A 50,516-nucleotide genomic window follows, 5' to 3' on the forward strand; every position below is an offset into this window, starting at 1 on the left:
TGATATGATGTAAAGAAAACTATAGAGCTATCCTGTTTGGGATCCAATACTGACTGCTTCTTCTAGCCATGTGATCTTAAACAAATTACACATCTACACCTCAAATTCTTCATCGGTAAAACATGTAGTACCTACCCCATCCTGCTGTGAGTTTAAGTAAACTGACAGAGGGAAAGCGCGTAGAACAGTTCCTGGTACTAAGGGCTATATCGAGTTTTACGGTCCTTTTTCTGCCTTCCGTACAGCCCACAGCAAGGGCCACCACTTCCCATCTTCAGGTCCAATCTCCTAGTGGCAACCACTTTGGCCCTGAAAAGGAACAGGGAGGAGCGCGCAGGCGCGTTGGGGCAAAGCCTGGTGGGAAGCCCAAGCAGCCGGGTTGGCAGCCATCTTGGTAAAGGGCAGCGACGGCAGCTTCCTACGTAATCAGTCTGCGCCACCAGTGGGCGCCGGGTGAGCCCAGTCGCTTCGGGAGCGGTGGGGTAGGGCGGGCCGCGGAGGGGACTATGCGGGTGAGTGGCTGAGAGGCGTGATGGCAGAGGCTGCCGTGGCCGCGGGCCCTTGCCCGCTGCGGGAGGACAGCTTCACACGCTTTTCGTCGCAAAGCAATGTGTACGGGCTGGCAGGCGGCGCAGGCGGGCGCGGGGAGCTGCTGGCCGCCACCCTTAAAGGCAAGGTGCTAGGCTTCCGCTACCAAGACCTCCGACAGAAAATCCGGCCCGTGGCCAAGGAACTACAGTTCAATTACATTCCCGGTGCGTGGCGCCATTGGGCTGGGGGGCCTAGATAGAAGTGTTGAGAAGGCTTCTGAGACTCTGTCTGTGCCGGGTCACCATGATGGGATCAGGGTGATGGTGATTGAAGGGAGTCAAGGCTGATAATTGGAAGGCATTGGTGTCAGAGGACAGGGATAATGGGGACCTACGGTATTAGGGTTCAGGATTCTTCAGACTTAGAAACCAGGATCCCTCCTACCATGGTGAAGGTGATCAGGACTCACTCGGACCCAGAGATCATAATTTGTTGTGATCAGAGATTACTGATTCCTAAAAGTCAGAGATCACCGTGATTAAAAATATTGATGTCATGAGTCTGCCTGAAACGCAAACTTTGAACTATCCTCTCCTAGTGGACGCGGAGATTGTCTCCATCGACACCTTCAACAAGTCACCCCCAAAGCGGGGACTAGTTGTGGGGATCACGTTCATCAAGGTACCTGGAGCCCCCTCCACCTACCCATTTTATCCTCCTTACTGAGTCTGACCCAGACCTCTCTTGCTGTCCCTGCTGTCCCCTGAGGCCAGTTTCTTCTCCCAGGATTCAGGGGACAAGGGCAGCCCTTTCCTTAACATTTACTGTGACTACGAGCCTGGCTCTGAGTACAACCTTGACTCTATTGCCCGTAAGTGTGGTCTGGAGGGAAGGAGGGATGCAGAAGGCAGGGGGTGGGGGTGGGGGTGCCTGTCAGGTCCCCTGTGTCTATCTGCTTGTGCTCCCCCTGCAGAGAGCTGCCTGAACCTGGAGCTCCAGTTCACTCCTTTCCAGCTGTGCCACGCAGAGTAAGTAAGCCGCAGGCATGATACAGTTAGGAGTGTGTGTGTGTGTGCATGCACGTTGGGAGGGCAGAGGCTGTAACAAACAGGAGATCACATACCTGCGTGTAGACAGTTAGACTAGTTTGTTTTTTAGAGTATTGTGCATTTAAAGTAGCCATGGGTCAGCCTTGGCTGATGGGCTACCATTTTGTTTTCCCCAAACTAGGTAATCTGAGAGTTAACTGAACATCAGTGTTCTAGACGTCTAGACTTCTCAAGTTCTAATGCTCTAGATTTGGGCGTTCCAAGATCCAGAAGTGCTAATTTTTCTGGAGTTACAAGTTCTGAGATTCCAAGATTTGGAAGTTCTACAGTTTGATGATTCTGAAATTCTATATCAAAGTCCTATTACTATCATCTTTCAAGGAGTTAGAATACAGACCATCTAGAATACTGGTGTTCTAGAATGCCAAAGCATAAGAATTCCATTCTAGAGTTCTGGATTCCATTCCAGAACACCAGTGGTCTCACACAGGACTTGGCAAACTTTTTCTGTTTAGGCCCAAATTAGGCTTGAGGGTCACAACTGCACAACTGCAAGTTGGCCACTGTAGCAAGAAGGCAGCCATTGCCACTGTGTAAATGAATGGGTGTGGCTGTGTCCCAGTAAAACTTTATTTACAAAGTAGGTTGGATTTGGCCTGCAGGTCACAGTTTGCCAACCTCTGGTCCAGCAGATGAGAGTTCTGGAAACCGAAGGTTCTAAAGCACAAATGTTCTGGATTATACGACCTGGGTGTTCTACCAGTTCTATAAGTCTGAATATCCATTAAGGCAATTTCTGAAAGTTCTAGTATTTCAAAGGAGACAGAAAATGACTTCTAGAACCCTGGGGTTCTAGGTTAAAGAGGTGCTAGTGTTCTGGGGTCCTGCAGCCTGTTCTAGAGCCCTGTGCTCATTCCTGAATCCACATCCAGGTGAGGGCTCTGGAAATAGAAGGTTCTAACACGCCAAGTTTCTGTGATTCCGAGGTTGGAAAGTTCTAGAGTTCTGTGATTCTGTGATTCTAGTTTCTACAATTCTACATCCTGATATTCTAACTCTGGATCCAGTGTCTGGAATCCAGAATGTTGCAAGAGTTTTTCCAAGACGTGGGTTTTCAAACACTGGGACTCTACCCCATTCATGTTCCATCACTCAGGGTTCTAGATTTTTCTGCTTTCAGGGTCCAGGTCGGGGATCAACTGGAGACCGTGTTTCTCCTGAGTGGGAATGACCCAGCCATTCATCTCTACAAGGAGGTGAGGCAGGGGAGGTGGAGGGGGGCCACTATGGGCTTGCATTAGGGCAGGGTGGGGAGTGAGGCTGGCTGCTGACTCCCAGTGGGTGGCGGGTCTTGATTCCCCCAGAACGAAGGGCTGCATCAGTTTGAAGAACAGCCTGTGGAAAACCTCTTCCCAGAGCTCACGAACCTGACCAGTAGGTAGGAGAGCCCATGAAGGAGGCCCGGGGGGCGCGGAGCAGGCAACCTCAGAGACATCAGGTGGTGGGACACGACCCCTTGAGAAATCAGGCCCACTGGGGGCCCGGGGCTGCCAGGAGTAGGGGATGCTCCTCGGGAGGTGAAGGTGGGAGCTGGGACCTGGTGACGGCCCTCCGGCCCCCTCTGTCCCCCCGCCCACCCCCAGCGTCCTCTGGCTTGATGTGCACAACCTGCCCGGAACGTCCCGGCGACTCTCAGCTCTCGGCTGTCAGAGTGGTTACGTCCGTGTCGCCCACGTGGACCAGCGGAGTCGAGGTGATGGCAGGGGCAGGGCCAGGGCGGGATACCCAGGACTGAGGGCAGGTCCCTGAGTCCTCACCCTCCATGCAGAGGTTCTGCAGACGTGGACGATCCTCCAGGATGGCCCCATCTCCCGGGTGATTGTGTTCAGCCTGTCAGCGCCTGAGGGTGAGCTCTGGGCAGAAGAGGCTCCCCTCCCCTATGTTTGTACCCCTCCCCCAAAGTGTCCTGCTCCCCAGCAGCCCCTCCTTCTGTGTGCCCCACTCCAGCCCTAGAGCTGCAATGTGCCCCTTCCCTCCCCTCAACGCTCTTGAATTTCACTTCCAGCACTTGCCCCTGTGGTCCAACCTTAGCTTTTACCCTGGAGTTAAACCTCTGCCTTTCCCTCGGTCCAGCCAGCCTTCACATGTGACTTGCTCTGATCCCTCCTCTGGGGCCTCTTCACTCTGTCTCTTGCCACCGTCCAATGCCAGACTTCTCTCATGGACTCAACACTGTCCCCGCCTCACTCGGGGTCTCTCCTTCCCCCCACACGTCAATCTGTTCCTCTTAACTGTGGTCCGTCCTCCTCCAGAGGTGCTCTTGGCCTGACCTCTGTGTCTGTCTTGCCCCGCGCACTGTGGCTTAGTCCCTGACGCTCCCACTCTGGTCTAACCGCCCACTTCTCCGCTGTCATCTTACCTCTGCCTCTTCTACGCTGATGGTCTCACCTGGGACTGTGCACTTTTTAAAGTGTCCTTTAAAAAGGACACCAGGAGGAGAAACAGGTGTCTGACCTCAATCAATCCTTCATGGCCTAACCTCCGACCCTCCCTCTGTATCGCCACCTCAAGTCTCTACTGAGAACCCCCTGTATTCCTCTCAGGTATTGGGTGTGGGGAGGAGGAGGAGCCTGGAGCTTCTCCCCTCACACCCACCCCCTCCCCTGATTCATATTCCCTCTCCAGAGACGGAGGACAGGCCCCAGCGGGAGGAGTACAGCGTGCTGGTGGCCAGCATGTTGGAGCCAGCGGTGGTGTACCGGTGAGGGGCCTGCGCGCGTGGATGCGGGCTGCCCTCAGGCCTTTGCGCTGTGGCTGAACCTTGTCATTCTCTGCAGACAGTAAACCTTTGGGTGAGGTGGTTCAGGGCTGGGCAGGTAAAGGTGTTCATGTCTCCAGGATGGGAGCACCAGTGTTTAAGTCTAGAACCTATAGAGGATTTGCTGAGGCCTTGGGGTGGGAACTGAGGTATCTACTCCCCCTGGATCAGGTGGACAAAGCATATAGGCAGATGTTTAACCCCTGGCTCCATGTAGGAGAAAGCTGTGGTTTATGGTGTCTGCTGATTTCCATGGTGTCAGTCTTCCCACCACAGCAGATTTTGAGCCACCGACATGATGCCAACCCACTGGCAAAATTTCTGAAAAATTCCTCTCGGCTCCCAAGAGCCAATTCATGCCAGCTGTGCACACCTCGTGGGCAGTGAAGTGTCTGAGCTGGGGCCGAGCTCTCGACACTGTGTGGGTGTCCAGACTGGAGACCAGGGGTTCCCAGAAGGAACAGTGTGGGTTTCCATTTGGAAGTGAGATGTTCCTACCTCCAGGAAACAATGCGGGTGTCCAAATCAGAGATGTGGCTATGAGGGTGTCCCGCTTGGAGACAAGGGTGTCCAGGCTTCAAGAGGAACAGTGTGTCCAGTCCTGAGCCGGGGAGCCTGATGAGGGTCCGGCGCTAAGCATAGTAGACGAGGCAGTCTGACCTCAGCCTCCCCGCTGCCATCTGACCCTCAGGGACCTGCTGAGCCGGGGCCTCGAGGACCAGCTCCTCCTGCCTGGCAGTGACCAGTTTGACAGCATCCTCTGTGGCCTGGTCACTGACATCGATTTGGATGGGCATCCGGAAGTCCTGGTGGCCACCTACGGACAGGTGGGACCTGAGGGATGGGGCCGCCGTCACCCACCCTCTCCACTCTCCCCCTCCTCCCCATGTGACCCTGACCCCTCGCCCCCACAGGAGCTGCTCTGTTACAAGTACTGCGGCGCAGAGCGCGGGCTCCCCGGGGCCGAGCCTGGCTTCCGCCTGCTGTGGCAACGGAGCTTCTCCAGCCCCCTGCTGGCCATGGCACACGTGGACCTGACTGGGGATGGGCTGCGGGAGCTTGCCGTGGTCTCCCTGAAGGGCGTACACATCCTGCAGGTAACCGGGGTCCCCTGAGGTGGGGAGTGAATGCCTGGCTTGTTGAGGGCGTGCTCTCTCAGGCAACATGTCAGGGAGATGGGGAGAAGCCACCCCCGGGATGGATCCGGAGACAGCAGACCTCAGCCCAGTCCCCCAGGGAGCCCTGGAGCCTGAGCAGACCTGCAGCCAAAGGGGTTGTTGGCTGCCAGCCCCTTCCTAGGGGAGGAAGTGATCTATTTCTGGGAGGTGGTCCCTGTAGGTCAAGAAGGAGTAGCTAGGGGCATTCATAGTGGGGGATGGGGCACTAGCCTGGTGAAGGGGACTCCGGTGTGACACCTGTCACCCCAAGGCCCCCTGGCCTCCCTCAGCCTCCTGAAAGTCTGTCCTCGTTCCTCCTGCTTTGTCTGACTCTTTCCCTTCCCTGGGGCCTCGCCTGGTTCTGCCCCCATGACCTGACCTCCACCTTCACCCTTCCACCACTTCACCCTCCAGGTCAGGCGTGGATGCGCCCTCCTTCCGCGGCCTCCCCTCTCCCTCCGCCTGTGGTCTAACCCCCAGCCAGGCTGCAGCTCTCTGCTGTAGAATAACCTCTGAACTTTCCATTGTGCTCATGCCCTTGAACAGTGGTCTGATGTCCAGCCTCCTCCTGTACTTTGACCTCTGACCCTCCCACAGCAGTGTAACAACCATCACCCCTGTTATGAAATAATACCCAACCTTTCCAGTGGTCCAAGGTCCAACCTGGAACCCTCCATTGCTGGTTTTTTAAGAGATGTACTTTATTTTTATTTATTTATTTTTAGATTAGGGGGGTGGTAATTAGGTTGATTGATTGACTGATTGATTTAATGGAGGTACTGGGGATTGAACTCAGGACCTTGGGCATGCTAAGCACGTGCTCTACCACTGAGCTATACCTCCCCCCTCCTTTGCTGTTTACCCTCCAAATAATACCATCTGACCTCTGACCTTTTCCCTATACCCCCCCGCCCCCTCCAGCCATGGTGTCCCTTTGTTAAGGAACCTAGTGTTTGCCTTCCCCATCCCTCTGGCCTGACTCCGGGATTCTTCCTCGTGTGGTCTAACCTGGGATCTTCCTACTGGAGTCTAACCTTACTGTGTCCTTTGCAGTCTCTGCTTGGGTCTTTTTCTATAGTCAGGTCCTCTGTGGGATGGGCCGGGTTAGGCCTCATGAAGACAGAGGTTGGACCCCAGTTCATGTGACAAAGATGGGAGCCCCAAGTTAAACAGAAGGTTAGACCCAGTGGAAGAGGCTGCAGTCCAGCCATGGGAGAAAGGGCTTCCATTCTCCCGTGGTCTCAGCATCCCAGCATCCCTCATGTGATCTGTTTTAAGCCAATTCACTGTGATCTCCTCTCTGTCCCTTCTGTTAGGGTCTGACCTCAGACCCTCCAACCAGAGTCTAGTTCTGTCTCCCCTGTGGCAATATGTCTCTTTTCCACTTGGGTTTGCTCCTTCTCTGTCCTGTTGGCCTGTCCTTTTCTGCCAGGGTCTCACCTTTTGTCTCCCACGCTGTGGTCTCACCTGAGCCTCCCTCCAGGGTCACACCTCACTCCTGTATCATGCGAGCTCTTTTGTCTTCAACCAGCCTCATCCCCTACAACCGAGTTCCAACCTCAGACCTGCACATCTGGGGCTAGGCTTTGTCCCACGCACTGGAAATTCATTGAAGGCCATCCCCTGGGTCTGATCTTTACCCTGTCATCAAGAGCCGTTCCCCGCCACACACACACAGTGGTCCTCTCTCCAAGCTCCCAGCCCTTGGGGTGTCTAACCCACAGCCCTCCAGCTCTGTCTCAGCCCTGCCCTCCTCCTCCTCTTCCCCACAGCACAGCCTGATCCAGGCCTCAGAGCTGGTCCTGACCCGGCTTCGGCATCGAGTGGAGCAGAAAAGGCTGGGAGACAGGGCAGGTCCAGGGTCTGCTGAGACCCCCACTTCCTGAGCGCCCACCCACTGCCCACCCCAGGCCTGCGACAACTATTGCAAGGCTCACCTCCAGCCTTCCATGGCAGGGGAAGCATCCTGAAGGAGGAGATGGTCCCCCAGACCCTAGGGTGGTGGAGCTGTGAGCCCTGCTCGAGTTCCACCCCAGGGTGCCCTGTGACCACAATGCTCCCCTCTCTGCCTCATCGCCCCCATTTGAAAATGGGATGATCTCACCCAACCCCCCTTTTGCCCCTGATGAAAACTGGTCAACCAATGATTCTTTCTATGTCCAGCAGAGCTGAACTTGCCCTTGTCTTCATTCTTTCATTCCCTGGGTGTTTGATGAGGGGCTGCCGTGTGCCAGGCTCTGTGTTGGGAGCTGGACTCGCCCTGGAGAATGGAGGGAGGGGAATCCGGGGAGAGAGAATCCCAGGTCAGACCCAGAAGCACGACTGACATCAGAGCATAATGTAGATTTCAGAGACGAGGAGGGGAGGCCCTGCAGGAAGACTGAAGTCGAGCCACCTGGGAAAAGACTGTAGACTGTAAGGGCGGGGTCTGTAGGGTTAGACCTCTGTGAGTGACCTGGGGTTGCACCCCAGCAGAAAGCTCTGGTTCTGAGGTCAGGGAGCAGTGGGAAGACAAGGAAATTGAGCCTCAGAAGAAAGGATGTGGGTGGAAAGAGCTGCTGCGGGGACCCTGCGGTCAAATTGGAGCAGAGGGTCTGAGGCTCGACCCCCTAAGAATAGTGCTGGAGTTGGACCGTAGCAAACATGACTAAGGTGAGACCTTGTGCTGAGGGCCAAGGTTAGAGCCCCACAGAAAGTGACTAAGTTTAGTTCCCATCTGGGGAGTACTGAGACGACACCCAGGCCATAGGTCCCTGGATATACCATACCGGGAAGGACCCAGGTTAGAGCTCATTGAAAAGCCCAGGGGTTGGGGAACCAGGGAGTTGGAGACAAGGCTGATTTCCCTGGCCTGTGGCTGTAGGAGTTGCCCCGCCTGTGGAAGGAGTCAGAGGCTTACATCTTAGGGATCAGTGGAGGGCGGGGAAGACAAGAAATCTTGCCAGGAATAGAATCTGGGCCAGGCGGGTGGGGGAGTCATTCCTGAGCGGGGTCCAGGCTGGTGGGGAGGGTGGGCTGCTTCCTTCCCGGGGCAAGGGTTGGGTAGGACTCCTGGTTCCTGGGAGGGACGGGCAGGCACCACGGTCATTCAGACCATCTGTCTACCTCCTCCTGTGGAAGTCCACCTATCAGCCTGACCATCTGCACCGACCGTGAAGACCAAACTACCAGTGCCCCACAGTGGGTTTTCAGGAGGCAGAAGCCCACCAATTCCTGGCCACCCTGTCTTCATCTCACCCCCAGAACTCAAGCCCAAACATGGGAAATCTCAGGGAACTGGCACTAGGTTGTCTGCCTCCTCTCCTGGCAGTGGGCCCGAGGGTGTCCAGCCTGAACTGGCAGTGGGCACAGGCCATTGGCACGAGCAGGTCTCCCTCCCAGCACCAATCTGCAGAGGCGGAGTACTCCGCCACCTGCTGTCCTGGGTGGGAGTGGGAGTCTCAGGTGGGAGTTGGGGTGTTTAGTTCGTGATGATGTGGGTCTGTGAAGTGTGTGCGTGTGTGTGTGTGTGTGTGCATGTGTCCACATCGGGGCTCATGAGTTTGTGTATTTGGCGCCCGCCTGGTCCTTCGCAGCTCACTTCCTGACTTCCTGCCAGCCCCTCGGTCTGGGACAGCGTGTGGTGTAGCAGTTAAGGGTGGAGAACCCGAAGCCACACTACACCATTCTGGGCATCAGTTTCCCCACCTGCAAAATGGGGCTAAAAGCATCTACCCATGGGGCTTTTAGGACGGTCAGTTCTGTCAACATGTGCCAAGCGCTTTTAAAAATGTTATAACAGTGCCTGGCACATGGTAAGGGCCGTATGAATGGCAACTTGTTATTATTATTAAGGAGTGCCTTTGTGGTTGTTTCTGGCTGGTTTTGTGGGGTTATGTCTGCCGGCACAGCATGTGAATTTGGATCAGACTCTAGCTAAAAACATTCTTGCCCTCCCCCCTCCCAGGTTCTGGGAGCCTGGAACTATTTGTAGCTGTTTTGCCTCGTTGGCCCTTGTATGGATCAGAGACAGTATGTGTGTTTAGGGGGGTAGTGTGTGGGGTTTGCGTCTGAATGACCCCCACAGCCCACCCCTCAACACACACACACACACACACAACACACACACACACACACACACACACACAAACACACACACTCTGCCCTCTGCCGCTGTCCCTTGCCTGTGGTGCTGAACACAGAGGGTGGGTGGGAGGCTTGGGCTGCCTCATCCCCCACCTCCTCCTGCCCCTCCTCTCTCCAGGCCCCTCCCTGCCTCCCGCGCCGGCCTCCCCTCTCCCCGCCTCCTCCTCCCCCCTCTCTCTCCAGCTCCTCCTCCTCCCTCCCGGAGCTCTCCCCTGTCTTTCCTCCTCCCCCTCTAGCCGACTCCCCCTCCCCCGTGTCCCTCCCCACCTCCTCCTCGCCTCTCCTCTCCTCCCTCTATCCCCTCTCCCTCCCCTCCTCCCTAGCTCTCCCTCTGTCTCCAGCTCATCTCTCTCTCTCTCTCTCTCTCTCTTTCTCCCCCTCTCTCTCTCTGTCGGGCGGAGTCGCCCACCACTGCCAGCCCAGTACTGGGGAAACCTTCTCTAGGCTGTAGCTGCAGGTAAGCGATTCCCAATGAGGGGGAGCTTGGGGGAAGGATGGTGCTACACCAGGTGGGGTGCGGGGGGGGGTGGCATTTGAGGAGCCAGGAGCCGCTTCTCCCTAAGCTCGGTTATGGGGGACACGGGGGGCTGCACATCCTGGGCCCAGGTACCAGGGCCCTAACATGGAGTGGGGGGTGCCACCAGCAGCCAACATCCTCAAAGCCTCCTGCATTTCAGGGAGCACAGTGGGCTGGGGAGGGGGTGCCTCCTGGGCACTGAGGGGGTGAGGACACCCCACCCCGTCTGGGGCAGTACCCACCCCCACTGCGTTCTCTGCCTCCGCCCCCGCCTTCCTGTGTCTGAGTCTCATCTTTCTGTGTCTCCACATCTCTCAGGGGTCTCTGTCCTGCGGGGTCTGTCCGCCTCTCTGAGTCCCTTTCCCTGTCTCCATCAGTCTCTCACTCTTGTCTCTCTATCTCTGTGCCTGGGTTTGTTCTGAGTCTTTCTGGAGCTCTCTCTCTGTAAGTCTTTGGGTTCTTTCTGTCTTCCTCTTTTGCCATCTCTATGTGTTTCTCTCTGTCTCTGGTCTCTCACTATGGTCTCAGCTTTCCTGTGTCTCTCTCTCTTCCCATCTCCGCGTGTGTCTTCCTCTCCCTTACCCGTTTCTCTCATCTCCATCTCCATCTCTAGGCACCTGGTCTCTGTTTCTCTCACTCTCCTCTTCTCTTCCTCTCCCTGGTAGTGGATTAACTCTCATCCTACACACCTTCGTCTCTGCCCCTGGCCGGGGGAGAGCTGGAGAAGATTCCCCCCTCAGAGTGGGCTCCCCTAGAAGGCATGGAGTCCCCCAAACTCCTCTCCCTTCTTCAGCCGAGTTCCCCCCATCCTCCCAGCTGGCATCCGCCCATCCCTCCCCTGAGGACAGAGCTCCTCTGCTCTCCCTTGCCTTGTTTCTGGCATTCAGAGTCCAGTCCTTTTTGCAGTCTAACCTGTACACTTTGTAGTGGAGACAACCAGTCCTGTCTTCCATCCAGTCTCCCGATTCCTGGTTCATATCAACAGGACCAGTCTTCCTGCAGTCTAACTTTCATACCTCTTTTGCCATTTGTCCATTTCCTGACTCATTCATTCTTTTGGCAATTACTGAGCACTGTTCCTGTTCCAGGCACAGCTCTAGATAGCCGGGTCTGACCAGGCCAGTCCTTCCTGCAGTCTCGCCACCATCCCTCTCATAGTGTGCCAGCCTCAGACCTGTCTCTCAGTAGGAATAGATCATAGAAGCTTCTCCACCACCTCTTGGGGGCTCTAAGAGGGCCCTTCTGAGTCTAGAGGTCCCTGGCCAATATATTCTCTTCTTTCCTGTGGAGAAGGGGACCCCAGACAACGCGGGCAAGATGAGTGACAAGGGGAGAGGTGTGGGGCTGAGCTTGTGATGGGGTGATGTCCTCAAGTGCCCACTTGGGGTTCCAGGTGAGATAAAATGAGCATGCACTCTCTCTGCCCCTGACTTGAAGCTGTGAGACTTGGCCAGGCTATTTCCCCCTCTGGACCTCAGTTTACCCATTGGCGTATCATAGCCTGAACCCTGGGACTGTGTGCGAGTGTGTTTGTGTGTGTGTGTGTGGAATTCCCCAGGCTGGGACACTGTGTGCTGGTGGGAGAACCTGGCTTACCCTGGGGCTGTCACCGTGCATGTTGAGAAGGGTGTTTCCCCACGGAGGGGCAGGCAGCGGGCACCCCCTGCCCCTGCTGTGAACACAGTCAGGAAGCAGCTTCCCTCTCACCAGTGGGAGGGGCATGAAGGAGGGGTTCCATCTGGCCTACCAGACTGGCCACCCCCACCCCCTGCTCAGGCTTGGGGTCCCATTCTACCAGTGGGTCTCTGAAGGGTGTGTGAGGAAGACCTAGGGTATTCCCCCAACTGGCCTAACTGGCCACTGGCCTACGAGGCTGGGGAGAGATGGCCCCAGGGGACAGTGCCCACCATCTGCCCTCCAGAGTCCACCCTGGCCTCAACCTGATCCTTTTGCCCCTGGATTCTAAACCCAGATTAGGTTCCAGGGCTGCTGGTGGAGTGAGGGAGGCAGAGGCAGGGGCCTCCAGCAGAGGGGACCCAGCTGTCCCCAGTGACAGGGCTCAGACCTCTTGGTCGTTCATTTCACAAATATTTATCTAATGCTTGCTCTCTCTGACCCCACCTCCCTCAAGCCTCAGCAGGAGGAAAGCAAGTTTTGCAGGAAAAGGCATTGAACCAGGCTGCTTTGCCTAGCGCCAGGGCAAGGGGGGTGAGCCTCAGGACACCCACTGGCTGACCCTTGTCTCCCTTGAGGACTGAGGCAGGGGGGACAGGGGTTGGACTTGAGGGAGGACTTCCCAGGCCATGGTCCTTTTTCGAGAGAGAAGGAGTAAGTTGCTGTGGGTGAATTCTTGACTCCCAGGCGGCCCTGGCTTCTCCTGAAAGCTGAGGAGGAGGGAGAGGGGAAGAGAGCTCGAATCTTTGCTTTGGATCCTGGTGGGTTTGTAATTATGCCTAAGTTGTTGCTAATTAGGGGGCTGCTAATTAGGTGTATCATTAGGGGCCTTGCCAAGGGGGCTAATTGTGTGGTGGCCCTTTAAGAATCACCCCTCTTCCCCGCCTACACACACTCTCTCTCTCTCTCTTCTCTCTCTCTCTCCTTCTCAGGGAAGTTCTGCCAACATTCTGCCTCCCTCCCGCAGAGGAGCCAGCTCCCAATCCAGGAGTACATGGGTGTGTCTTGGAGGCAGGCTGTGGGTTAGACTCAGAGAAGAACTTTTCAGACAGAAATGAAATTACTGGGAGAACTGAAGCTGGTGGCCAGGAGAGGGGTCAGGGAGGGTGGAGGCCCTGAGACACCTTCCCTTCCTCTCTGGCCCATTTTTTACAGGCTACTGGGTTATCATGGCAATGCTAGGATGGGGCAGAAAGAGCCAGAAGTCGGGGCCACTCTTGGCGAGAGAAACTGGGAGCTGCAGAATGGGTGCTGGGGGAATTTGGGCAAATTATTTAACCTCTCTAAGTCTGGTTCTTCACCTCTGTAAAGTGGCTTGGGGACTCCCCAAAGTGGGAGGATGTCATTTGGAATTGAGTGGTCAGCGAAGGTGACATCCAAGTGGAGAGCTGAAGGAGAAGAGGGAATCGATACGTGGGGAAGAGTGTTCCAGGAAGTGGGAACAGCAGGTGCAAAGGCCCTGAGGCCAGAACTTGTCTGGTGTGTGAGAAGGAGTGAGGAGGTCATGTGGCTGTGGACAAGAGAGGGAGGAGGAGAGGGAGCAAGATGAGGCCAGAGACAGAATGATGGGACTGGGCTGTGTGAGATCTGATGAGCCAGGGAGGGGCTTGGGTGTTCTGAGTGAGACCAGAACCATGGAGGCTTCTGAATAGAAGGGGGATGTGAAGTAACTTGCATTTTTAAAGGAAACCTAGATGAGACACAGAAATAGTCACTCAAAGAGGAGGGTATAGTGGTAGAATGCTTGCTTAGCATGCACGGGGTCCTGGATTCAATCCCCTGTACCTCCATTAAAAATACATAAATAAATAAATCTGAAAAAGAAAAAGAAATAGTCACTCAAACCCAGGTCCAGAGTCAGGAAGAGGAGTATTGACTGGTTACCCCACATCTAAATGGGGCAAAAAACCCAACCCCAAGGCCTCATATGTCATGGCTTCTAAGGAATCGTGCCCCTCCCAGAGACTGGGGGATACTGGAGAGAGATGCCTGCCCCCATTGCCAGGAAGAATATGAGTGAGAGACCCTCCAGCAGCCCCTCCTCAGCCCCATCTGAGACAGACAGACAAACACCCCAACACCTGCCACAGCCCAAGTCCCAGGCAGAGGCCCTCTGAGCACCAAGTTGGAAATGAAAGGAATCACCAGATGAGTTTAGGGCCCCCAGCCCCTTGCCTTCCCCACTCACTAACTTAATCAGTCTGTGTTTTTATGTGCCTGGCTTCACTCTTCCGTGGTCTGTTTGTGAGATTCATCTGCATTGTTGGGCATATCGGCTGCCTGCTCCCTTTTTGGTACTGTATAATATTCCACTGTGTGACTATTCTGCCCTCTAATTCTCCATTTTCCTGCTGATAGGCATCTGGATTGTTTTAAGATGGGAGCTATTATAAATGAAGCTTCTGTGAACATTTGCATAATTAAAATAAAAACATTTGTCTTTTGGCAAACACATGAGCTGTTTCTCTTGAGTACATGCCTGGAGGGGAAGTGCTGAGTCCTAGGATGCACGATGTTCTGCTGTAGTTTCCTGAAGTGGTTAGACTCCCATCAGCAGCATGTGCTGTCTTTATCTTTCTCTGTCTTTCTCTCTTGGTCTCTGCCTGGCCCCTCTCTGTGTCCCTTTGTGTCCCTGTCTCTTTGTATCTGTCTCTCTTTGTCTCCCCCAGTTTCTCTCCTCCCTCAATTCTTCACCCCTAACAAGCCTTGACTCCTGAGCAACAGAGAAGGGGTTCACTCCCCTCACCCAGACTTCATCCTCCTTCCCCACAGGACCCTACCACCCTCCATGGCTCCCCTGGCCTTGGTGGGGTTTGCACTCCTCCTGGGGGCTCCCCCATGCTCAGGGGCGGCTACGCCGACCCCCTCCCTGCCTCCTCCCCCAGCCAATGACAGTGATGCCAGCAGCATGGGGGGCTGCCAGGGATCCAGCCGCTGCCAGCCAGGGGTCCTGCTGCCCGTTTGGGAGCCTGACGACCCATCACTGGGTGACAAGGCAGCGCGGGCCGTGGTCTACTTTGTGGCTATGGTCTACATGTTCCTGGGCGTATCCATCATTGCCGACCGCTTCATGGCATCTATCGAGGTCATCACGTCCAAGGAGAAAGAGATCACCATCACTAAGGCCAATGGTGAGACCAGCGTGGGCACCGTCCGCATCTGGAATGAGACCGTGTCTAACCTCACACTCATGGCCCTGGGCTCCTCGGCCCCTGAGATCCTGCTGTCCGTCATTGAGGTCTGTGGCCACAACTTCCAGGCGGGCGAGCTGGGCCCGGGCACCATCGTGGGCAGTGCTGCCTTCAACATGTTTGTGGTCATTGCCGTGTGCATCTATGTCATCCCGGCTGGCGAGAGCCGCAAGATCAAGCACCTGAGAGTCTTCTTTGTCACTGCCTCTTGGAGTATCTTCGCCTATGTTTGGCTTTATCTCATCCTTGCCGTCTTTTCCCCGGGTGTGGTCCAGGTGAGCAAGGACCCACGGACGTCTCCTTGGTGCATGTATATCAGCAAAATCCAGAGGGGTAGCTTCCCGGGCTTGGAGAGTCAATTCTTGTATTTGCAGGAATGCATGCTCACATCCAAGAGGGACACCAGGTATGGTTGTGCGGGTCACGCACTGTACAAAGGCATTGGAGCCAGAGAGGGCAAGTTGGGACTGGAGTCTAGTGGGTGTTCCCAAGTCCTGTCTGGATGGCACTGCAGACCCTGGGAAGGGCTCATCTGCCCAGAGTGGGATGCCATTTTGCAATATACCCATCCCAAAGGGGCACATTTTAACTCTCACAAGGGCACGACAGGTGTTAACAGAGTCCTTGTGATCTATGTACTGCACACTACAGTCTAGCCAGGTATTTCCCAGATCTGTTCACTTGTTTTCCTATACTCCCTGCCTTTTGCTTAATTTATTCCCTCTTTTGCATAAAGACATCCTCTATTTGCATAATTCATGCTACAGTTGCATAATCCAGCCTTGTGTTTTCTGGTAGTGCTAATATGATTTGGGTAACTTGGTGCAATTTACATAGCTTATCCACGGACTTTGCATAGACACACGACCACATCTGTGTAAGCTAACTCTGTTTGCCACATATGCTGTAGTGGTTTGCATAACTCATTCATTATTTATCATTGACTTCTGATGTTAGGATAATTTATGCCACTTCCCTGTAATGTATACTCACATCCAATCTAACATAGGTATAAACCCAGCCCACTGCAAAGACCACTTTGCATAATTTATTCCAATAGTGAGATAAAATTTAGACTCACATTGAGCTGAGTAATTTACACCCACATTCACATAATCTTTTGCCTCTCATTTATCCGGTGCCTTAACCAGCATACTACCTCATCTTCCTTTAAAACATTTGTCTAATTTATTTCCCATAACCCCCAGACTGCTGTCTACATTTGCATAATTTATTCATGGGCCTGGCCTAATTCGTTCATATATGCATAACTTATTTGAGGCTACCCAGGATTCCTTCACACATGTGTATAATCTATTCATGCCTATCTGTCAAGTTTTGTCAGTTAAAGTTTCTTTCCAGGAAGGATCTGAAATTAGAGGTATCAAAATTCTTTGCAGGTGATTTCAAGTCAGAACTGAAGGATTAGAAACCACAGTGAGGAAAGAGGGAGATGGTAGCACCAGAAGACAGGGAGGAGAGAGGGAGAGATAGTTACTGCAATTGACTCATGACTGTAATGCTGAGTTTCCTGGCTGCCGTTTCGAAAAGTACAGAATGATGCTTCACACAGTTCTCAGGCATTGTTAAAAAAAAAATTCCTGGATGCAGTGAACTGGAGAGGTGAGAATATCCATATGGCTCTGGATTTTCTCCGAAGAGCTGTGTGATCCCAGGCAAAGCCTGTACCCTCTGGACCTCAGTTTACACATCTGAACCATATAAAGGGTTGAACTAGACCACTGGTTCTTAATCCTTCATTACCAAATCCTCCTTTTTTATAACAACTTTTGTTAGATCCCCTTTACACTGCTCGTGTTAAATTCTTAGATAAGAGGAGAGGGATCTTCTAGCCTTAGAGTTTTTGGTGCATGGACTCTGGAACCAGAGGCCTGGGTTCAAATTCCATCTCCATTGTTTCCTAGCTGTGTGACCTTGGGCAGGTTCTTTACCTGCTCTGTGCCTGTGTTTCCCCACCTGTAATCAGAGGATCATCATAGTACCAACTACAGAGAGCTGTGTGAGGATGTGGAAGGGCTTAGAATAGTGAGCTCCAGACAGAGTATATGTGAGCTCCTCTTCCCATTAACAGACTGGCCTCCACTGTTGGCTTCCCCAAAGTCAGTATCATGCCCAGACTGTGATACAAAGGAAAGTAAGATCTACTAGAACAACCTGCACTTCCGCATGTAAATTCCTCGGCATGACTACCTTCAAAGTCATGACAAAGGAGCCAGATTCTGGCACCTACTGATATATAATGAACAAGTTTGGGTTTAAAAGGAAAAAAAGTTCAGAAATCATTCTGTGCACGGAGCCCAGCAGAGGAGCCTATAGCCATGAGATTATAATCGAGTGTCTTCAGTGTACATTACACTACACAGGAAAATACTTCATATATACATAAAACAAAGTGGAGTCTAGATTCTATTATAAGCAGGGTTTCAGTGACATGAATGTCCAGTGGGAGGTTCTGAAGTCCGGGAGGACACAGGACAATCCTGTCTTCTGTGGGGCTGTCCCATGAGTCACTGGATGTCACCAGGGACCATATCCCCCTCCTCAATTATGGTGGCAAACCATAAATACCCCTACACTTGTGATACCTCCTCTTGGGGACGTTCTATCCACTGAGTCCTGAAGGTGTCTCCCTCCCCTACCAGGGTGGGCAAGTCCATGAGCCCACTTTCATTGGGGGCCCTAGAAGGAAGATGTGAATCTCCTAGAATTGAATCACCTTTTGTTTACCTGCAGGGATGAAAGCAGATCTTAGTGGTTTGAGATCGTTCTTCTGATTAAGAGCGAATCTCTAACATATACAGTGGCCAGTTCAGTGAACACAAGGTGAGAGTTCATTTTACACCTTGTGTGGAAAATTTAGCTTCTTTTCACAAGCCTGCCTGGTAGCTTTGTGTGGCTTTACTATTTCCAAGTCTGCCTTTTCTCTGAACCATGAGTAAACATAGCCACAAGGGGATGTGGTGATTGGAGCTTAAAGATATTTTCCCTACCAGGCTCATTTTAAAGATAGCTCTAGGGCCATCTTATTGTAAATACTCTTTAATAAGAAAGGTAACATATGATTCTTTATATGAACATTTCAAGGCGAACTGTCAAGTGTTGGTGGATGTTTCCTATATATGCCCAGACCATGGGCAGACTAAGTCCCAGACCGCCATGAGCCCAAGATAATAGCGCTAGTAATAATAATAACAGTAACGTTAATTTCACATTTTGTGTATTTTCCATGTGTCAGTAACCAACAGCAACAAGTGCTAGAGGTGCATAAACTCATTCAATCTTGGGGATATCCCCCTTTTACAGACAAGAGGCTGGGCCAGGCATTCCTCTTCTAGAACCAGAATCTAAACTCAGCACTGCCTTGTCTCTCTGGGAAGGTAGTATGTAAACATGGGAACTCGTTTTATAAGGCTATCAGACCATGAGCCAAACTTGTTCCTCTTTTAGAGTCAGAGTCCTGTCCCTCAGGGCCAAACAAATCCTAAGGAAGGAGAATCTGGCAAAGGGCTGTATTCACTGGTGGTGGGAGGAATAGGGGAGTTCGGGGAGGAAAGCAGAGAGCAGACCCGGGGTGACAGATGGGGTCTGGAGAAGAGGCGGCACCCCAGGTGAGGAGGGGCAGAGGAGAAATGGAGCGGGGAGAAAAAAGATAGAGGGAGAGAGGCAGGAAGAGACAACAGCTCTGCTCCAGGACAGGGGCTGGGACCACAGGAGGGGAACTGGTCTCTGGCTTGGTGGTGGCTGAGGATGTCTGGGGAGGATGTCTGGCTTCCTGGCACTTGGGCAGCTGGGTGTGGTTCTCAGCATGACAAAAGGTGGATGGATGGATGAATGAAGAGATGAGGAGAGAGACAGGGAGGGCGGGGGCGGGGGACATAAAGACCTAAAGAGAAGAGAAGGAGGGTGGGGGCAAGGAGAAACTGCAAAGAATCCGAGAAGGGAGAGAGTGGGTATCTACAAAAGATATAAAAGAAAGACATGGAGACAAGAGGACAGGGGCAACAAGAAAGGAAGAGACAGAAAGAAAGATGAAAAAACAACTGTCTCAAAGAATGAGACACAGGCAGAGAAAGAGATAAGGACCTAGACAGAGAGAGAAGAGAGATGAGGAGAGGCAGGGAGGAACAGAGAGAAAGGGATGGAGGGAGATGAGGGGAAAGAAGAGAGGTAGAGAAACGGAGAGAAGCGGGAAGAGGCAGAGATGAAGAGAGACAGGAGCGCAACAGAGAGGGTCAGAGACAGAACGCCAGATGGGGACACATGCGGGAGAGAGACGCTGGCAGCCGGCGGGAGGGCGGGCTGCGAGCGCGCCCCCTCCCGGCGCGGCGGTCCTGACCCGCGCGGCCGCCCGCAGGTGTGGGAGGCGCTGCTGACCCTCGTCTTCTTCCCGGTGTGCGTGGTGTTCGCCTGGATGGCCGACAAGCGGCTGCTCTTCTACAAGTACGTGTACAAGCGCTACCGCACCGACCCGCGCAGCGGCATCATCATCGGCGCCGAGGGCGACCCCCCCAAGAGCATCGAGTTGGACGGCACGTTCGTGGGCGCCGAGGCGCCAGGCGAGGTGGGAGGCCTGGGCCCGGGCCCCGTCGAGGCCCGCGAGCTGGACGCCAGCCGCCGCGAGGTCATCCAGATCCTCAAGGACCTCAAGCAGAAGCACCCGGACAAGGACCTGGAGCAGCTGGTGGGCATCGCCAACTACTACGCGCTGCTGCACCAGCAGAAGAGCCGCGCCTTCTACCGCATCCAGGCCACGCGGCTGATGACCGGCGCGGGCAACGTGCTGCGGCGACACGCGGTGGACGCCTCTCGCCGGGGCACCCCGGCCGAGGGCCCCGGCGAGGACGAGGACGACGGCGCCAGCCGCATCTTCTTCGAGCCCAGCCTCTACCACTGCCTGGAGAACTGTGGCTCCGTGCTGCTGTCCGTCACCTGCCAAGGCGGCGAGGGCAACAGCACCTTCTACGTGGACTACCGCACGGAGGACGGCTCCGCCAAGGCTGGCTCCGACTATGAGTACAGGTGGGTCCTGGGCAGGGTTCCCCCACCTGCCCTGGGTGGATGGGAAGGGAGGGCTGACTGCTCACGGATCATAGGTTCCGCCATCCAGCAGCCTCCAGGCTGCGCGTCCCTGGCGCCCATCCTTACTTTGCTATGGGCAGACCAGCAGTATTCATTCATTCATTCATTCACTCTTTTGGGGGAGAGGTCTACTTATTTATTTTTTAGAGGAGGTACTGGGGATTGAACCCAGGACCTGGAGCATGCTAAGCATGCACTCTAAGAGTTAAGCTATACCCTCCCCACCATTCATTCACTCTTGAGAGTCTACTTTGCACCAGACACTGTTATGGGCATTCGGCACGCACTGTTGGACAAGACAGACAGCGTGGCTGGCCACTGGCCACAGGCTGCTCCTCCCGTGTCCATTATCTACCTGTACCTTCTTGTGCTTGATACTGCACTGTTAATTATTACAGCTCCATTACAGGTATCGTTACCTGGTGGAACAAGTACCCTCCCCCATACACACACGATTGTTATAGTAAAAGTGTTTATTGAGCCCTTACTGTATGCTGGGGGTATACCGTGGTGAACAAGACTGCTAAGGTCTCTACCCTCTAGTTGCAATAAGGTTATAAACTATTAAACGTAGAAACCATCAGATGATGGTGCTATGGGGGAAAGTGAAATAGAGTAAAAGGAGCGAGATGATGCCCATTTGGTCCTCAGATCCTTGGTTCCACCATAAAGCAACCCACCCTTGGCATCCTACTGTGTCTCACTGCCCAGCCCCTCTCCTCACCCGCCTTTGAGCAGACCTGTGATCTTGTTCAGCAATTCCCACTATGTGCCTATTAGTTACCAGATGCTTTTTTTAAGGGGCTCAACAGAGAACAGTAAACAAGACAGATAACTTGTGTTCTCATGTGTCCACAGAATTCTTTATGTATTTGTAATTCTTCTGTCCACACCATTCTCTTTCAAGAATTATAGATTTACAGTACATTTTGTTAACTCATGTGCAAGTCTCACAGGGTCTCCTATAATAATAAAGTTTATTATATGTCTTCAACGCACCAGAAAGGGACCTGGGCAATGAAGACCAGCAGTGAACAGAAGACATAAAGTCCCTGCCCCAATGCAGCTGACCTGCTCATGGGAAAGACAGGCCGTTAGAAAGTATACATTGGCTACATTAAAATGTCAGGGAGTGGTAAGAGTGGTGAAGAAAAATAAAGCCGAGTACGAGCGAGAGAGTGTTGATGGCTGAGCTCTTCACACGTTCTGCCCACTAAGTTGAGGCTGAACTGTTCACAGACCTTTGGTTCTGCCATCATGTAGCAGCCAGTCCCTCATCCTTGAACTCTTCTCTCTCTGGGGCTGAGTTTCCTATTTCACAGATCTTTATCCACCACTGTGCCTCAGCAAAGACCTTTGGTAACTCAAGCTTCCCTCAGCCCCATCATGTCTACCTATCTTTCCAATGCCTCGGACATTTCTAGGTTTTCTCCTCCACCTCGGTCAGTCTGGGATATTTCAGTCGGTCCCTCCCCATCCACCTCTCCTACCCTGCCTCTCCCCAGCCTTCTCCTGAGTGGGGCACAACAGTTTACAGATCTTTGTTCTGTCATCCTGTAGCATGGGACCTCTTTGGCCATCCATGACCTCCTCCCTCCCTCCTCTCCCCCACCCCACCTCCCACCTCTCTTCCTCCTTTGATTGAAGAAAAGGGATTCACTGTATTGGAGCTTACTGTCACTCAATGTCTCCACCATCCCACTCCTACCCAAACCTCTGGTCTGCCTGGCCCCCATCAAAGCCTCAAGCCTTTGCAGAAGGGAGTACAGATGTCACCTGCTGGGATCAGAGACTGCCTTCTCACCTGCAGATGACCTCAGGAATGAGATGTTTGAAGTGAAGGAGTGAATCCTGTTCAGTGGTGGAACCAAATAGCTAGGAAGGGTTGCCACTTTCCTACTCGTCCCTGCTCTCCCAACCTAGCTGATATTCACAGGCCCGGCATCACTTCTGAAGGCAGCTTAGGTCCAGTACTGGGAGGGAGGACCCATGGGTTCCAGTCCAAACTTAGCCCTGGCCCCTGTTCCTTGGGCAGGTTCATGCCTCAGTCTGGGCAGGTTGGGTTGTCATGTACAATTGTTGAGTTTGTGCACTGCATAAGAGCACCACATCTAAGGAAGCCCTATTTACAGAGTGGACATTTGTAGATTTCTCTATTATGACAATTTTCTGTTTCATGGAAATAGGGTCTTGAAAAAGGGGAGCCCTTTTCTACTTTGCCCACGGGTATCACTAGGCTAGGGGGGTCCTGCGGGTCTCAGCTTCTCCAAATTAATAATGATTTCTGAGGCCCCCAAACAGCACAGCTATTCTGAGATTTAAGCCCCTATAATCCTAATACTCTAAAAGGTCTAAAGTTCTAATATTCCAGGTTTCCCACTTTTGGGTATTCTAATCCATACCCCACCAGTCTCTGATTTGATGGTTCTAAGATTTTCATCTTCTCAGATTTTGTGCATCCAGTGTTGGGATTTGTGTTCCTGTGAACCTAGCCTCCTATGATTCTGGTACCTGGTTTCTAAAATCTCTGTGTTCTTTTTCTCCCAAATTTTTATTTTGAAAAATTTCACACCTACAGAAGGGCTGCAAATACAGTCTGGTAAACCCTCTTATAACATTCTCCCAGATTCACTGATTGTTCCTATTTTGTCCCATGTGCATTCACTCTCTCTCTTGTTAATATAGAATGATATTAATAACTGTGGCACTATTTGAGAATGAGTTGCAAGCAGCCTGACCATTCACATAAACATATGCGTGCATCTGCTAAGAATAATGACATTCTCCTGCATCATCACAGTATGATGCTCACACTCAGGACATTTAATACTGAATCAATGTTATGACCCAGTGTACAGTCCACGTCTGCATTTCCCCACTTGTCCCTGTAACGCCCTTTTATGGTTGTGTTTTCACTCTCCCTCTCTCTTCGCATCCGATCCAGAACCACATGGTGTGTTTGGTTGTCATGTCTCTTCAAGCCTTCTTCAATCTGGATCAATCACTCAGCCTTTCCTCAGCTTGGCTTAGAGCAGGTCAGCCCACCCAGCTGGGTGCCTGACGCACCATGGACAGCGCCTCCTGAGCTGATGGCTGCAGCAACAGGGAGCCCCTATTTCCTCCACTCCGGCTCTCCTCATCCAGTCCTACTTCTGCCAGAACCTTGAGGTCCCTCTGCCCTTCCCACCGAGGAATGAGGGGTATATTAGAGATTTGTGACATTCAGCATCCCAGAGTCATTTTGATGTCTGCAGCCCTGCCAGGAGGAGGGCTCATACTCTGTCCCCTCAAAGTTTCACTCTCACTAGTGTCACCACCTCATTCCCTCCCCGATGCCATTATAGAGCATCTTGCATGTGCTTCAGAGACTTATACAACTGACACTCTTTTAAAGCTAAGCCAGTTCATGTCCCTCCTCTGCTTGGAGGTCACCCATAGGTCCCATCTCACTTGGAGTAAAGGCCAGAGTCCTCACTGTGGCCCATCAAAGCTCCGTGACACCTGCTCCTGTTCCCTCAGTGACACCATCTCCCATCCTCTCCCTCCTGCTCCCTTGGATGCAGCCACACTGGCCTCCTTGCTGTTCCTCTAACACTCCAGGCCTGCTCCTGCCTCAGGACCCTTGCATTGGCTGTTCCTTTTACCAGGAATACTCTTCCCCAGAGATCCTCCATGTGGCTCCCTCCCTCAGGTCTCTGCTCAGGTGTCACCTCCTCAGAAAAGCTTTCCCTGACCTCCCTAACACAGCGCTCTCTCCTCACTCACCACCCTCTTTCCTCTATTTTTCTCCATAGCATCATCACCTCCTAACATTATATTATGTTTTATTATTCATCTCCTGCACTAGAACAGAAGCTATACCAAGGCAGGGATTCTTCTTTGATCTGGTTTTGCTGTTGTTTCTCCAACATAAGAACAGTGCCTGGCACACAGCAGGTGCTCAATAAATATTTGTTGAATGAATGAACTATAATTAAATCACCAAATGTGTAACTGTCACTGTGATATGGCTCTCCAGTGGGGCTGTGACCCCCTGGGGACAGGGCCTGTTCACTGCCCCATTCCCAGCACTGCCCAGCACAGGGCACAGAGCAGGTGCTGAGGGAGGATATGTTGAACGACTGAATGATGCCAGGTTAAGGAGTGTGGACTTTCTCTTGGGGATACCTGGGAACAGAGACTGGTTTTTATGAGAAGCATGACAAGGTCAGTTCTGGGCCCTATGTCCCTGCTCCTCAAAGTGCAGTCCATGTACCAGAACCATTCGCATCCCTTGGGAGCTAGTAAGAAATGCAGTCTTGAAACCCAAGAGCTACTGAACCAGAATCTGCCATATTAACAAGATGCCCCAGAGAATTTGTGTGCACCTCAAAGTTTGAGAAGCAGGGTTGTGGAAAACTCCAGGCTCCCGCTCCACCCTAGGACTTTTCACGTGCTGTTCCCTCTGCCTGGAGCTCTCCTGCCCACTAAATCTTCCTCCATGAAGCCTGCTCTGATCTCACATTCATCATCAACTGTTTAATACCAATCCTCCTACTCTTCATGGGTTCCATGGTGGGAAGGACCAACTCTGTCTTGTTCCTCTTCTGCATCTCCTGCGGGGGAAGGGAACACACCCTCATTCACCCTCAGTACTATGTATTTAATGCCTCTCCACCGTCATACTTGTGAGTTCTTCCGTGGCGCCGCCCCCTCCTCTGGGAAGCCCACCCTGATTCTCCTCAACTCCCCACAGCCTTCGAATGACCTTCACCCTTTTCCTTCCCCTCTCCTCCGCCGCAGCGAGGGCACACTGGTGTTCAAGCCGGGCGAGACACAGAAGGAGCTGCGCATCGGCATCATTGACGACGATATCTTTGAGGAGGACGAGCACTTCTTCGTGCGGCTACTGAACCTGCGCGTGGGCGACGCGCAGGGCATGTTCGAGCCCGACGGCGGCGGGCGGCCCAAGGGGCGGCTGGTGGCGCCGCTGCTGGCCACCGTCACCATCCTGGACGACGACCACGCGGGCATCTTCTCCTTCCAGGACCGCCTGCTGCACGTGAGCGAGTGCATGGGCACCGTGGACGTGCGCGTCGTGCGCAGCTCGGGCGCGCGCGGCACGGTGCGCCTCCCGTACCGAACGGTGGACGGCACGGCACGCGGCGGCGGCGTGCACTACGAGGACGCGTGCGGCGAGCTCGAGTTCGGCGACGATGAGACCATGTGAGCGCGCCGACTGGCCTGCGAGAGGGGCGGGGCCAGAGCGAGACGGTGCCCGGGCGTGGCCAGAGAATGGGCGTGGCCGGGAGGCGGGTAGACCTCGGAGGGGCGTGGTCTTGGGAAAGGGTGGGGCATTTGTGGAGCCGTGCCTTTGAAGTGGAAAAGTCTGGGGAGGTGGGGCAGGGCCCAGAGAAAGGGCGTGACAGCGGAGAGGAGGGAGCAGACAGGAGGAACAGGGCGTGGCCACGATGTTGGGACGGGACGGGTGTGGGGCCTGGGAAAACTGGGCTGGTTTGGGGAGAAGAGGATGGGACACCAAGGGCCAGGTGAGGAGAAAGAGAGGAAATAGGATGGGGCATGGGGAGAGGAATGTGTAGGCCTTCGTTGGTAGGATAGAGGAGTGTGGCCTGAGGAGGGGATCCCAATGGAGATAAGGGGAATGTCTGGAAATGGAGCGTGAGTCTGGAATGGAGAAGGGGCAGGAGATGGGTGGGGTTTGGGTAGGGACACAAGAAAGAAGGAACGGGGCCTAAGAAGATGGGCGGGGCCTGCGGGGCGGATAGGAGGAAGGGGTGGAGTTTCTGGGTTGGAGGAAGAACCTGGGGAAATAGTAGGAGATGTAAGGGGAATGTGGGAGAGGCTCTGGGAAAAGACAGAGTAGTAATAAGGGGGCCTAGGAAGGTGAGGCCAGAGCTTGGGGAGACACGGGAAACTGGAGGGCTGGGATTGTGGAGGGTGGAGTGGAGTCTGGGGAGGTGAGCTGGATACACAGGCATACATACATAGACACACAGATACAACCAACAAGCACACTGGCACATTACAGACACACAAAATCACAGACAGATGCGCTAAAACAGAGTCAGGGCTGTTGTCACGCCCAAACACCCGGCCACCACCTTACGCCCCCTTACACAGATGCCCGAGTCTTTCCCATGTGTGCCTGCAGCCTCACATCCCCCACTTCGCCTGCCTGGGATGCAGACGGTGCCTCCTCTCTTGGGCCCGCTACCTTCCGCCCACACATGCCCGTCTGTTTCCCTCCTCCTGCCGCCCACGTTCTTCCCATCAAGCAGAGCCCCCACTGCGCTCCTCTTCCCTCTCCTCCCGGCCTCTGTGGCTTGGCCTCCAGCTCAGCTTCTCACTGCTCTCCTTGTCTCTCCATCTCTCCCTTCCCGTCTCTGCGTCTCTCGCTCCCGGCAGTCTCCTTCTGGGTTTCTGTTAATCTCTAGATCTCTGTCCCCACTATCTAGCTCTCTGACTCGGGTTATATTTCAGTCATGGACTCTGTATCTTTTCATCTTTCACTCTCTCTGGCTTGGGTTGAGAGCTTGGGTTGGCGGCTGAGGGCACCATTCCAAGCCCCATCTCTCACCCCCAAGAGGCAGAGGGGGTGGAGGGAGTTGTCTTTCTGCTTGTTCCAGTCCTTTTCGTAGTCTACCGCTTTCAAACAGCTTTCCTCCTGCCGCCAAGGCCCCACAGGCCCTCTCCTCCCCGACAAGGCTTCCCCAGGCTGGGACACCCTCTGTCCCCCGCCCCCACCCATGCTTCCAGCTGTGGCTTTGGGAGACAGAGAACAGGAGGCTAATTAGCGTTTAGGGAAACATATCCTTCCTCTGACGGGCAGGCGTTAATTAGAGATGCTTGGAAGCAGCCGGGCTGGAGAGTTGGCCCCAGGCAGGATCAACACAGAGATGGAAGAGAGATGCCCAGAGTTGGGGTGGTAGAAAGAGACTACAAGAGAGAAACAGACAGACAAGACACCCAGAGACAGAAGAGACCTAAGGAAAGAGAGAGACTGGGAGAGACAGCCAGAGTCATGGAGAGAGAGAGAGAGAGAGAGAGAGAGAGAGAGGGAGGGAGAGGGAGGGAGTCAGGGCTGTTGTCACCCCCAAACACCCAGCCCCCATATATATATTCTTTTTCAAATTATTTTCCATTGTAGGTTATTATAAGAAACTGAATATAGTTCCCTGTGCTGTACATTAAATCCTTGTTGCTTCTCGTTTCATATAGAGTGGTAGGTATCTGTTAATCCCATACTCCTAAGGCCGTTTCCTTTGATTTCAGGAAGTCCTGCCCTTGTCTGCCTCGACTCCTTCTTACTGTCCCCTGCCAGTTGGGTTTTTCCTCCTTCTGGGTCCCGTGAGGGCACATCTGTCAGGGTGCCAGCACGTGTGTCACTGCATGTCAGTGGATCACGGCGTGTCTGCAAGAGAGTGAGCGTGGAAGGCGTATGTGTGTCGCCCTGTCAGCGTGCCAACGTGTCGGCAGCTGTCTACGTGTGTCAGAGTGTGTGAGGAGCGTTGTCTCGGGAGACCCTCGTCCTCGCCACAGTGTTTCAGCACCGCGGACAGCTCCCAGCCCACTCAGATCGCGGGCGCCATTTCTTTTCACCCACAGAAAATTTTAAATATCTTGAAACCGGGAATGGGAGAGGGTGGAAGTGGGCGTATGTCCCCACGTGACCATGTTGTGTGCGTCTGCATGAGTGTCTCTGTTCTGTGTGTGTGTGTGTTGAGCTAGGTCTATTGAGACCCGTTTTGCTTAGATTGTGTTGACTTTGGCTGTTCCATTCTATGAACAATGAGAGACAGAGAGGGGGAGAGGAGAACACAGAAAGAAAGGCAGAGAGCTGGGAAGAGACGGTCAGAGAGATGGAGAGAGAGACACAGAGAGGCTAAAAGATGGGCAGAAAGGCAAAGGAAGCTTGAAAGAGAGACTGAAATGCAGAGAGAGACGTTGAAGGGAATAAACAGACATGAGGAGGCAAAAAGAGTGAGATTTAAGGAAGGAGAGTCTACATGGGACCCCAGCAGGGGTCTTACAGGTTGGCGATGTCGCCGAGGCTGCAGTGGGGGTGTTGTGCTAATTGGCATCTGGTCTATGCGATTTTGCCACTGCATAGGGAATGGCTGCAGGGTAGGATGGCGTGTGGGCGTGGGAGGTGTGGCTGGCTGTGCTTCCTCTGCCGGGTGGCTGTGTGGGCTGGGTGTTTGTGTTTCTGGGTTCTGGGGCCAGGCCTTGTGGTTCCTACAGCTGAAAGAGCTGCTAGCGGCAGAGCTGTGGGCTTTTGGGCTTGTGGGTCTTTCAAGATCAAGGGGGGTGGGTTGTGTACCTGAAGGGAACAAATAACTTCTGGCTGTTTCTCCCCTCCCACCCCCTGGTTACCATGGCAGTGGGGATGCTGAGAAAATCAATTAGCCCTTGGTTAACCCTCTGAATGTAATCAGGACAGAGGGCAGAGAGCCAACGGTCTCCCGGGCTGAGGGATTTGAATTAAGAACTGTTCATGGAGGGCACACTATATGCCCAGCACTGTTCTAGGCACTGGGGATACAGCAAAGAACATAAATGAACAAAGGTATTGCCCTTATGGAACTTACATTTTAATGTGAAGAGAAAAATGGCAAACAATAAAGAAAATGAACACATTAGATAGTATGTTAGAAGATGATCTGGAACAAAGAAGACACAGAGCAGGGCAAGGGGGCCAAGGCAGCTGGGGTAGGGGCAGGGGTGGATTTCAGCATTAAAGAAGGTGGTAGGAGTGGGTCTCATTGAGAAAGAAAGTGAAGTTTGAACAGAGAGCTGGAGGGACTGAGGGAGTGAGCATGGAGGAACAGTGTTCTAGGTGGAGGGAATAGCTAGTGCAAAGGCCCTGAGGCACAGACAGTCCTGCTATGTTCAAGGAACAGTGAGGATGCCAGTGTAGCTGGAGTGAGTGAGCAAGGGGGAGAAGGATGGGAGGCCAGAATGGGAACAAGGGCCAGACCGCACGGGGCCTTGTGGGCTATTCTCAGGACTTCAGCTTTTATTCTGGGTGAAATGGGAGCCACGTGAATATTTTGAACAGAGGAAGGGCCCAATCTAACTTGGGTTTTATCAGGATCCCTCAGGTTGCTATTTAATAAAGCTCAGCTTCCTCAGCTGTTTCTGAGCTTGTTCCCGTCCAAGGGGGATAATAAGAGAGTCTCCGGCCTCTTCCCTGGGTGCTCGTGAGGATGAAACGAGATTACAGAGCCTGAGATGGAGCAGGTCCTTGGGAAACTGGGAGGCTAATGAGCGAGTTATCTGGTGATTCAGGGGAGGGGGCCTTATGCTGGGTTTTCTGCCTCTTCACTCAGGAAAACCCTTCAGGTGAAGATAGTTGATGACGAGGAATATGAGAAAAAGGATAATTTCTTCATCGAGCTGGGCCAGCCACAGTGGCTTAAGCGAGGGATTTCAGGTGAGGGGGGATGGGTGGGCTGCGGGAGAGTTAAAGGGCCCAGGGAGGGGGAACCCTTGGAGGCTCAGTTGTGGGGGAGCCTTCAAGCTCATAGATCTGAGCTTCCCAGGGAAGTGATCTCATGTTGTCCCTGTCTCTGTCTCTCCCCAGCCCTGCTACTCAATCAAGGTGAGTGAAGTTACCTCTTGGCTTTTGGTGGGAGGTGGGGGGCATGGGAGGAGGGGTCTTGGGGGAGGGTCAGAGCCTCAAGCTCCCCTCCAGGGCAGGTGTGAGGCAGGTTGGAGGTCAGATAAATTTTGTGGAGCCCATGTGAGTTTGGGTTAGGGTTAGGGTTAGGGTGACAGAGGTGTGGAGACCAAGATCATGTTTTATTTGTAGTTCAGATTGAGAGTGGAGAGTAAATCATATAATCTGATTGAGGTTTGTGGTGGGGTCAGAAGGAATCAGATTTGGGGGTGATTAGGACTGGGTTGGGGTTGAGATTTGGGATCAGAATTAAGACTGGGTCAAAATTAAAGTTAAGACGGAGATTGGTTTCTGGGTTTGTGGGTAGGATCTGATTAGAATTGGGGTCAGATTTAGGTCAAAGGTGAGGTTTGACTTTGAGGTCAGTTTGAGGGATTTGAGACTAGAGCTGGGGCCACAGAGACTGGGGTGAGAGTTGGGACTAGCTAGGGTCAGGGTCTTGGAGATAATAGCAGGGTAGATTTGGAGATCAGAATTGGGGTTTGGGATTAGGATTAGGAGTTAGACTGAAGATCATATTAGTCAGGGTAAGTAATACAAGCTGCTATAACAAATAGGCCCCCAAATCCCAGTAGCTTAACACAATACAAGTCATTTCTCCCTCAGGTAGTTTCCTGAGAGTGTTCCTGGTTGGTGGGTGGCTTTCTCATGAGAATTAGAATTGGGTTGGTGCAAAGGATCATCATCCTCTGGGGAGAGAAATGAGCCCAGTATCAGTTGGAGGTGGTTCTGGGTCCAAGATTTGTCCTGAAATCGGGAATCCCCCTCTCTCCTCACCACCTCAGACATGCTCTAAGATGTTTTCAGAGCTTGGATGTAGAGACCAGGCCTCCTCCCCAGGATGGTGATGGTAATGATGATGTTTGGTGATATTAATAATAAAGAAAGTAACATTTTTGATTATTTATTGTGCACCAGGCACTGTTCTAAGCACATTAATTAATTCCTTTTACTCTCTCAACCACCCTATGAGATAGGTACTGTTACTGTGCCCATTTTATAGATTTGAACACTGAGGCACAGAGAAACTAAGGCACCCCACAAGGTCACACAGTCCCCACCATAGGAACCTCAGAGACACCAACTTAATTTCATGGACCAACCCATGAGAGCTGGGTGTCAGGTTGAGGAAGACAGTGGTCAGATGAGAGGCTAGGGCAGGCTGCAGAAGCATCACCAAGGAGGTGTCCCAGAAAAGAGCAGACAGAATTTTCTTTACCAATGGGAACAGGCAGTAAAGGCATCGCAGGCCCAGGTAGGTAGGCCTCCCTGGAGTCTGGAGTCTAACTCCCATCCCTCATACTGCAGGGGATGGGGACAGGAAACTCACAGCCGAGGAGGAAGAGGCTCGGAGGATAGCAGAAATGGGCAAGCCGGTTCTTGGGGAAAACTGCCGGCTGGAGGTCATCATCGAGGAGTCATATGATTTTAAGGTGATTTTCTGGGACCTCACCTTCCTGGAGTCCTGCATGAGTCATTTCCTTGGGGGAAGTCCAGGAGGGGATCAACTATGAGGGTCACAAGGGAGGGGTGAAGGAGGATCAACCATGGTCCGAGACCATCCTCCAAGTCCCTTCATTAGAACTATGGACAGCACACACCTCCCTCATCCCTTCTTGCTGGTAGAACCAGGATCCAGAAGGTTGAGGACCCCTGAGCATGGGGTGTGAGCCCCCATCCCCAGTACCCCTCATGGAGTGGAGTGGTCATAAGCAATGGTCTCTCCCCACCCTCTCATCCCCAGAACACGGTGGATAAACTCATCAAGAAAACTAACTTGGCTTTGGTGATTGGGACCCATTCGTGGAGAGAGCAGTTTTTAGAGGCAATTACGGTGAGCGCAGGTAAGTGGGGAGGGAGGAGAGAGGATGAGAGAGAGAAGAGAGGGCTGGAGAGGCAGAGAGAGACAGAGAAAGAGAAATGAAAGAGAGAGAAAGAGGGACAAAGAGAGGACAGAGAGCAATAGAGAAGAAAAAGAGGACAGGAAAGACAGGGAGACAAAAAGAAACAGAGATTCAGAAAGACAAAGGAAAAGATAGGGAACGGATACAAATGGGAGAGACAGACACACAAAGAAAAGCACACAGAATCCCAGAGAAGGACAGAGATGCGGAGACAGCATGAAAGATGTAGAGAATGAAGAGGCAGAGGACCAGGGAGAGAGCAGCAGGTAGACATGGAGACACAGAGAGAGAGCTGGCAGAGACAGGGGCAGAGGCGGAGTGCTGTGGGGAGGAGGGGTCCTGACCCCAGCTTTCTCCTGACATCAGGCAGTTGGACGGTAGAAACAGGTTAAATGGCTTGGCCTCGCCAGACACAGCCTGGGCTCCTCTGTTGCCTTGGAGACAGTCACCAGGGCACCTAGCTTTCCCACCTGAGCAAGTTCTCACCCTCTTAGGGCTCAGACGGGCCGACACTGCCCCCCTGTGACCAGATATATGATAACACTTGGGTTCACAGACAAAACCCTAGAGACCAACACTGGCCCTTTGTGATACAGATTGGGGAAACTGAGGCCCAGAGAGTTAGAGGGACTAACCTGAAGTCCCACAGGGAATCCAGAAAGGGCCAGGATGGGACGCAGGACTTATGTCCCTTATACAACATCAAGTTTCCTTCGGGGGGCCAAGCTGGTGGGAACAAAAAACACATAACGAAAGAACTGTGGTTGGAAAGAAACTGGTCGGTGGGATCAACAGAAACCAGGTGTTCGGGGTGGAAAAGTACCAGACATTAGGCTTAATAGAAACAAAGTGGCTTCTCCCTCCCGAAGCCACATTCTTTTGACATCTATTTCCGAAGGATTCTCTGGACCCAGCCCTGGGCAGGGACACTGCTGGGGACAAGGAAGTAACCATGACAGCTTGGGCCCTGTCCTCACAGAGCTCACTGTCCAGTGGAGAACACAGACTTTTCACAAGAAAGTGGACAGGGCTGGACAAGGGGGCCCCAGGGAGCTACAGGAGCCCAGATCAGGTGTCTGACCCAGCTTGAAGGTCAGGGAGGGCTTCCTGGAGGAGGGGGCTTCTGATCTGAGTCTTCAAATGGGAAGAGGAGTTAGCCAGGAGAAGGGAGCCAGGCAGAAAGAAAACCAAGTCTGGAAATGTGCATGATTATGACATATTTGGGGAGGGTGTCTGGTTTCAGGTACGAAGATGAGGCCGGGGAAGAGGCTGGAGGTGAGTAGGATCCAAACCCCAAAGGCCTTATAAACTACAGTAGGAGGCTTGGCTGTCATTTTTGGTGACCCGGGGAACTATGGAGCATTCTGAATGAGGGGAGCTCCTGGAGGTAGAGCTTGTGGAAGGAAGAGGGAGAGGATGGGATGGGGTGTGAGTTGCGGCTGTCAAAACTGGCAAGAAATGGATCGTGCAGGGTCTTGGAGGATGTGGGGAGGAATCTGAGCTTCATTCCGAAGACACTGGGGAGCCAGAGTGGTTCCTCTAGGGGCTTAGTGAAGGCAAGAGTGTTGCGTGAAATTGTGGGTGTGAGATGATTGTCGTGGAGGCCATGAGTCTATAGAAAGCCAGTCATTAGATCAGAAAAAGTAGTGAAAGGGGAGTACAACCATAACGGTAGCAATAACAGTGATGATCATCACAATGATGACGATGATGAAGACGTAGTGAGTGTCAGGCAACTTTGAAGTCCATTTCCGGTATAAACTCATGTAACTAATTATGCCGAGTGTCTGGGTTGGAGCTTGATCATTTTACACTTTGTTCAACCAATGCCTCTTGATTCCTCACGTGAGCACGAAGCTGTTTGAGGTGCTGATGGCAAAGGGCGGTTCTCGCTTCCTTAGGGGATGACTCATGAACCATCTTGCACTTAGAGGTGTTTTGTGTTTCCTTCAACCTCCCTTTCTCGATGGAAAGTTCTTTGCAAGCTGGACTTGATTTTGAACATCTTTGAATCCCTCCCAGGCACTGGAAGAGGCCTTCAACAACAGTTGGTTGGAACAATGACAGTTACAGTGGAGATGTGCAGGCCCGTGAAGAGCATAAGGCATAACCTGAATCTTGTAGTCACCACAGCCTTCCCTTGGGGCAGGTCTGATTATTACTCCTGTTTCTCTGATAGACATCCAGAGAGGTTAGGACACTGATTTGAGATCACACAGTGGATCCAGGGTTTGACAGCAAAGAGTTGGCTCCAGAACCACAGGCATACTGGTGAGGTTCCCTCTATATGGGAGAGGCTGGAGAAGTAGGCAGAGGCCAGAGGCTACACATACTGGAATGCAGATTTCGGGAGTGTGAGCCTGGGTCTGAGCTCAATGGGAAGCCCAGGCAGGATTTGGAGCAGGGCAGGGAAAAGCCCAGGAGAAAGAGTGATAGCAGCCCCCTCCCTCCTAAGAGTGTGTCCTCCCTGCTCTGACCACAGCCATGTCTCAGTGTGGTCAGTTAGGGATGTGTTCAGCAACAAACAACAGAAAACTCAACCATCAGTGGCTTAAGCACACTACAGTTTATTTTTCTCACAGAACAAAAAAATCTGTAGGAGGCAATAAAGAGTTAGCAGCAGCTCAGTAATGTCATTAAAAACCCAGGCGCCTTCTTTATATCTTTCCCATTCTCAGCTGTTGCCCTCATCGTTGCAAAATGGCTGCTGCACCTCCAGGTATCAATCCACATTCCAGGCAGGAAGAAAGAGGAAGCAGGGAAATAGAAAGGGGTAGAGGGCTGTAGCATTTGAGTTTCCATTTCTAGTCTCCAATTCCATTTTATTTGGGATTGCAGCCAAGACCTCATTCTTTGAGCTGCAAGATGCAGAATGAAGAAACCTCACAAACCACTTAGTAGAGCATTTACAAATTCAAGCATTTATTTCTTTAACAAGCCAATGGCTAAGTGAGCTAGATAAGTGGGAAAGGGATATATGACCTGAATCCCCAAATCCATCAGTCTTTCTCTGCCTGCCCCACCACCAGCTGTCCTCTGCTCCCCGACATTCCAAGGAGCCACTGGGTGGGACCGTGGGAAGTGGCTTCAGGATTTGGTATGACTTGCTCTGAGTGGCTGGTCAGGGGTTACAATGTTTCTTATCAGCATCCTTCCAGATGTAATGCTTGGCACGCTCAAGAATGTTCTTTGCTTCTCATTCATTACTTTATGCTTATCAGTTTCAGGTGAGGTAGACAAAACATTTCATTTGCATTTCACTGCAGGTCAAAAGTGGGTCAAATTTGGTCACAGTAGGTGACACAAACAAGGATGAGGCATAAAAGTTCTAAAACACATCCATAACACAGTACCCATATCAGAAAAGCTAGAATTTTCTGGAAACCCTCTGTTTCAAACCCTCTGTTTCTGTCTCATTGCCAGACTGGGTCACATGGCCACTGCTGCAAGGGGTTCTGGGAAAGCAAGTATTTAAATAGCTGAGGACATAACTGTTGCTAGCTGCACGGAATTCTGGGACAGTCAATATTTTTATCTGAGGACAAGGCTGCTGCTAGCCTCAAGGGATTCTGGGAAAGTGACTAATGTTAGCTGGGTATGTGGTTCTCTCTAGATTCAGGGGATTCTGGGAAACTGAGCACCTTTAGCTGAGCATGTGGCTACTGTTAGCTGCAGTGAATCAGAAGAAGTGAATATTTCTAGCCGCAGACGTGGTTGTCAGTAGCTGCAAAGGCTTCTGGGAAAAGGTATATTTTTAGCTAGGGGTTTGGCCACCCCTAGCAGAAGAGAGTTTGAGAAACTGGATATTTTTAGCTGGGCACATGGCCCCCTTTAGCTTCAAATGATCCTGGGAAAAGGAATACTTTTCCCAGGGCCATACATTCTCCTAGCTGCAAAGGATTCTGGGAAAGTAATGCATCTGATGACACAGCCGTCTGGAAGCTGAACAAAACAGGGGCTCTGGAGGTGAGGAAGGAGGCATGGGTGTGTGCACCAGCTGGGTCATGTGCCCACAGGGGACGAGGAGGAGGAGGAGGACGGGTCCCGGGAGGAGCGGCTCCCATCGTGCTTTGACTACGTCATGCACTTCCTGACGGTGTTCTGGAAGGTGCTGTTCGCCTGCGTGCCCCCCACCGAGTACTGCCATGGCTGGGCCTGCTTCGGCGTCTGCATCCTGGTCATCGGCCTGCTCACCGCCCTCATTGGGGACCTCGCCTCCCACTTTGGCTGCACCGTTGGCCTCAAGGACTCTGTCAACGCCGTAGTCTTCGTGGCCCTGGGCACCTCCATCCCTGGTAACCCCTGGGGAGACCACTTGTTGGGGTAGAGCTAAGGGATGGGAGATGGTAAAAACCAGGTAATGGATTCCACAGAGAGGAAATGGCAGGGTGTTGAAGTGACAGTTGATGGGAGTGGGGCCCCAGAGCAATAAGGGGGGGACTTCCTAGAAACAAGTCTGTGGAGTCCATAGAAAATATTAATTTCCCCTTCCCTCCCCCACTGCTAAGAAACCAGGTGGAAGATTCCATACACCTCTGTTGGTGGGCATGGCTGGAACCAGGGCAATGAATCTCAAAGCTTTAAGACGAGGGGCAGAGTAGAAACCAGATGTTGGAGGAGATACCATAGAAATAAGACAGTGAGTCCTCAGGGACTACAGTGTATGTCCCACTGAAACACAAGGGCTGTGATCCCATCTTCCCCAAAAATCTGGGAGGGGCCCTTTGAAATCAGGTGGCCAAGACTAGAATCCCTACAGGCAGGAGACCACCAGACACATTTCTTTTTCACATCGATGTATTTGCCAGTCAGGTGGTGGCGCTGTGGGCCCAGCCAGCAGGTGGTGGCGCTGTAAACAGCAGCCATTGGTGAATGGTTCTGAGGTCTGCCCTCCAGACCAGAGACTGGCCATCTTAGCTAGATGCTCAGGAACAGGTAGAGGCCATAGTGGCCAGGCTGTCTGCTGGACAGAAACCAATGGGGGAACTGATGGGAAAGGATGCTGTCGTTGGGGCCTGCCATTCATTTTGTCCAGTCAGGTGGCAAGGGGATGACTGGGCCTGAAGCAACACCTGCAGTGGGTTCGTGGGAGACAGAGAATGATTCCCCCCGAAGGCAGGCAGCAAGTCTCATAGAAAGTAGGCAGAGGCCCCATAGAATACTGAGAGTGGGTTCCACAAAAACCAGGTGATATGTCCCACAGAAAACAGACTGTGTCCCAAAGAAAGCAGGCAGCAGACTCCATAGAATATAGGCAGAATAGAAACGGGGTGGGGGTGGGCGCTATAGAGTCACTAAACCAGGGGATGGATTCCACATAGTGAATGTGGCAAGGCATTGAGGAGACAGGTGATGGGAGGGGGTCACATAGGAATAAAGTGGGCACTTCCTAGAAACTGTGAAGTGGGTTCCACAGAAAGCAGGCAGCGGGTTCCATAGAAAGAGCGGTGAGCTCCCAAGAGTGGATCCCGTGGGATGCAGGCTTGTTTCACAGAAAACAGGCAGCTGGTCCCGTAGAAAGCAGGCATCGGGATGGTGGCCGACTTTGCCTCCTGGGTGGGGTCGAGGCCACGGAGCTACAGGAGTGGGAGGAGAGGCGTGAGGGACACTGGGGTGGGGAGTCTGGATCCTCGGGCCAGTAGGGTGCTTGCTGTTGGGCCTTCTGGAAAGCAGGCGACGGGCCGGGCGAATGCCGTCGCCCCTGGGGGACCCGCGGAGTCCCTCTGACCCGCAGTGTCGCTGTCGTCCCCCCCCCCCCCAGACACGTTCGCCAGCAAGGTGGCCGCGCTGCAGGACCAGTGCGCCGACGCGTCCATCGGCAACGTGACGGGCTCCAACGCCGTGAACGTCTTCCTGGGCCTGGGCGTGGCCTGGTCGGTGGCCGCCGTGTACTGGGCGGTGCAGGGCCGCCCGTTCGAGGTGCGCACCGGCACGCTGGCCTTCTCCGTCACGCTCTTCACCGTCTTCGCCTTCGTGGGCATCGCCGTGCTGCTGTACCGGCGCCGGCCGCACATCGGCGGCGAGCTGGGCGGCCCGCGCGGCCCCAAGCTGGCCACCACGGCGCTCTTCCTGGGCCTCTGGTTCCTCTACATCCTCTTCGCCAGCCTCGAGGCTTACTGCCACATCCGGGGCTTCTAGGGCCCTGCCCCGGGACTCGGCCTCCCCCTCGAGACAGCTGCATCCGCGCTGGACTGCGTCTCCCTTGTCCTCCAGAGATTCAGCCTCCTCTCCTGGGACTCGGCCTCTCTTACTCCGGGGAAGCGATCGCCCCAGGTCTTAGGTCCCCATTAACAGCCTCCTCCCTCACCCTTGGGAGCCTCCTCAGCTCCTCCTGAGAAGAACAGCCCCTGCAGTTATCTGCAACTCCAGCCCATCCCTGTTAGTTACCGGCTCTGTTACCTGGAGAAATTTCCACCTCGAGGCCCCTCCCTCCCCGCCAGAGAACCCTCCCCCATCCGTGACTACAGAATCCCCCATCTCTCTCCCTAGACACCCAGCCTTGCTCCATCCCATAAAGTCCCCCTTCCTCCAGAGGACCCAGTCTTCTGCAGACCTGTGTCCCCGGGCCTCAGAGCTTAGTCCTCCCTGGGGAACCCTTAAAGGAGGCTGATTCATCCCAGAATGTGACAGATCTCAGCCCTTCCCTCAACCCTCAGGGAGCTTCGTCAGCCTGGGGGGATGGTTGGGGGAGGAGCAGATGGGGGCACATAGGTGGGACACATTTCCCTGATTTCTCCACTCAGGCCCTTGCGAGGACGCTAATTCTTGAGGCTTGGAGAAAGGAGGGGAGAAGTTTGGGGGTTCAGAGGTGGAGGAGGCACATCTTGGACCTGTAACTTCTCACATTCCAGCACCCCCAATGCCTCCACTACCTCTGAGAGCCCAGCCACGCCTTGGAGGGGAGGACCTGTGTGTGTACATAGTGTGTGTGGGGGAGGGGGGATGCGGGAGGGTGCATGACTTGGGGAAAGGGGGGTGACAGACTTTCCTTTTGAGAGGGCAGCAGATTCCCCCAGCCAAGACTTGGCTGTGGGGAGGAGGCCAGGAATCAAAGGGAGTCCAGCCAATCTCCCCTGAGAATCTTGAAGGCTCATTTTGCCCTCAGTGCCAGCCAATCCGGGCAGGATCCTCGAAGAGGAGACCGAGGGTCCCAGAGGACCAATGCTACAAGCCAGCAAATGCTGCCACCTCTCTGCCTGATGGGGAGCAGGGGTTGGTGGGAGGGTGGGACTGGGGCCAGGGGATCTGGGTGGGTATTTTTATCTTTGGAGGCCACCCATATGTTGGTAGGCCATCTGCATTTTCTTACTGTTGATGTCTCCTGCCCAAAGGACACACTTGGGGTGTAAGGAGTGCTGCCCACTTCTTGGGACCCTGAGGAAGACCCTGCAACCCCCATAACACCCTGCTTCCCACAGGTTTTTAAAGTCCTGTCGTCCTGTTGTGCATCAGTCCCAACATTGCAGACCTGTTACCCACTCCCCTTCTCCACTCCTGGCTCATCAGCACCAGTCGCTGTCTCTTTTCTTTGTGATTTCTGTACAAGTTGCCATAAAACTTTGAAATTCTGCCTGAAAAACAGCCTTCACGTAGGAAGTTGGGATTCAGGAGGAGGAAGCTAATGAGGTCTTTGATTGAGATTTGGGCAACTGTGAAATAGACCAAAGAATCTGGGTTTTTCCATGCTCCTCCATCCTCTGCAGAAGACACCCACAAGCACCAGCCACTCTAAAGGTCCGCCCCGAACTTCCCCTAACCACGCCCCCACGCAGTACCCAGGAGCGTCACTAGCCACGCCCCCACAGGGCCAGGAGTTTCCTAGCCACGCCCCCGCTGGTCCAGAAACTTCTCTAGCCACGGCCCCATCCATCACCCAGGAGCTTCCCTCAGCCACAAACTATTCCTCGACATTGTGTATCCTGGGAACACAAAAGAGGACCCTAGCTTGAGCAGGAACGTTAGGGTTGATCGCGGTTTCCTAAAGAAAACAGATAACTTTCTCAGAATCTGGAAATTTGAAGAGGTGTGTGTGTGTGTGTGTGTGTGTGTGTGTGTGTGTGTGTGTGTGTGGATAAAGGGCACAGCCTGTGTAAAAGTGTGCAGCCTTCGGAGTTAATGACTTTCTTGCAGTCCTGCAAGTGTTTGAGTGCTGCAAGCAAGAGGGAAGTGTGGGCACAGGGGGAGTGGGGAGTGGATCTGGGAGGGGTGGGCAAGGTGGAGAATTTCCAGCACAGAGAGTGAGGTCCCTCCTGGGCTTGGGGAGTGAAGGGTGGGTAAGTCGGAACAGGTTTGGAGGGTATGCTGGATTCAGGCGAGTACATGCTGAACGTGAGATGCCTATGGGCCATCCAGAGGAAGCATCAAGGAGGGGACACATCCAGGGGACACTTGGAGCTCAGGAGAGGGGGCTGCACTTAAGAGAGATTTAGCATTTATTGGCAGTGAAGTGTCACCAAGTCACAGGAGGGGGCGGGGATGCCCAGGAATGGACAGTGCCTTGAGGAGCCCCAACATCTAAGGGGAACATGGAAGATGGGAGACCTGTTGACAGAGAGGTAGGTGGGAAGCCAGGAGACTGGGGTACCCGAAGCTGAAAGAAGTTTCCAGAACGAGGGCATGATCTACAGGGCCAAAGGCTGTGGAAGGGTACAGGAAGATGAGGACTAAGAGGCTACCCTTGGATTTAGGCTCTGACAGAGCAGCTGGAGGGAGGGTGTGGGGACAGAAGTCAGGCTGATCTAGAGTGAGGAGGGCGTGGAAGTTGGGGAACCAGTCAGGGCATGGAGACCATGCTTTGCAGAATCGTGAGAAGAAGGGAGTTCCTAGAGGAAGCCGTGGGCATGAGAGGGCTTTTCCTGCAAGATGGGAAGATGTGTGGAGCAGGAGGACACTGAACGCAAGGGCCTAACACGGCAATCCGGGACTGAAGCTTGTGAGAGCAGTGCCGCCGGCAGAGGACAGTTCGGGAGCACCTATGATGCCGGCCCCATGTGGGGCTCCCCTGGGCACAGCCTCAGTCCACTTCCAGTCCTTGGAGTCACCCCTCTTCTACCGGTGGGGAAACTGAGGCTCAGCGAGGCAAAGCAACTTGCCCAAAGTCTCCCAGCAAGGAAAGGCAGCAATACAGGAAGATGAAGTTCAGAGTGGGGCAAGGACACTTCTATTCACCCAACGTGAACGAGGAGAAGGGGTGTAGAGGCAGGGCAAGGAGTGAGTCTGGGGTTAGGGAGAGGAGGAAGATCTTGACTTCAAAGACGGGTGTCGCCAGAGCTTGGGATGTGGAACATTCCAGAAGTGCCTTCATCCCACCCCAAAGGCCATGATTCTCACCTGGATGCAAGGAGTTCCAACGGTCTCAGCTTGGGAGCAATTTGAACCCTTTGTCATGGGAGACAACACAGCATAGCGATTTACTTCCTCAGGGCTTCAGTTCCCTCATCTGGAAAATGGGAATAATAATAATAATGACGAATAGGACCTGCTTCACAGAATTATTGCATTAAATATATACTTTTTAAAGAATAATAATTGGCACAGAGTAAGAGCTCAATAGATGGAAATAGTTACACTTTCCAGGTATTCCCAGATGACTTGCTCACTTACACACCCGCGCGGGCCCCACAACGGCCGTTCTAGAACATCAGCCTCAGAAGGACAGAGAAATGCAGGTGCCCCATGAACCCGAGTCCCAGTTGCTAAGTCACCAAACCCAGAGGAGAAGGAATGGATGGAGGTGGGGGGCAGTATTCCTTCCTCTCCCTCCAGACCCTCGGATGCTTTCATTCACTTTTTCCATTGTATGCTTGCCCTGTATCTGGCGCTGTGCAGGGACACTGCAGTGACCAAAATGTCTCTGGGCCCCACTCTCCCCGGGCTCACACTACAGTGGAGGACATATGCCAAACAGGGTGCTAAAGGTGCTGGTAATCACACTGGGACTTGTGAGGGCAAGGACTCTGTAGCAAGACGCAGCAGGGCCCCAGTGGCGCTGCACTGGGTGACTGCGGGGAGCGTAGAAGGGGATATTTATTAGCCAGGCTGTGCAGACAAGGGACGGCGGGGGCCACCTGGGGCTAGCAGAGGCGAGAGCTGTCACCCTCCACCAGCCTGAGGGGCAAAAGAAGGGAGTGACTTTGGGAACCTGGAGAGGGTGGCTGTATGTAAGCCGTTGGAACAGATTTCTAATCATGTTTTTATTAATAGCAGTTAGATACAGGTTTCAATGTGAATAACAGGGATCCAAATAATAATGGTTTAAATAAGATAAGAGCTTATTTCTCTTGCGTAACAGTTCACAACTGGTATGGCAACTCTATTTCAGGAGGGGAAAAAAAAAAACCCAGGCTGCTCCTGCCTTGTGGCTCTGGCACAGCTAGACTATGACCCTCATCTCTTTGGTCCAAGATGGCGCACCGCACGGCATCAGCCTCCAACCAGAAGAATGGAGAGCAGAGGAGAGGTCCAGGATCCACCATCCTCTGGAAGGCTTTGACCCAGGAGCTCCACAGATTGCTTCCTTCTGCATCTCAGTGCCCAGACCTGAATCATCTGGCCACGTTTAGCTGCAAGAGGAGCTGGAAAAAATGTTGCTTTCGTTCTGAGTTACCATGCTAAAAATCTTAAGAGGATTTTTAAGGAAGAGTGAGAGATTGGATGTTGAAGGACAATGAACAGTCTTTTCTGCAGAAAGGTCTGAGGGAACTCACCAAGTTGATGCTCAGAAAACCAATCAGATGATGGGTGCTCGATGAAATCACCACTGAAATTAATGCTAAAGAGCCCCTAGGTTCTCTGCATCACCTGTTCCGAGATGAAGGTCCTCAGCTGAATCCTCTAACCTTCCCCAAACTCTGAAACCCATGTTTCTTCTGCTTCATCTTTCTAACAATCCTCCCCAAGTCCTTAGCTTGTTTCCTTCAAATAAATCTTCAGCCTAAGACCTCCCTCTACTCCCCCAATTTCCTCACCCGCCTTCCCCGACACCCCAAGCATTCTGTTCTGGGTTATCTGTTGCTACATAACAGAACGCCCAAAACTTACTGGCTTAAAATGACATCTCTCATGGTTTTGTGGTTGACTTCAGTTCACTTAGGCTCTATGAGTTGACTCAAGATCACCATCAGCTGTCAGATGAGGCTACAGTTATCTGAAGGCAACTCACTAACTCCTAAGATAACTCATGCACGTGGCTGACAGCTGATGCTGGCTGTTGGCTGAAAGCTTAGCTGGGGCTGGTGATGGGAGCCTGTGGCTTTCCCGACAATTTCCATTTCTCTCTTTTTTGCGTCTTGTCTGTGCACTGTTCTCTACCTCCGTCTCTCTCTTTCCTAAGATCTCTGTCTCTTTTTGACACTGCTTCCTCCATTTCCTTAATTCCACCTCTCTCTCTGTCTGCTTTGCTCTCTCAAGCTGTATCTTCATTCCCTCTCTCTTTGTCTTTCTGCTCCCAAATGTCAGTCCCTTCTCCCACCCTACCCTTGTGTTTGTGTCTCTGTGTATCAGTTAGCTACTGCTGAATTAGAAACCACCCTGAAACTTGGTGGCTTAAAGCAATGGCTTTAACAATTCTATGTGTTGGTAAGTGTGTTGGCTGAGGTCACTGTGTGGCTGCGTTCATCTTGGAGCTTGGTGGGAGCTGGGATGTGCAAAGTGCCCCTATTAGTGGCTGGCAGTGGGCACTGTCCGTGGGCTGGGCCACTTCACTTCTCACTGTAACCCCCTTCCTGCCCTAGTTGGCTAGACCAACACCTTTGCTGCATGGTGCCTGGCTCCCAAGAGAGCCAGCATGGAAGTAAGGCATATTCTGTGGGTCAAAGCAAGTCGCAAGATTCAAGGGGCAGGGTAATAGACACCACCTCTTGGTGGGTGGAGAGTGTGCATAGAAGGAGAGGAGGAATGGTTGGTGGCTATTTCTGGTGTGACAACAGAGGACTATAGTGGGTATGATTAAGTTAAGGATCTTGAGGTGGGGAGATGGTCCTGGATCATTTTGGATCATGTGGATCCTGATAAAAGGGATGCAGAGGGAGATTGTACTACCCACAGGGGAGTCCACGTGAAGACAAGGCAGGGATTCAGAGATGCTGGCCTTGAAGATTGGAGTGATGTGGCCACAAGCCAAGGAATGCTGCCCCCAGAGAAGGAAGAGGAGAGGAAGTGATTCTCCCCTGGAGGCTCTGGAGGGATTGGAGCCCTGCTGCCACCTTGACTGGGGCCCATTGGGACTGATTGTGGACCTTCAGCTCTCAGAACTGTGAGAGAATAAATCTGTGTTGTTTTAAGCCACTGAGTTCGTGCTAATTTGTCATAGCGGCCACAGGAAACCAGTATGCCATCTTGAGAGCTAATTCATCGCTGCTGCTTGTCTCTTAGTTTCTTTGTGTCACTGCATCTTAAACTCTTTTTGTTAATGTGGTAAAATACTCACAACATAAAATGTACCATCTTAATCATTTTCAACTGCATAATTCAGTGGCATTTGGTCCATTCAGTGTTTTGCAACCACCATCACTATCTAGTTCCGGACTTTTATCATCAGCCCGAAAGGAAACCCCGAACCCATTATCAGTCAGTCCCCATTCAGCCCCCACCTCTGCCCCAGGCAGCCACTAATCTACTTCCTGTCTCTGTGGATTTGCTGATTTTAGATATTTCACCAAAATGGAATCCTACAATATGTGATCTTTTGTGTCTGACTTCTTTCATTCAGTGTAAGGTTTTCAAGGTCCTTATCCATCCTATGGATGGATAGCATAGATCAGTACTTCATTCCTTTTTACGGATAAGTAATATTCCACTGGAGGAAAGTGCCACATTTTGCTCATCCATTCATCTGTTGAAAGATGCTATGTCTTGCATTTCTGCATCTTTTTTATTTCTTTTCCATGTCTCATATGGTCATAGCATTTTTGGTTTGGGAAGTATATTAGTGAGGGTCCCCCCAGAGAAATGAAACCAACAGGATGGATGGATGGATAGATAGATAGATAGATAGATAGATAGATAGATAGATAGATAGTAAAGGATTTATTTTTAAAGAATTGGCTTATGTGATTGTGGGGGCTGGCAAGACCAAAATCTGCAGGGCAAGCCAGCAGGCTGGGGACCCAGGAAAGCACTGAGGTTGAAGCTCAAGTCTGAAGGCAGTCTGGAAGCAGAATTCCCTCTTTCTCAGGGAATCTTATTCTTTTATATCCTTCAACTGATTGGGTGAGGCCCACCCACATTATGGAGTTAATCAGCTTTACTCCAAATCAGCTGGTTTAAATGTAAATCTCCTCTGAAAAACACCTTCACAGCAATATCTAAGCTGGTGTTTGACCAAACATCCAGGCACTATAGCCTGGCCACGTGGGCGTATACAATTAACCATCACGGGGTGGGGAGGTCCCTTCTCCCCTCGCTCTCCCTTTCTTCCCATCCACCTTGTCCCCGCTTGGCCTCTGTCTGAAGGTTGGGCTCCAGAGAAGCCAGCCCCAGGCAAGGATGGGAGGCAAGTGGCTTGTTTACGAGGTGATCCCAGGAAACACCAGAGGGCAGACGGGGAAGGAAACCACCAAGGGGCGTGTTGATGAGCAGGTCACTCCCTCGTGCGATGAGGTCCACAGGGGACTCTGCAGAACTCTTTTTGGGTGTCCAGTCTGAGGCTGAGAAAATTGGGGTGTTTATTCACTAACTCTTGGCTGCTGATGGGGAGAGCTGCTTCCAAGAGTTGACCACCCCTACCTTGGTCGGACGGCGCATTCAGTGGAGGTGGGGGTGCACTCAACACAGGTGCCAGCATGGGGATGCTGTTGGGTCATAGAGGTATGAATGGGGCATCCACAGCTCACAGGGCCTCACCGCCTCCCTCTTCCAGTGGGAAAATACATGGACACCAACAGGGGAGGCATAACCGTGCCCAGGCCTTCCCCTGCCACAGCCCCACGCCCCCAGCTGCCTTCTCCGCACCTCCATGCACACAGCTTCTGGTCCCTCCAGGGAACAGGGAAGGGTTTGCTCCTGGCACGTCCACTGCATCCTGCTATCCTCCTGAGGACTGAAGTTAGACTCCAAGGAGGACTTCCAGAGACTTAGGGCTTGGTGCTGGGAAAAGGGATAGGCTTCCCAGTCCACCAGAACCTCGATCCTCAGCGCCTCCCAGGGCACTCGCCCTCTTGCTCCTCCTCCCCCCACCCCCGCCTTCTCCCTGCAATTTTCTCTCCCTGAGGTGGAGGGAAGGAAATGTCAAGGATGATGGATTGAAAAGGGGCAGCTGGGGTCAGGCGAGGAGGGACCTCTCTGAGGGCAGAAGGGAAGAGAACAGAAAGGAGGCAAGAGGGAGGAGGGAAGGAGGAGGCCCAGAACAAAACATCAGGGGAGGGGGCACAGAGACAGAGACAGACAGGAGGAGACAGAGACTGAGGCTAAGAGAGGGGAAAACTCAGAGCCCTAAAAACGCAGTGCTGAGGGAGGTGGAAGGGGAGGGAAATCCAGGCAGAGATGGTGCCAGGTTGAAAGTCACACAAAACCAGGGAGATGTGCAGAGAGCAAACCAGAGATGAAGAGCCTTGGAGACAGGACCAGAGCCAGGCGAGGCAGGGGAGAGGGAGCCAGAGGGGAAGACAGAGACATAGACAGAGGGAGGCACAGAGAGAGACAGGCATGGAGGCTTAGACTTACAGAGAGACCCAGAGATGGAGAGAGATAGGAAGGGAGAAACAGAGATTAAAAATAGAGACAAAGAGTCACCAGGAATCTAGGGTTGGGGCACAGAGGCGGAGAGACAAGAGGTCCCCAGAGAAAGAGAGAGATGGGGGGGCACAGTCGGGTGGGGAGAGAAAAAAGAGACAAAAAGAAAGATTGAGTGCGAGAGTGAGAATGAGAGAGAGATGGAGGCAGAGACACAGAGAAAGTGGGAAAAAGATGGAGAGATAGACACATCAGCCAGACAGATGGACAGACAGACACCCAAGACAGAGGGACGCAGTGAAATCAGAGCAGAGCTGGGAGGGGAAAGCAGGAGGAGGGGGAGGGGAGATTCAGAAAGGAGACCAAAGGATAGAAAGACAGGAGGGGGATGGTGGGGAGTCACGGCCCTATGCCCCTCCCTCGCCCGGGTCAGGCCCAGTCCTCCTGGTGGCCTCTGCCCAGCCATGGCTAATGGTATGATTGCTTGGTGGGGCGGCAGGCAGCAGTGACAAATGAGCCGCCGGAGTCGCCAGCTCGGGTGATGGATGGGCCTGGGTGGAGGGCGGAGGGGCGGGCGCCGGGTTGGGGGGGGTGGCCACCAAGATAAATGTTTCCTTCTCCTGGAGCCAGGCCAGGCACAGGGGGAGGAACTGGGGATTCGGGGCGATGCGTCTAGGAAGGGCCAGGGAAAGAAACAGGAAGGCAGAAACCTGGGACAGGGTGTGGGGATGCAGAGAGACAGAGAGATGCAGAAGGATAGAGAAAGGTGAGGACACAAAGACAGAGGTCCCCAGAGAGGGGGTGGGGGCAGGAGAGGGAGGGAGAGACTGAGAGCAGAGAGTGAAATGAGAGAGAAATGGAGACAGAGACAAAAAGAGAGTGTCCAGCGAAAGAGAGACACACAGAGAGGGAGAAAAAGATGGAGGGAGAGAAACATGAGGAAGACAGACGGAAAGACAGACACACACCCAAGACACAGAGGGCCCCTTATGTAGGACCCCTTCTCCCCTGCCACTCCTGAGCAGAGATACAGAGCCCCGGAGAGAGACTAGGAGCAAGGGAGGAGAGGCGCAGCTTTTGATAAAAGGGGAAACTGAGGCAGAGAGCTGGCAGGACCCAGAGAGAGGACCAGGGTGGCCCTGAGCTGGTCCTTGCTCACTCCCTGGACTCCCGCAGCCCCTGAGAGCCGACCCTGGGGATCGCTGGGAATCCCTGGGGATGACTGCTGCCTGGTGGGCACAGCCCGGGTGGCCAGTGCTCAGGTGGGGGGGCGGGGGGCGGAAGTGAGCGAGACCGTCTGGCCAAACCACTGAGAGGTTGGTGGCTGAACTAGGGAAAACCACTGGGGAGACCCAGGGAGTTCCACCAGATCTACTGATGGACGGCTCGACAGGGTGGGCCTAGCCCAGGCCTGGGCCCTTCCCATCTGGAAAATGGGGACAGGGTGGAGCTAGGGGGTGAGACCTCTCCTAGGGCTGGTGCTCACATGGGAGTCTGTGCGCGCATGCGCGCACACACACTCACAGAAATGCACACAGGCAGTCAAGATGCTTCCAGACACCCGCGTGTAAGGGCCCAACATTACCTCACAGTTGCAGCCACAGCTGGAACAGCAAGTATGGGGCACCCACCAGCCAGGAGCCAGGCCCATTTAAGGGAGGACCATTTAAGGGAGACAGCTCTGCAGAGGAGGCCTGAGGTCAGAGATGGGGCAGTGTGTGTATGTGCTGTGTGACAGACAGACAGACAGACAGACTAGGGGCAGCAGGGATTGAGAAAGCCAGTCTCCCCCTACTTCCTCCCTTCAGCTTCCCCCTTCCCCATCAGTTTCTTTCCCAGACACCCCTGTTTTCCCCTTGCCAACATCTCGCTCATCTCTTTAATTAAAAAGATTTATGCCTGAGAGTCCAAGCCCCTCCTCCTTGTTTGCGGGGCTAGAGGGTCCTTCTGAGCTCAGAGCAAAGGAAGAAATAACTCTGATCTCTGTTTCCTGTCTTCTCTGTCCCTGTCTGTCTCATCTCTCCCTCCCTCTTTCCTCTCTCTCCTACACCCTCCCCTGTCTGTCTTGTTCTGGAACCCAATCTGGCCCCCTTTCCTTCTTGCTCTCTTTCTGCCGCTCTGTTTTTGCCTTTTTCTGAGACACACCCCCACTTTGGCCTCACTGAGACCCCCATCCATTTCAGACACAGCCACCTCCTTCCCTCCATCCACCCCCCCCCCACCGGGACAGTCAGATCGGGTCACCCTTCTTGTTTGCAGAATCAGCCTAGGTGAGGGGACCTCAGCACACCCCCAAAGACCCAAAGCAAGGTTGAGGGCCCAGACCCCTGGCTCCCCAACCTGGAGCCTCGGCTGAGAGGGCGGTAGGGGGAGGGGAGAGGAGGCGCACACAGAAGAGCTTTGCATCTTTAATTAAAAAGTGATTTAAATTAATTTTCTGCTCCAAAACCCCTATATGGGGGGGCGGGGTGTGTGTGGCAGTGATTAAAGGCTCTCCCCTTCCCCTCTGCCTTCCTTAAAGGGCCAGCGTCACCCGAGGGACGGTTTAAGGGGGAGCACCCACTGGCTTGAGGACCCTGGACTCAGCCAAGGCCCCCCGGCATCCTGGCACCCTCCCGTCTGACCATTTGCTATCACTCCCCACCCCTCAAACCCCCTGTTCACCCAGCTGATAGGGAGATTGAGGCCCAGAGAGGGAAAAAATGGTCTGAGGTGGATCTGGACCCCAGATTCCCAGAGACCTAGAGTCAGCCAGGGAGGTGAGTTGGTGGTGTGGTGAGGGAGGGTCAGAGGACCAGAGTCAGGGATGAAGAGAGAGATACAGAGACAGAGATCCTGGATGAGACAGAGAGAGTAAGGTCAGGGGAGAGAGACATACAGGGAGAGACAGAACCAAGGGACAGGGCTGGAGAGGAAGCTGAGCCCTGGGTGGATAAGGAGGGAACTTCCGGGGGCTTGAGCGGGACCAGGGCCATCATCCTCGCCCTCCTTCACAGCCCTCCACTGGCCCCCGCCCCCTGGGTGCTGCTGCTGTCCTAACCCCAAGCCCTCCTGCTGTATCTGCTCCAGCTCTCTCCCCCCTGCCCCGGGGGGGCCTGGGTGGTTCTGTTTAATTTCCACAAGATGGGAGGAGGTCAGAGAAGCAGGGTGCGGCAGAGGGAAAGCTGTTTATGAGGGTCAGAAAATATCCTTAGCAAGCCCAGCAGGGGTGGGTATGCTGCCTCCAGCTGGCCCTCTCAGGTGCCCCCCCCCGGGTTCTGTCTGTCCCCCATCTCTTTTCTCTCCTTTCCCTGGGTCTTTGTCCCCTTCCTCCAACTTCTGTCCCTTTCTCTCTGGATCTCTGTCTCATTTCTCTCTGGGGTGATGGTTGGTAACTTTGAGTGGGTCAAGTATCCCTTTCGACAATCAGATGAAAACTACAGGCCATCTCCCTATAAGAACACATAAGGACCGGGGGTGGGTATAACTCAAGCGGTAGAGCGCATGCTTGCCACGCACAAGATCCTGGGTTCAATCCCCAGAACCTCCTCTTAAAAATAGATAAATAAATAAACCTAATTACCTCCCTCCTCCCCCCATAAATTAAAAAAAAAAAAAGAAAAGAACACATAAGGACCCAGCCCATAATTTGCCAGGCAACTTGGAGCTCACAGGCTTCCTGACACCCACTTTGAGGTGATATCCCCTCCAGAGCCACCAAAGGGTAAAAACCCTGCTGTAGAAAAAGGCAGTGAGAGATGAATCCCGGAGGTCTTTCTCTTCTCTCCTTGGCCCTCTTCTGCCCTCACTGGCCTCCTTGCTGTTCCTCAGACACATTCCTGCCCCAGGGTCTTTGCACCTGTTGTTCCTCTGCCAGGAATGATCTTCCCCCAGACTTCCCCATGGCTCCCTCCCTCCCCTTCTTCAGGTCTCTGCTCAGCTGTCACCTCCTCTGAGGACTTGCCCTGTCCAGTTTTTATCATCCCCCACCCCCCGTCCTTATTCTGCTTTGTTTCAGAGCACTCATCCCCTTCAGTCATTATTTTATACTTACACATTTATTTCCTAGACTATTCTCTCTCCCTACACCATACTGGATAGCATGTAAGCACGAGGAGGCCA

The 50,516-nt window shown here is 53.0% G+C and overlaps 2 protein-coding genes across 2 annotated transcripts; both read left to right on the forward strand.

Annotated features, from left to right (window-relative positions):
* The first annotated feature begins 436 nt into the window (after positions 1–436).
* Positions 437–7,728, forward strand: KPTN (kaptin, actin binding protein). Its single transcript, XM_010946871.3, has 12 exons — positions 437–755; positions 1,130–1,212; positions 1,318–1,402; positions 1,505–1,559; positions 2,761–2,836; positions 2,945–3,018; positions 3,224–3,333; positions 3,409–3,486; positions 4,266–4,341; positions 5,090–5,225; positions 5,313–5,495; positions 7,328–7,728. Exons 1-12 carry the CDS (start codon positions 533–535, stop codon positions 7,439–7,441), a joined length of 1,293 nt encoding a protein of 430 aa, XP_010945173.1. The 5' UTR covers positions 437–532; the 3' UTR covers positions 7,442–7,728.
* Positions 7,729–7,860: 132 nt separating this feature from the next.
* Positions 7,861–39,695, forward strand: SLC8A2 (solute carrier family 8 member A2). The gene is made up of 10 exons (XM_074369340.1): positions 7,861–10,137; positions 14,644–15,337; positions 19,438–20,102; positions 24,945–25,367; positions 29,492–29,595; positions 29,746–29,763; positions 31,150–31,274; positions 31,586–31,685; positions 35,762–36,040; positions 37,507–39,695. The coding sequence occupies exons 2-10, from the start codon at positions 14,660–14,662 to the stop codon at positions 37,881–37,883; spliced, it is 2,769 nt and encodes a 922-aa protein (XP_074225441.1). The 5' UTR covers positions 7,861–10,137; positions 14,644–14,659; the 3' UTR covers positions 37,884–39,695.
* The last annotated feature ends 10,821 nt before the right edge of the window (positions 39,696–50,516 follow it).

This window comes from Camelus bactrianus, chromosome 9 (genome assembly GCF_048773025.1).
Source record: "Camelus bactrianus isolate YW-2024 breed Bactrian camel chromosome 9, ASM4877302v1, whole genome shotgun sequence".
Taxonomy (NCBI): domain Eukaryota; kingdom Metazoa; phylum Chordata; class Mammalia; order Artiodactyla; family Camelidae; genus Camelus; species Camelus bactrianus.

Excerpts from the sequence above, each read along its gene's own strand:
- SLC8A2 (XM_074369340.1), top strand. The coding sequence starts at position 14,660 with ATGGCTCCCCTGGCCTTGGTGGGGTTTGCACTCCTCCTGGGGGCTCCC. Across the intron at positions 15,338-19,437 it reads TTTCCCCGGGTGTGGTCCAG|GTGTGGGAGGCGCTGCTGAC; the intron begins GTGAGCAAGGAC and ends GGCCGCCCGCAG. Across the intron at positions 31,275-31,585 it reads AGGAGTCATATGATTTTAAG|AACACGGTGGATAAACTCAT; the intron begins GTGATTTTCTGG and ends TCTCATCCCCAG.
- KPTN (XM_010946871.3), top strand. The coding sequence starts at position 533 with ATGGCAGAGGCTGCCGTGGCCGCGGGCCCTTGCCCGCTGCGGGAGGAC. Across the intron at positions 1,560-2,760 it reads TTCCAGCTGTGCCACGCAGA|GGTCCAGGTCGGGGATCAAC; the intron begins GTAAGTAAGCCG and ends TTCTGCTTTCAG. Across the intron at positions 5,226-5,312 it reads TGGTGGCCACCTACGGACAG|GAGCTGCTCTGTTACAAGTA; the intron begins GTGGGACCTGAG and ends TCGCCCCCACAG.